Raw genomic sequence first — 72,089 nt, 5'->3', positions numbered from 1 at the left:
TCATCACTAGAGCTTTCTTTACTAGCGTTAAGGGCTATTGATTTCTTGTTTTTATTATTATTCTTTGAATTTCCTTCATTTATAGCCATTTCATATGTAAGTAAAGATCCTATTAATTCATCTAGGGAGGTGTTTTTCAAGTTTCTTCCTTTCGTAATGGCAGTGGTCTTAGGTTCCCAAATTGGTGGCAATCCTCTAAGGATTTTTCGAATCATTTCATAAATTGAGTAATTTTTCTCTAAGGCATTGAGGGAGTTTATTATGTGAGTGAACCTAGTGTACATATTAGTGATGGTTTCATCCGAGTTTATCTTAAAAGCCACATACTCGCTTGTGAGCATGTCAATTCTACTATCTCTAACATCTATAGTTCCTTCATAGGTTACTTCTAAATTGTTATAAATTTCTTTGGCTGACTTACATGCCATGACCCTATTAAACTCATTAACATCTAAAGCACAATATAGTGTTGTAATGACCCGAAGAATAGTGGTATTTAAATAATAAAGAGGGAGGGAAATGAAAACAGAAACAGAAGGAGGCAACAGACTTCATCGATAAATGCTTCATGTTCGTCGACGACGTTGCACTTTGGATGTAATAACCCGGAAGATTAACACAGGGAGTTCGTCGACAAGCTCATAAGGAGGCCTCATCAACGAAGCCACGCCTTATCGATGAGAAGATACTGAGAGGGGTTTTTAGGCAGTCTGAAATTCGTCAACGAGGAAGGAGGGTTCATCAATGAAATTCCTTAAGGACTCGTCGACGAGATGACGTGTCTCGTCGATGAATCCAGCTCTATAAATTGCTAAAACTCAAAATTTTCACAAAATTTTAGTGCAAGCCACCTCTTGCTCTCTCTCTAAAACGCACCCCTCTCCTTCTCTCTTCGATCCTGGCTTTGTCTCTTGTTGGATCGATGATCTAAAGCCATCACGACGCTCCTAGTGAAGTTCTCTACAAGTCTGACGGAGCAGATCATCGGTGAAAGTGGTTTGAAATTCATCCCAAATTCAGGGTAAGGTGTTTTATTTAGAATCTTCTTTCCCTACAGTTATAGGAAATGTAGTATGTAAGAAAATACTGATGTTTTGTTATGGGGGATGTCGCTTTCAAGGTGTTGAGTGGAGAACCTTGCGGGTGTAGGGTCAGAGTTCAGTGAGGGCTTTTCAGAAACTAGGCAAGGGAAATATGCTATGCTAGGAGATTTTACCTATATTATTAAAGATTTTATATGCATGTATACCAGTTATTATGCAGTTTTATAGAATAAGAGTATTAAAGAATGCGTGGCCTGAGTAGATATTATCGAATATAGAATCTTATGCAGTTTGTCTCAGAATATCATGTTATATAGTATATACGAGCATATGTGCATCTACAGTTTTATTCATATCAGTATAAATTCAAATATTTACACATACAGATACATATATATATATATATATATATATATACACACACATGTACACAGATGTTTACTCAGATCAGTATATACAGTATTTACAGAATGTCATGTTTTCCTAGTGTCATAACACTCAGTTTATACAGATAGTTTATATAGACAGAATATATAGTTATAGTATCAAGATGTTACAGACATGTTGTTCAGATATTACAGGATTTACAGTACAGAATTATAATGTTATGGTTATTTTGGAAACATGATAAAAATAGCAAAGATAATTATAGTATATATATTTATATAGTATATGATCCCTGATGAGATATTACAAACAGATACAGTCTACAGAGCACCGTACCAATGCTATATACAGAATAGAGTGCAATCACATATCTCATATAGTGTGTGGGTACCGTCAAACCATGCTCAGAGAGGATGGCGCTCCCCAGTTGGATTGAGGGGGCTGGTTTGATGAGGTAGCAGTTCCAGTTCCGTGCTTAGGAGTGGATGTAGTTTGGCCGAACTGAGGTAGTGTAGAGTATAGTGACTTACCTAGAGGGCTAACCAGCGTTAAGTCCCGCCTACGGGCCGCACAACCCTGTCATAAGGGATCAAATCATGACATACAAATTTCCAAGGAAAAGCATAGATATATATATATATATATATATATATATATATGTGTGTGTGTGTGTTTGTGTGTGTGTGTGTGTGTGTGTGTGTGTACAGTTTTACAGCATTTAATGTATATAGTATGATATTAGCAGTACGAAAGATAGAAAGTTCAGATGATACAGTTATATTTTAAGCTACGATTAACGTAAAATTTATTTATACTGATTTTCCAGCTTTACAGTTTCAAATGTTATTATTATTGATATGCAACTTGGTCGTCACACACTAGTAATAACATATTTCCACTTACTAAGCGTCGACTCATCCCATCATTTTAACATTTTTCAGGTGAGCCAGCTAGGCGAGCTTATCAGGCTCGTGGTTAGAGAGACCTTTGGTTGCTCTGTACTTAAGGTAAGTTGGTACAATGAGGTTTGAGTTTTGGGGAAATGATACTAGTATATGTAAATATAATATGAAAAATTACAGAATTCTGGTATTGTATGTATATTTGTGGTTATTTGATTTATGTTTTTCCGCTGCATAAGCGTGCCCATTATCTACAGAAATACTTCAGCGCCTATTTGAGGTCTGAGAGTCTATAGCAGGGACATTTAAGTAATATATATATTGATAAAAAATGATATAATTTTGAGGTCATTACAAGTGCATTCATGGCACTAGAGTTTACTTGCATCATTTTATAATCATTGTCGGTCAAGTCCCTTTCTTCTTTAGGAACTTCTTCGTCATCTACTAGTTTAGTAGGAATGTAGTCACCATGTGTGACAACCTTCCATGCTTTCCAATCCAAGGTTTGAATATATATCCTCATTCTTTGTTTTCAAAATGTATAATTTAAACCACAAAAGAGAGGTGGTCTAGTAGATGATTGGCCTTTAGCAAAAGGGGAAACACCTAGGTGTGCCATTTAGACCTTTATAAAACTTCTAATTAGGATTTGCTATAACTAGGCTCTGATTCCAATTGAAAGTTAAGGGGTTATTCCAAGAGGGGGGGTGAATTGGGTTTTAAAAATTCTTTTAAGTGTTATTACAAATTTTCAGCATTTTGTATATTTAAGCAAACACACAAGAATGACTTAAATTTAAATCAACCATAATCCAAACATAAACCAAATATCAATCACAAACACAAATAATAACCAATCAATTAACCATAATACTTAACCAAGATTTTAGAAAGCTTGCTACACTTTCTTTATCTTCAGCATTTGCCAATTTTCAGCTTGTAGTCCTGTATGTATGATTTTTATGCGCTCCTTTAAAACAAGATGTCCACAAGCGGTTAATCAATGTGCTCCCTTAAAGGTTTCCACAAAATATTAACCAACATTTCTTAGATTTGAAAGGTCTTCTTCAATCTTAGTTTCAGCAACCCTGCACTTCGAAACACAATTTATATGTATGCTGAAATTTAAATAGAAAAGGGTAAAGAGAGTGAGACCGAGATTTTTTACAAGGTTCGGCTTATCCCCAGCCTACGTCCTCGCCTTAGGCAAGACCACCTAAGGATTCCACTAACTCGTTCCTTTTAGGGCGGAACAAACCGATTACAGACCTCCTTTAGGGTAGAGCCCCCCCTTCAAGCGATACCCCACGCTTGATTACAACGATCCAAATACGTGAATCGTCAAAGAAATAAGAACAAGAAAACAAATTCTTTTGTACAAAGAATGCTCTCAGATAGAGCTGGTTAGTACAATTGAAATCTATACACTTCAATAACAAATACCGAATGAAATAGAGTTGAAGCTTAAGAACAATATCACCTGAATACTTCTCTAGATGGAAATCAATATTTTAGATTGTATAGCTCATAAAAGAGTGATCAGTGCTTCAGAAATCTTAGCAATTCAGAATGATTAATTAAGCAAGAGAGAGCTTTGAGAGAGTAAGTGAGCTTTCAGCTTAAGAGCGGATTTTTCAATTGTTTGGTATATGTTTAATTAATGAAAACATGTATTTATAGCCTTATAAAGCTTAATTTGTGTTGCCCAAGTTTACTTGGAGTATTTTCCAAGTTTTTACAAAATTTGGGCCACAAGAAACTTAATTTTGAATTTTAAAACTTTTAAAAAATATAGCTGTTAATAGTGTTTAATCGCCTGAGGAGTCGAGGTCAGACGTCTGAGATTCATTAAAACTGAAATTTTTGAATTGAAAACAGGGTTAGGCGCCTGAGGTGACAAGGGCCAGTTGTCTGAGGGTACACTGCCTCTTTAGGAATTCATCAAGAAATTCTTCAGGTTCCTGAACTTATTCTTCAGTCACATAAGGAAATTCTTTAAGTGCTTGAGCTTTGACTTCAGTCGTCTGAACAGACAACTTTCCTATTTTTCTATTCAGTTTTCAAAAATACTTAGATCTCTTGCTTTGTTACTTCACAAAATCATTTTTCAGGGTTTTAAAAACAAGGTCTCTAAGTCGAAGATAAACCCTAATGAGCTTCAAACCATTTCACATGATATTTGAATATGAAGTACTTACATTGATTCATCCTAAAACCTTAAGTGCTCTAAACTTGAAGTCTTTATAGGTGTATTTGCTTTGAGTCCTCTTGACTTGAAGCTTGAGTCAACTTTAGGTTTCCAAATGCTTTGAATCTTTTTAGCCCACTTGAGCTTCCTTTGGATCACTTTGAGAATGAGTATGACTTTGTCGTCCTTGGTGATCTTTGAACTTGCATTTCCTTTGATATTTTGAATTTTGTCATTTAAGCATTCTTGAAACATCATCACTTGTAAGGCCAACAATCTCCCTATTTTTTATGATGAAAAATAAGAAGCAAAAATGAGTAAGCCTTAAAAAAGGCTCCCCCTTAGAATAAGCATCAACTTAATAATATTTGCAATATCAAGATCAATCTCAATAAGCATATCAGAATTCATGATCAATTTCAATATCATTCTTATATATCAAGATTAGCTTAATATCACATCATGTCATAATTCAAGATCAATTATCATGCTCATATATATCATTTCATAGCTGAGCCAATATACGTGCTTAGGTATGTCATGCTAGTGTCATGCTTAATTTTTGCCCAAAAATTGTCCCCCTTTTGACATCAATCAAAAAGAGTAAGATATCAAGAAAAATATATAAATGCTAAGGTAAAAAGCAACCATAAGAAAAAATTTACATCCATCATGCATAAAAAGATAGACAATAAGTCCCCAAAATAACATGATAAAATTCAAAAGATTTTATATCAGATTTTTTTAGTAATTTCCATAAGTCATGATATCATTATATAACAAATCTAACTACCCCTGAATAAAATGTATTTTATATTCAATAAATTTATAATTTCATTCGTGAAGTATAAGCTATGAATTCATGAAGGTGTCAAGATTATCAATCATGCTTTTGAATTTATCATGTCATGCTCATGCTCAGTTTGCTTACATTCAGTTTTGCTAAATTTTCTCCCCCTTTTTTATATTAACAAAAAAAAAAAATAAGCCAAAAGAAATATTATGCAAAAGTACTTAGGACCAAAAAAAATATTCCACATTTAGATCACAATAACAAGGTCCATAAGTCAGCATATATTTCAATCAAAATATGATCATCCATTATTCATCATGCCATAAAATATATAACATAATCCAACCTCAGCATGTGAACTAAGATGGTCAAGATAAAAACAAATAAAAGAACTAGGCACAACAAAATAATATTTCAACCCAGCTTAGTATTTGGTTTCACAAAATATATGTGCATCTTGCATTACCATTAGATTTGTATGCTCATGCTCATGCTTTCTTCAAACACTTATCCTTATTCCTTATTTGAAATTCTTATGTAATAAACTCAATTTGCGTCAAATTTTCTTTCTTTTTATTTCAGATAATTCTTTTGCATATGAATACCAAAATTTATATGGTTTTTCAAATCTCAATACTTTTTAAGTTAAGCCTTGTACAAACCAAGCTTTCTTAATTTGTGGCCAACAATGCCATTCTTGTATTCATTTGTTTCAATGTTATAGCCGTCAATAAGCTCATAAACTCTTCTTTAAGATTTTCCATTTCAACTAGTTCAATATCCTTGTATTAAATTGGATTAAGTAGCTTTCTACAAGGAGAAATTTTCTTCTTATATTTGAATTGGCTATCTTGAATCTTGAAGGTTATGGAGGCATCCCCTTTCATTTTAGTATAGATTTAGCTTTCTTAATTTCTAAAAAGGGAATTACTAATCCTAATGTCTTTAAAGTTCATAGTTTGTGAACTAGGTTTTTTATCTAGGTACACATACTTTCTTGGGTCCAAATGGTTTACCAAGAGTTGATTCTTTTATTTTCAAAACTTGTATGATTTTTGCACCTTTCTTTTTAATGGACATTCAAACTTAATATGTCCTTTCTCCTTACATAGAAAATATGTGGTATGTGTGTAGGCATTTGAGGAGGGTGCTAGCATAATCTTTGGAGGCTTTTGTAAAGTACCCCATGTAGAGGTTCTTTTTTCTTGTATTCTCAACTCCATTGAATTCTATACCTTTTTTATTCAAGCACATTCTTTGTGCGCCAATCATTTTATCAAGATTTTCTTTTTCTCTAGTGAAGTTGTAAGTTATTTTATTTTGATCCTCAATTTTCTTTTCATGGCAAAGTATTTTTGAATTTTTAATTCCTTTGCAGTTAGCTTGCAGCCTTACAAGTTCTTTAGTCATCTGATCTATTTTTCTTTCAACTTCATCAATGACTAGGTCTTTTTCTTTTTCAATCGAAGCTTGAGATCTTAAATCTTCTACTTCTTTCATCATATTTTCATTATTGCTTTCTAATCTCTTTATTTTTAGATCCTTTTCTTTTTCAGTAAGATTTTTAGATTCTAATTCTTTTATTACAACTTCATTCTTATTTTTCAATGAAGTATATCGTTTAGTTACTTTAACTAAAATCTTATGAGCTTTGAATAATTATCTTTGTAATTCTTCATAAGATGACATACTCTCATCATTGGATTCATCAGTTGAATCATTACAAGAATTATTAAATGATTTGGATGAGAAGTCTTCTTTATTATCGTCCCATGTCATAAAGCAAGCAACCTCTTGGTTACTTGATTCACCATATGAACTACTTGCACTTATATTATCCCATGTAGTGGCCTTCATTGCCTTTTTCTTTTTCTTCTTGGAATTTTTTTAAGTTGTGGACAATCCAATTTTATGTGTCCAACTTTTTTACAATTATAACATATTGGAAGTTCAGCCTTTGTTTTCTTCTTACTAATTTCCTTTTCTTCATCTTCACCTGATCTTGAGTTTCAGACTTTTCTTGTAAATTTATTCTTTCTAAGAATTTTTGCAAGTTTCTTGGTTATGAAGGTTATTTCATTTACATCCATCTCTTCTTCATCTTCATCACTAGAGCTTTCTTAATAGCCTTAAGGGCTATTGATTTCTTGTTTTTATTATTATTCTCTGAATTTCTTTCATTCATAGTCATTTCATATGTAAGTAGAGATCTTATTAATTCATCAAGGGAGGTGTTTTTCAAGTTTCTTCCTTCCGTAATGGCAGCGACCTTAGGTTCCCAAATTGGTGGCAATCCTCTAAAGATTTTTCGAATCATTTCATAAGTTGAGTAATTTTTCTCTAAGGCATTGAGGGAGTTTATTATATGAGTGAACCTAGTGTACATACTAGTGATGGTTTCATTCGGGTTTATCTTAAAAGCCTCATACTTGCTTGTGAGCATGTCAATTCTACTATCTCTAGCATCTATAGTTCCTTCATAGGTTACTTCTAATTTGTCCTAAATTTCTTTGGTTGACTTACATGTCATGACCCTATTAAACTCATTAACATCTAAAGCACAATATAGTGCATTCATGGCACTAGAGTTTACTTGCATCATTTTATAATCATTGTCGGTCAAGTCTCTTTCTTCTTAGGAACTTCTTTGTCATCTACTGGTTTAGTAGGAATGTAGTCACCATGTGTGACAACCTTCCATGCTTTCCAATCCATGGTTTGAATATATATCCTCATTCTTTGTTTCCAAAATGTATAATTTAAACCACAAAAGAGAGGTGGTCTAGTAGATGATTGGCCTTTAGCAAAAGGGGAAACCCCTAGGTGTGTCATTTAGACCTTTATATAACATCTAATTAGGATTTGCTATAATTAGGCTCTGCTACCAATTGAAAGTTAAGGTGTTATCCCAAGAGGGGAGGTGAATTGGGTTTTAAAAATTTTTAAGTGTTATTACAAATTTTCAACTTTTTGTATATTTAAGAAAACACACAAGAATGACTTAATTTTAAATCAACCATAATCCAAACAAAAACCAAATATCAATCAAAAACACAAATAGTAACCAATCAATTAACCATAATACTTAACCAAGGTTTAAGAAAGCTTGCTGCACTTTCTTTATTTTCAACGTTTGCCAATTTTGAACTTATAGTCCTATATGTATGATTTTTATGCACTCCTTTCAAACAAGATTTTCGCAAGATGTTAATCAATGTACTTCCTTAAAGGTTTCCACAAAATATTAACCAACGTTTCTTAGATTTGAAAGGTCTTCTTCAATCTTAGTTTTAGCAACCCTGCACTTTGAAACACAATTTATATGTATGCTAAAATTTAAATAGAAAAGGGTAGAGAGCATGAGACCAAGATTTTTTACGAGGTTTAGCTTATCTGTAGCCTACGTCCTTGCCTTAGGCAAGACCACCTAAGGATTCCACTAACTCATTCCTTTCCAAGGGGAAAAAACTGATTACAATCCTCCATTAGGGTAGAGCCCCCTCTCCAAGCAATACCCCACGCTTGGTTACAACGATCCAAATACCTGAATCGTCAAAGAAACAAGAACAAGAAAACAAATTCTTTTGTACAGAGAATGCTCTCAGATAGAGCTGGTTAGTACAATTGAAATCTATATACTTCAATAACAAATACTGAATGAAATAGAGTTGAAGCTTAAGAACAATATCATCGGAATACTTCTCTAGATGGAAATCAGTATTTTAGATTGTATAGCTCAAAAAAGAGTGATTGGTGCTTTATAAAATCTCAACAATTCAGAATGATTGATTAAGCAAGAGAGAGCTTTGAGAGAGTAAGTGAGCTTTCAGCTTAAAAGCAGCTTTTTCAATTGCTTAGTATATGTTTAATTCATAAAAACATGTATTTATAGGCTCATAAAGCCTAATTCTTGTTTCCCAAGTTTACTTGGAGTACTTCCCAAGTTTTTATAAAATTTGGGGCACAAGAAACTTAATTTTGAATTTTAAAACTTTTAAAAATAAAGCCATTAATAGTGTTTAGTCGCTTGAGGAGTTGAGGTCAGTCGCCCGTGGTTCATTAAAATTGAAATTTTTGAACTGAAAACAGAGTCAAGCGCCTGAGGTGACAAAGGTCAGTCGTCTGAGGGTACACTGCCTCTTTAGGATATCATCAAGAAATTCTTCAGGTGCTTGAACTTATTCTGCAGTCGCCTGAGGAAATTCATCAAGCACCTAAGCTTTGACTTCAGTCGTCTGAACAGACAAATTTCCTGTTTTTCTGTTCAGTTTTCAAAAATACTTAGCTCTCTTGCTTTGTTACTTTACAAAATCATTTTCCAGGGTTTGAAAAATAAGGTCTCTAAGTCTAAGATTAGCCCTAATGAGCTTCAAACCATTTCACATGATATTTGAATATAAATTACTTACATTGATCCATCCTAAAACCTTAAGTACTCTAAACTTGAAGTCTTTGTAGTTGTCTTTACTTTGAGTCCTCTTGACTTGAAGCTTGAGTCAACTTTAGGCTTCCAAATGCTTTGAATCTTTTTAGTCCACTTGAGCTTCCTTTGGATCACTTTGAGAATGAGTATGACTTCGTGGTCCTTGGTGATCTTTGAACTTGCATTTCCTTTGATATTTTGAACTTTGTCATTTAAGCATTTCTGAAACATCATCACTTAACAACACATGTTAAATCATCCTTCATTTATTATCATCAAAACGAGATTCGAAAGCCTTGTAAGGCCAACAATAATAAAGTTTAAAATGAGGTTCTAGAACTTCCTAGAGACTTGAAATTTATCAGGAACCATCCCTTAGAGCAAATCATGGGTGAAGCCTCTCGTGGTGTTGCCACATGGTCTTCCTTAAGAAACTTAGTTAGTTATTTTTCATTCTTATCTCAGGAAGAGCCCAAAAATATTAAGGAAGCCATAAAGGATGAATCATGGGTAATGTCTATGTAGGAAGAGCTATATCAATTTGAAAGAAGTAAAGTTTGGACCCTAGTTCCTAGGCCCGATGATCACACTATTATTGAAACCAAACGAGTTTATAAAAACAAAAAGGATGAAAATGGTGTAGTGACTAGAAAAAAAGGCTAGGCTAGTAGTCAGGGGGTATAATCAAGAGGAAGGAATAGACTTTGAGGAAACCTATGCTCCCGTGGCTAGGATGGAAGTCATTCGCAGGCTACTTACATATACTCCTTTTAAGAACTTTAAACTATATCAAATGGATGTCAAAAGTACCTTTTTGAATGGTTATATAAATGAAGAAGCCTATGTAGAACAACCACCAGGTTTTAAAAACCATAAATATCCTAATCATGTATATCGGTTGTCTAAAGCCTTGTAAAAATGATCATATGCTCCTTGTACAAATATATGTTGATAATATTATCTTTAGAGCTACAAATGATGAATTGTGTAATGAGTTTGCCAAACGCATGCAAAATGAATTTGAAATGAGCATGATGGGTGAACTAAGTTTCTTCCTAGGACTTCAGATTAAACAAGCCAAACATGATACTTTTATATGCCAATCAAAATATGTTAGGGACTAGCTCAAGAAATTTAATATGGAAGACGGTAAAATTCTAAGAACTCCCATGAGCTCTTCCGCTAAACTTGACAAATATAAGCAAGGCATCCCTGTTGATGTCAAACTTTATCGTGGCATGATTGGTAGTCTCTTGTATCTTACTGCTAGCAAACCTAACATTATGTTTAGCGTTTGTATGTGTGCTAGATTTCAGGCTGCACCTAAGGAGTCTCACTTGTTAGTAGTTAAGAGGATACTTAGGTACCTTGTTGGAACTATTAAGATAGGTTTGTGGTACCCTAAGCACACCTCATTTGAGATTGTTAGTTACACGGATGCTGACTTTACCGGTAGTACAGTAGATCGTAAGAGTACTAGCAACACTTTTCATTACTTGGGACAACCTATGGTTTCTTGGTTCTCCAAGAACAGAACTCTGTTACCTTATCCACAACTGAAGTTGAATATATTGCGGCTGGAAGTTGTTGTGCTCAAACACTTTCTATGAAGCAATGACTTGTGGACTTTGCGTTGCACTATGCCATAATTCCAATCAAATGTGATAATACTAGTGCAATCAATATTTCAAAGAATTCCATCTCACATTCACAAACCAAACACATTGAAATTAGACATCATTTTATTCGTGATCATGTGTAAAAGGGGGATGTGGCACTTAAGTTCGTGTGCACTAATGAATAGTGGGCTGACATACTCACAAAACCTCTTCAAGAGGATAGATTTATATAGATTAGATATGATTTAGGTCTAATGCATAATAGAGACGCCACCTAAGAGTATGATAGAGTGCACAAACTGAGGGGGAGCTATTTAACTTAGAAAACTACGACTCTAAAAACTTAAGTCTATCCTTGTTATACTTTATACTTTTTGAGATTATTTGTGTCATTCATTTTGCACTACGTGATTACTCTATCTTCTGGATGTTGACAGTTATACTTATATTTATTGTGTTGATTCATACTAGACTGTTTGAGTTGATTGTTGTAGATTATTGTAAACTTAAAATCAATTTGGTCCTTGATATATAGATTTTTTTTTTTTTTTGAGAAATGCTCCACTTTCAAACGGCATGTTGCCGAAATTTCTAAAAATTCTTTTTCCCAAAACAATGTCTTGTATTTTAATGACTATTATCCTTTGTTTGCCTATAAACTTTTATCTTTTCTACCTTAGCCCTTTTGTTGATGCCAATAGGAGGAAAAGTAGGAAAAACTGGCATGTCTTCCTTTCCTTATATGCTTGAGCTTTAAAATTCCATTATGCATATCCTTAGGGGGAGCCTTTCATGGCTATACCCACTTTTGCATGAAGTATTTGTCATCATCAAAAAGGGGGTGTCATAACCCATTTTGATAATGACAAATATTTGTGTATCTTATCTTTTCCTTGAGTTTGTGTGCAGGATCTCTCTATGAATGAAATGGAAAATGATCATATCACTTGGTGGTGTATGGAGAGGCTCAAGGAAAAATGAAGACAAATTGTTTACATTTGTAGTCTATGTTTAAATTAATTCGGGGTTGTAATAATCAAAGGGCTGTAATTATTAATGCACTGCATGCATGGTAGGACTATAAGCTCAATGATCTTAGATCAACCCTAGGTCCCTACACATCACTTGCACAAATCCCCTCTATCTTACAAATCATAATTATGAAAATAAAGGTAAACTACACTCAAAATCAAGACCTAAATAAATAATTGAAAGTCACTCGGTCAACCGAACATGGCTAGTTATATTCAGATCAGTCGACCGAACCACTCAGGGATCAACAATTTGACTAGGGTTCAACCAACCGAAAGTTTTGAACGTATCTTCCATAGTCGACCGAACTGGCTCGTGTCTGACACCAAACTGTTCAGCCGACCGAACCTCTAGTTCATTTATGATTGAGTCGACCAAACCATATGAATAGTAGACCGAACTTAAAATATAGTCGACCAAACCTTGAACGCTTTCAAAATTGCCTTAATTCAGTCCACTATATCTGTAGTTCAAAAGTACCTCGGTCAACTGAACTTGGCAATTGGGTCGACTGAACTTAAAATATAGTCTACCAAAACTCTCGAGTTGCCATAATTTTTAACCGCAGTAACTTATGTTAATTAAGGGTAAATTGGATTAAAAGCTTATTTAACAAATTTAATAGTTCCCTCTATGTCCCAACAGTCATTTTTTTGATAGAGTCTATATATATACCCTCATTTGCAAAGATTAAGGATTGATTAGCACCTTGATTAAGAAACTTTTTCTCTGAATTTCTTTGAGTTACACATTCCTATACAAGCCTATATTCCTCACCTTTTACTCATCCATTGCAAAATCTTATTGAGTGAGAGTACCTTGAGATTACCTACATTTCTATTGCAAGCTTATACTCTCTTGTTTATGATTGTTTGTTGATTTTTAAAGAGAGTTAAACCCAAAAGTTTTTTCCTATTGATTTAATCCATAAATTAATTTTGTGGGGAAACTTTTATTAGCTTGTGAGTCTTTGCATTTTTATTGCAAGACTCTTGAGCTTGTCTTGTGTTTTCTTTAAAGAAAATATTTTTTTTGACAAGCTTGTGTTCTAAATATCTCTCGTGCTTAATTTTCTGGAAATCTTTTTGAGATATTTTATTATACCTTTGAAATCTTTGAAACCCTTTTTGTGGTTGATATATGAATATATATATTGTTTCAAAGATATTATCATAGCACTCTCTCACACTTTGATTGTCATACTGACATTATCTTGAGAGTTGTAATATTGTCTTCACTGAGCTTATTGATCTTATCATTGTGAAGTACATTGGTTATACTGGTACAAATCTGCTTATTGGAGAAGCACGTATTTTTGTACACAAAAGTTGTATTGATTATTTGCTGTATTCCAGGCGTGGCCTAAATGGGTGATTATCTAACTTGGAAGGATTGTATGTAAAGGTTGAGGTCAGCCCTAGTAATTTGACCTGGTTGTAACAGGTACCGCTCCACCCATTAAGTGAGTCGTAGTGGAATCCTCGGGCTTCCGAGTCGAAGTGGGGACGTAGGCACATTTGTCGAACCTCGATAACGTATCTAGTGTTCTCTACTTTACTTGCTTTACTATATTATGCATGCTTGGTTGATTTTCTTGTGGAAATTTAATTCAATCATATTTATTAGTTTATTTTATATATGCTCTAGATTGACCCTAAGTTTGTGAAATACTGTTGCTAACTATATGACCTATGAGAGAAAAACTTTAAAAATCCAATTCACCCCCCCTCTTGGGATTACTGTAAAGTCAACATTTTTTATTGCAAGACTCTTGAGCTTGTCTTGTGTTTATGAAGCAAATAATTTTTGACAAACTTGTGTTCTAAAAATCTCTTGTGCTTGATTTTCGAAAATCAATTTTTGAGATATTTGGCTATACTCTTAAATTCTTTGAAATATTATTTGTGTTTGATATATTGTTTCAAAGAAAGTCTGCTAACACACTCTCACACCTTGATTACCTATTGACATTATCTTGAGAGTTGTAGATTTATATGTCTTCACTGAGCTTATAGATCTTATCATTTTGAAGTGCATTGGTTATATTGGTACAAATCTGCTTATTGGAGAAGCACGTATTTTTGTACATGAAATTTATATTGATTATTTGTTGTATTCTAGGCGTGGCCTGAAGGGGTGATAATCTAGTCTGGAAGGATTGTATGTAAAGGTTGAGGTCAACACTGATAATTTGACCTGGTTGTAACCAGTGCACATTTGCTGAACCTCAATAATATATCTGGTGTTATCTTTTCTTTACTTGCTTTTCTATACTGTGCATGCTTGGTTGATTTACTTGTGCAAATTTAATTCAATTGTATTTATTAGTTTATTTTGTATATGCTCTAGATTGACCCTGAGTTTGTGAGACACAGATACTGCTGCTAGCTATCTAACCTAGGTGAGAAAAACTTTGAAAATCCAATTCACCCTCTCCCCCTCTTCGGATTACAATATAGTCTAAAGTAAGTCCTAACTACTTTCTCTTTTTAATTCAAACTTTACTTTTTTGTCATTTTTTTACTGCATCAAGTGATCTAGGTCAGTCTAAAATGGTAAGATGGGAATGATTTTGACCTCAAGTATACAAATCGAGGAAATACTATCGTTTCAAGCTTTTTTACTCTCTTTTTTCCAACTCTAACTAGACCGGGTTATTCTATACAATCCAAAATGGGAATGAGTAGTTCGAAAGTGATTTTAACCTTGATCATAAAAATTGAGGCAAAATCCTATCAATATGGCCTTTTCAACTCTCTTTTTGTCAATTATGACTGCACTGGATGATTTAGAGTAATCTAAAATGGTAAAAAGAGGTATGATAGTGATACCTTAGGCACAAAAATTAAGGCAAAATCCTATCGTTTCGAGCTTTTCTATTGTCTTTTCTACCAATTCTATCTGCATAGGATGATCTATGGCAATCTAAAATGGTAAAAAAGAAATCTGAAAATAATTTTGACTATGGGCATAAAAATTGAGGCAAAACCATGTCATTTCGAGTTTTTCTATTGCCTTTTTACCAGTTCTGACTACATCAAGCTGTCTAAGATAGTCTAAAATGATAAGAAAAGATTTGATGATTGTAACGACCTCAAAATTTACATCATTATATTTATATTTATATATATATATGTATATATATTAACTGTTCTGATACCCCCTACTATGAAACTCGAGCCTCGGAAGGCGTCGGGGTAAATCTGAATATAAAATCATACCTATACAATGGAAACGTAATCCATACATCCATACATATCATACAATATCAGGAATCTGTATTTCTAAACCATAACTATATAATACATCTTTCTCCAAAAATATCTGTCCCAAAATACAAAACCCTGCACAAACTTACCCTTTAAACCAGGGTAATCAATAAACTCTCTATCCGCGAGCTTGATCTGCTCGCCCAGTTGGCTCACCTAAAAAATGTTAAAGTCATGGGGTGAGTCGACGCTCAGTAAGTGGAAATATGCTATTACTAGTGTGTGGCGACTAAGTTGCATACTGTTAAAATAACAATTGAACTGTAATAAAATATAATTGTATCATCCGTATATTCTACTTTTCATACTGCTAATATCATACTATACTCATCAAATACTGTGAAACTGTATACATATACATAACTATGCTTTTATCCCTGAAACTCTATATGTCATGATTTGACCCCTCATGACAGGGTTGTGCAGCCCATAGGTGGGACTTAATCTAGTTGGCCCTCCAGATAAGTCAATATACTCTACACTACCTCAACCCGGCCAAACTGCATACTTTCCTAGGCGTGGGACTGGCTGCTACCTCATCAAATTGGTCCACTCAACCCAGCAAACTGGGGAGCTGCATCCTCTCCGAGCACAGTTTAACAATACCAACACACTATCTAAGATATGTGATTGCACTCTATCTGTATATAGCAACGGTACCGTACTCTATATTCTTTATCTGTATCTATCTGTAATCATTTATCAGGGATCTGATACTATATATATATATACATATATACTCTTTTACTATTTTCATCATGTTCCAAAATTACCATAATGCTATCTTTTGTATTGTAAATACTGTAATCTTTGTATGTTGTATCTGTAACCTCTTGATGCTATCTCTGTATATCTGTCTGTATACTCTGTCTATATACTCTGTCTGTATACTCTGTATGTTATGGTAATAGGAAACATGGCATGCCATAAACACTGTATATACTGTTTTGAATAAAGTTGTATTATACTGGTCTAAGTAAAACTGTAATATACTATTCTAGATAAATTTATGTGATATACTAATCTATATAAAACTGTAACATACTGATCTGAGTAAAATTGTAATATACTATTTTGAATAAATATCTGTGATATATTGATCTATATAAAACTATAACATACTGATCTGAGTAAACATATGTATAAATATATATGTATATATATCTGTTTTATGAAACTATTTGAATAAAAGTTGTATATGTATGTATATCTTTCTGTATAATCTCTATGGATATATGGCTATATCTATATGTTCTGTATAACTTTATATACTGGAAAAACTGTATAAAGTTCTACATCAAATATTATCTACTCAGGCCACACATACTTTAAGAACACATATTCTGAAAATTACATAATAACTAGTATACATACATGTTGGTAAAATTTCTATTAATATATTCAAATTTCCTAGCATAGCATATTTCCCTTACCTTATCCCTGAAGAGTCCTTACTGTGCTCTAGCCCTATACCTGCAAGGTTCTCCACTCAACACCCTGAAAATCACATCCCCCAAAACAAAACATTAATATTTTTTCGTGTATTGTATTTCTTATAATTGAGGGAAAGACAAATACCGAATAAAATGTCTTACCCTGAGATTGGGACTAAATTCAAACCAACTCCACCGACGATCAGCTCCAACAAACTTGCAAAGAACTTCGCCAAGAGCATCGTGGTGGCTTCAGATCGTCGATCCGGTGTAAAATGGACCCGGAATCAAAGAGAGAAGGAGGGAGATGCATTTTAGAGAGAGAAAAAAGGGTGTTGCGCTGAAAATTCATCTAAAAATCCGGGTTCTCACTATTTATAGAGCTGGATTCGTCAATGAGACACGTCACCTCGTCGACGAGTCCTTTAATAATTTCGTCAATGAACTTCCTCCTTCGTCAATGAATTTCAGATTATCCCAAAAACCATTCTCAATATCTTCTCGTCGACGAGGCGTGGCTCCGTCGATGAGGTCCCTTTATGCACTCGTCGACGAACTCCTTGTGTTCGTCAACGAGGCCCTGTGTGTTACTTCTGGGTTATTCCATCCAAAGTGCAATATCATCAACGAACACCTACTACCTCCTTCTGTTTCTGTTTTCATTCCCCCCCCCCCTCTTCATTATTTAAAAACCATTATTTTTGGAGTCGTTATAATGATAATTTAGACTTCATGTATAAAAATCAAGATAGAACTCCTATCATTTTTAACTTTTTGGCTCTCTTAATTTTGTCAATTCTAACTACACCAGGTGATTTGGGATAATCCAAAATCATATGAACAAATCAGATAGTGATTTTAGCCTCTTATGAAAAAATTAAGGTAAAGTCCTTCTTGTTTGCAATTTTCTAGCCTTTTTGGATACCTCTAAAATTTTTGGGGGACTCCACATGTCATTTCCTTTATTTTAATAAATTAAAAAATTTTCAAAAAAGTAATATAATATTAAGTATTAAATAAATAAAATATCAAAATATTTGAAAGTTAAAAAATCAAAAATAAAAAAAAATTTAAGGCTAGCATGTGCCTGCATGCACCAGTGTCTAGGAAACCACACGCGCGTGGCATCCAAAATGGAATCATTTTGGTTTTCAAATGAAAAATAAATTTAAAAAGGTTGGCATGTGGGTGCAAGCGCGCATGCATAGGGACCATGCATAGACACATGTCTAGTTTAAGTGGAATGACACCATTTTGGGTTGTTTTAAAATTTTATGTATATATATATATATAAGGGGGGGCAAAATGACATCGTTTCGGCCCCCTTTTCCTAGTTATCTTCCCTGTGACTTTTTACACTTCTCCAATGTCGAAATCACCATTTTCTCTACCAAATCTTTGTTTTTTTTCCATTCATTTCATGCCAAAATCCTCTCTTGTCACCATACCCTCTTCCTTCCTTCACCTTCTCCCCATGCTTTTTGAGCCCCTTAACTCGAAGAAAAAGTCATCTACCCTTGCCACACCTATTACAGCTCCAGTTGTTGCCTCCCTCTGCCCTCCATTTTTTTATTTTTTTTTCTCTTTCTTCCCTTAGTCTCTCTTTGCTCTCCCTTTCTTTCTTCTATTTTTCTTTATGCATTATAGTGTGTGGTGTGTGTGGATATCCATGTGTGCATGTATGCATGGCGAGTGTGGGTGTGTGTGTATGAATGCATACGCATGTGTGATAAGAATATGCATGAATTTGTGAATATGTGTGTGTGTAAAGATGTGTGAATGCATGGTGTGTGTGTGTGTGTGAGTGAAAATGCATGCATGCATGTTCTTATGATGAATGAATGCATGTGTGAATATGCATAAATGGATGCATGCATGTTTTGTGTGTGTATGTTGATGCATGTAAAGGAATGCAGGCATGAATGTTGCATAGATGCATGACTACACGAATGCATGCATAGATGAATATATGGATGAATATGAATGTAAGTATGAATATGCATAGATGTGTGATGCATGTATTGATGCATGGATAGGATATATGAATGAGTATTTATGCATATGCATAGATGCATGAATGGATGATGTGTGTATGCATATATGAATATGCATGGATGAATGAAGGCATGGATTATGTATGCATGTCCGCATGCATGGATGGATATGTATGTATATGCATAGATGCAATAATGCATGGATACATTGCATGATGGATATGTATGAATATGCATGCATAGATGCAAATGTAGATGTAGGCATACGTAGATGAATATGAATGAATATGCATGGATATGTGTGTGAGTGTATGTGTATAAATGAGAGTACATATATGTTTATGCATGCATGTTTATGTGTGTGCATTATGTGTGTGTGTGTGTGTGAGTGTATGAATATATTAATATGCATATGAAAAAATTATGTGTGTGCATGTATTTACATAAGTGTTTATATGTGTATGTATGTATGCATTAACATATGGTATGTATGTATGCATTAATATATGGTATGTATGTATTCATAAATAGGTATTTATGCATTTTTGTGTGTTTATTATGTGTGTGTTTGTGTGTGTTCAATATGTGTATTATTTATAGGCATCTTCATTTATTTGTGGGTTGTTAAATATTAGAATATGCTTTATTGTGTGCAGTAGTGTGAGTATTATTGTTAATTGACTTTGTCATTATTAAAAATTCTACGAATTTTTAAAAATGTGAAAAAAAATCTCAAATTTTTGAATTTTATCTCTTGGTTCTCAAAATCTAATTTGATCTTATGATAAGGTAAAGGGAAGACTTTATTGTAGGCATAACAAGGATTTTTAATCTTTGAAAATCTATGATTTGAGAAGGATTATATTTTCGACCAATAGGATTATTTCAAATGAATTAGAATTGTTTGTTTGTCTCAAAAATAGTCTTTGCCCAAAAAATGTTTCTAAAAAGCATAAAAATATGTATTTTACAATTATTTTTTTGATTTTAAGTGGTCAATGATGAAGCTCTTACTTTTTAAAACTCGTGCATTTTATCAAATCATGCTTTTAACCCATCCTTTTTTTTTTTAGAACCCTCAGTTTTCACTCATTTTCTTTAAAAACTGGTAATACAAACTTGATCCCCCCCTTCTTATAAGACATTGGGTTATAAGTCAATCAAACCAACTATTTTCTATCATCCATCATCATTATGTTTTTTTCAAAATTAGGATTTTGAGGCTAACCCCTTTTAGAGCAGTACTCTGATCTTCTTGAAGCCATGTTGGAGTGCTCTTAGAGAGTGATACCAACACTATAGGGTTAAAAACAATATTTTCCCTTTTATTTTCTACTTCATTTCTTTTGAAAATCACACATACGTAATCGCAGTAAGTGTTATGTGTCAATAAGGGTGCTGATTGGCTAACTATCACTGAGATTGTTAATCAATCACCTTTCCTATGCACAAATGCACTCCCGAATTCAAATATATGTCTTTTTGCAGACTTTTCAAGGTTTTTTTTTATTTTACTTGTCTTTCAAAAAATAAGGTGGCAACTCCATCTTTTGCATGTTTTTATCTATTTTTCTCTCGTTTCTTTAATCTCTTCTCGAATGGGGATTGTCATTCCCTCATTGGCACCTCGAACAAAATCTAGCGTCGACAATCCTTAAGAATCATTTTAATTAAATTAAATGTTTTTTTGCTAGTCACTATCATTTAATATTTTATTAATTTCCAATAAAACTATAAAACTATGACAATAATACCTCTCAAAAATATTTTTAAAATACAAAGACAAGTATGTAGTACAAAAAATATATGGAATTAATTTATTTCAATTAGCTAGTTCACACACACACAGATACATACATGTATATATATATATTCAAACCCAACACTCCTCTAATTGATCTTATCAATTGAACCGACCATTCGGCTTCATTGAATTAATAATCACCGGATGAAATCCCAAAATCATGTTATCAGACTTACCCACAATTTGACTCCCCTTTCTTATAAAATAAAAGTATTTTTTTCTTATAATTTCAATTCTTTATTTAAATTTTTGTGAAAACTTTTGATGCAATATATACTTAGTTCTAACAAGGCATAATCACGCATCCACCATTGCGACTAACACCATTTTTACGTATAATTAGACTCTTAAGTCAATTATCGTGTCTCGAAAACTTTTTAAAATTTGAAAAAAAAAATTTCTGGGCTTTCTCAAATAAAATAAAATAATGACTACATTTAGTTTTAACATTTTTAACTTTAGATGTTAGGGTTTTAATTAAATAAAGGGAAAGTAGGGAAAATGTGTGGTAGGAAACTGAAAGTGAAAAAGAAACACTAAGCATATTTAATTGTTAATGATAAGCTTTGGTAAAAGCGGGAACAAAAATAAAGGCTCGCTTATCTTGTCGCCAAAGAGATACAGGCAGAACATATTATATGCATAAATTCAAATCTAGGTTGCATTTTGTTTTGGTTTCAAAGCATAAAATACCATATAGCATTCATCGCACTTGCTCACTACCCAAAATAGCTTTGATTTACTTTTTGTAATAATATTAATAATGCATATGCAATAAGTCATTTAATTTTAAGCTCAAATTGTTTCAGAATTATTTTACAAAGTAATCTGATTTTCTCGTTAAAGAAAGAGAATTAGGAAATAGTGTCATTTACGAATAATAATATCTTTTACCACGTTCTTTGAAGGGTATCTTTCGGATAGGTATGTTGGGTCTAATTTCCTTTCGTCATTAGTTCAACTTTTCGTTTTTTTGTTTTGTAGGTTTATGTTTGTTTTAAGATTTTGATTTTTTTTCTAGGTCTGTTTAGAGTTGTTTAGTGGTTATCCATTTGTAACTTATTTTGCTGGAACCACAATTTTCCTCCGCCATAAATGTTGGGTTTTCTAATAAATAAAGGATGTACTGTCCTCTTTTACCAAAAAACAAAAAAAAAAAACCTAGTAGATGAGTTATATAAAATGGAATACTTTTTTTTTCTTTTGAGTTTTTAGATTTAAATTTGAAAGGAACCGAAAAAAATAACTCTTAGGAGATGGTTACTTTTTAATACGTAATCTATCTAAATTCATCAGATACTTTTAATCAATTATTAAAATTAGTTAGGTTAAGATCCATTAACATAATGTGAAACTCAAATTATTAAGACCGATGTAAAATATATATATATATATATATATATATATATATATATATATAGTCAAGTATTAACTTAACATTTTATGATCGCAGGATATATTTCAAATTTTACGTGAAAAAATGATTTTTTAATAAATCTTTTTATACAATTAATATAACCATTTTATGATACAAAGTATGCACTTATTTTGAGTATAAATTAGAAAAGAAAGAGGCCATAGCAATTTTTCAATGATTGTAAAGTCAATATTAAAATAATCAATCATATTTATGTGCCATTAATTTTTTATTGGTATTTTATGCTATTGGTTTTGCTTTGTTGTTATCTCTTATTTTCTCTTCATGGGCTATAATATCTTTCCGTGAAAAAATATATACTATTATAATCATAATGCTTACAGAGTCTCTTTCATGTCTGCCTACTCCACAAGAAAAAGCCTATTATGATCACCACACTTTAATTGTCACAATATGATTTTTCTATAGGACACGTGAAAAATATTATTTACAAAACATACAAGAAATTTTTATTGAAAACGTTAGACACGATAAAAGTAAAAATTACGATTTTTTTTTTTTTTTTAAGAATAGCACTTTTAGGACAACTTTTGGAACTCGATGACTAAGTGAACCGTCAAAAACTTTAAATATTTCAAGCGAGTCAATCAAGTAAGCTTGTAAAATTGGTAATCATGCATAGACAAGTCAAAAATTTTCACTTAATTAATGACGTGTCACATGACTATTCGGCATTAACGCTTATCTCATTTGTTCTCTAAGACTTATGATAATGAGGTCAATGCCGAGACTTTGAGTAGGGGACCTCTCTAACTTGTTGAATAAACGATAAAAAAGTCTTTTTGGGCACTTTCTCTTTTATCTTGAAATTAAACTAGTAGTAGGTAGACAATTGAGTAAAAGTATTAGTTCTTATAGTAAATTTCTTGTCAATGTTCACATTGATATTCATATATAAAATTATAATTTTAAGGTAAAGTCCGTGAGGAAAAATGCTTTGAACTCTTCTTTGATTGTTTTCCAATTAATTCAAAACTTTATTTTATTGAACTTCTAAATTAACTTAAAAATATTTTAATCTAGTAATAATTAATTGTGGAAGTTTTCTTTGAAGAAGTCAAAATTAGGATGTAGGTGGAGTAAAGCTCCCAACTTCCTACTTAATTTACTTTTTGTAAGACTTACTTTGAGTCAAACCTACTATTGTATTCAATATTCTCTGCTATGGGTAATAATGATAACCAATAAGACCTACCTAGCATTCTACATATACATACTATTTATATTTTTCATTATGAAAAATATTGAATATATGGTTTAAAATGTTCCTAGTTTCTAATTAATATAATTATTAATATTTAAATCATAATATATATATATATTATAAAATATATTTTCACTTGTATGTTTGTAAGAGCTATCATAATTAGCTTTAAGTTGTCAATTGTTAGATAACTCATCCTCAAAATCTAGGTGTTAAGGAGAGAGAGCTAAGAGAATTTTATATTAGCCTTGAAACTGCTTACAGAGACGATGTGGGATTAGATGGACATTAATACTCCCCCTCGAGCCCATGGGAGAAATGAGGGGACGAGAGCCCATGGAGGGAAATGAGGCGAGGAGGTCCAACCTACAGAGGAGCTAAGCAACGAGGAGAAGTCCAACCGACGGAGGAGTCCAATAGCCCAAAGCCCAACTTTGATACCATGTTAGAGAACTCATCCTCAAAACCTAAGTGTTAAGGAGAGAAAGTTAAGAAGATCTTATACTGGCCTTAGAACTGCTTACAGAGACGATGTGGGACTAGACAGATATTAATACTCCCCCTCGAGCCCATGGGGAAAATAAGACGACGAGAGCCCATGGGGGGAAATGAGGTGAGGAGAAGTCCAGCCCACGGAGGAACTAAGCAACGAGGAGAAGTCTAACCCACGGAGGAGTCAAACAGCCCAAGGCCTAGCTCTGATGCCATGTTAGAAAATCCATCCTCAAAACCTAGGTGTTAAGGAGAGAGAGCTAAGAGAATCTTATACTGGCCTTGGAACTGCTTACAGAAACGATGTGAGACTAGACGGACATTAATATCAATAGTTAATATTGATTTTCATTTTTTAGCAATGAAAATATTCTTTTACTTTTAATGCACAATTACATAATAATACTTATAAAAACACAAAATAAAGCATCTTATTTTCCTATAACAAAATTTTAATTATCTTATCACAATAGAAAGTGACAAAATAAGTCAATGTTCAAAGGTATCACGTACTCCACTCATTTAAATTGAATTCAAGTTTAGGGTATAATGAGTTTTTATAATTAGGTAAGCTTGAACCCAAATTATTTTTTAATGGATTGAGCGATTTAGGTCCATAACCAACAAATTATCATAGGTATTATTTTTTAATTTTGAACTAATATTTGTTGAAAAAATAAAAGATAAAAAAGAATATGTTGACCTTTTGAGTTTGATCCCTACTTTGATGCTGATAAAGTATCTGTATCTTATGTGTATATTTAGTTTGTGAACATGTTTATATTTTAGCACACACATAAGGATTAAGAGAAATGGAAGCCAAGATGGATCTTAATGTACATACACCCGACGAACTCCATGAAGTGAAAAGCAAAAGATCAAGAAAAAGACATTTAATTTTATTGTATTGCATTTAGTTTATATTTTTTGTATGTAATAATTAATACACGACATGCATGATATGAATGAGCTCAAAGGCTACAGTCGAACCATAGGGAATCAAATGACCATAGCGACTTAGACTTCGATCGACCTTTAGTCGACCGATGTTAGATTTTTTGGGCTTAATTAAAAGACCTATGTCATAGATTGACCTTAGGATACAAAATTTTTCATGGAAAAATCTCTCACTTAAAAACCATAGTTATACATTTAAGGGGAAATTTTGTTAAGGTCAAAATCAAGGGCAAAATAGGAATTTCACTTGTCTTGGTTTACCTAACTAAGAAGTTGACTAAAGTCAAATCTTTAGTCGAGCGAACCTGTGGCATTATAATTGCCACAGTCGACCGAACCAGTCAGAAGTCAACATATTGACTTCGCTCGGTCGACCGTCCCAAAATAAACGTGACCCTTACGGTTGACTAAACTGACACATGCTTGACGCCCAACTATTTGATCGACTGAACCATTAGTTCAAAACTACCTTGGTTGACCAAACGTCAGAAAATGGTCAATCGAACTTGTTTTGGTCAACCAAACCTACGAAGGGTTCGAAAATCGCTTTGAGACGGTCGACCATATCTTTAGTTTAAAATTATCACGGTCGACCGAACACAGTAATATGGTCGACCGAACCTATAATACGGTCGACTGAATCTCTTAGGTTTGTCAGATTTTTACCATGATTAAACATGACTAAATATTTTTTAAAATACATAGCGTGTCCCAAACAGTTATATTTTCACCCAACTCTATATATACCCATTTATAAGTTATAATTAGTAAGATGATTAGTTAGACAACTCTCTCAAATTGTTATATCTTACTTTCATCTTCCCAAGCCTATTTTTTCATCATCTCTTATTATTACTTTGAAAAATCAATTTCCAAAGAGAGTGCTTTACATATATTAGACATTTTTTTTTCAAATCAAAATTGTTTTTATTCTCATAGTTTATTCACGTTTCATATCTTAGTCTTGAGAGTAAATCAAAGTTTTCTCCATATATATATTCATTGATATATATCCTTGGAGAAAATCTACTTCTTTGCTTGTGAATTTTGCACACTCATTACAAGATTCAAAAGCTCATTTCTTGTATTTGTGAAAATATTTTTGAGCCATAAACCCTAGGTTCTCTAACACTTTATTTAGAGAAATATTTTTTGGAGAAATTTCTTATTTGGACATAAAATCTTTGAGCATTCATCATACACATATTTATTCAAATATTACTTTTGTGAAAATCACATTCTCACATTGAGCTTATTTGCATATTATACGTGAGTGTATTTGCGCTTAATGTTATACACATCTGCTTGTATTAGAAGCATATTTTGTTGTACAAAAAATATTCATTTGTTGTATTCTCGACCGATTGTGGGAAGAGGGAGACTAGCCCTGTGAATAGTCTCGAATTTGCTCAGACCCGATTAGGAGAGCACCGTATCAGTTCAAACCTAGTTAGGAGAATTAGGTGCACCATCCTAGTAAAGTATTTTATTAGGTGCCAATCCGCTCGTTAAGCGAGCCATAGTGGAATTCTCTTATTTGTGAGTTTGAAGCGGGGACGTAGGTCGTATTGGCCGAACCTTGATAATATATCGTGTGTCTATTTCATTTCTGCACTTTCAATTTCAGCACATGTATGCTTTATATTTGATTTATTTACATACAGTACATGTATTTAATTGTTTGAATATTTGATTGATTTTATGATTATCTAAAAAGACCTTAGGTTTGTGAAATACTGCTGATATCTGGTTTAACTTAGGTAGAAATTTTTAAATATCAAATTCACCCCCTCTTGGAAATACACAAATTCTAACATAATAAATAACCAAAATATGTGGCTTTTAAAAACATTTTAACTTACATTTATTTAATATATGAAAGAGAAAAATAATAACTAAGCCCTTATTTTAGAATTTTAACTCATATTTTTTAAAAATATTAAAGCAATTTTTTATATTGCATATTTATTAGTTGAAATATATTCTGTTAATTATTTAGATTATCTTATAAAAAATTTTATTAGAGATAATGTTATTGCAATTCATGCATTTTATTTTATTTTAAAATTGTATAAGACTTTTTTTTTTAGAAAAGTCTCTTCTTTTGTTTCGAGTTATTCACTATTCACTTATCTGAAACTTAACATTTGTTTGTTTTCTTATTGATTCCAGGGGCGGTGGCGTTCTTGAATTTAGTCTATCCGAATCGACTTCTCAGATTAGGATAGGCCTCTCCAGCTGAGCACGCGCTAGCGATCGACACATAGGGGAGTGATTGTCGGAGTTTTTTGGCCCGGTATTTCATGATATCAACATTCAACAACTGTGCTCCGAAGACACGATCGAAGCATGCCCGTCCAGTGTGCTTCTTTCACGACATGCTCTAGCATATCTGTTATAGCGATTTAAATGAAGAATAAAACGTATCAATAAAAAATTTTAAGATTTATATTTTACAAATTAAATAAGCGATATAGTAGAAAGTAGGAACAAGGCTGCTGCATGTTCCCCACGTGTGGAGAAAGTCAAAAATTTCCTAAAACGGGAACTTCCTTTCTCGCAGGCTGTTGTGGGTGTGCCGTGCCAGCACACCCCATCCCCCAATCACATTACACCCTTCACCCATTCCCATCACCAGCATGTAAGCCAATCAACTCCACTCGAATTTAGGTATGTGATTGTCCAGATAAGAAACCGTACTTCCAGTGTCACGCCTAGTAATTACTCCAACTTACAAGGGTATAATTTCTTCCTCGTCACGCTGCACTTGCCATAAAAGACAAAAACCCATTTCCACTTTTCCTCATTGCGGGCACCTTTTTTTTTTCCTCAAGTAAACCCAAAAAATTGTAAAAGAATGCATTTACTCTTCTACCTGTTATTGCTCTCTTATCCACGGGTCAATTTACCAGTTTACCCTTCATTTAAATCATTTTTCTTTTCGCGGACGTGAAGATTTCAATTAGCCAAATTGTAATTTTGGGGCTCCAGACTTAATTAATTTCAATAACTTAAATATAATTTTTTTCTTTGGGCGCAGATCTAAAAATAAACAAATAATATATGATTTATTATTATTATTTTATTTTCACGCTCTTTGGGTATTTTACTTGTATTGTTCAACTGGTCTGTGTGAAGACCTCTACCGAAAAACCGGGCAACCCGAAAACTGGTTTTGTTTTATTTTGCCTGAAAATTAAAACGCCTTTTGTTTTTACTTACTCTCTCTCTCTCTCTCTTTTTTTTTTTGCTGCTTTTGTTTTCGGGCGAGTGATTGTGGGGTTGGTGGTTTTTATTTTTTTAAATATATTTTTATATTTTGATTTGGTGTTTTGTAAATCTGTGGTAAGTCTTGACGCTGAAGAATCTCAGTTGGAGTTGAGTTCACGAAGAGCCCATTTCTCCGTTGCAGGTCATGATTTTTGGAGATGAGGAAGATTTAGAGTTTGAAGTTGGGTTTTTCGCCTCTGATTTTATTTTTGATATTTTTCTCTGTTTGATTTTGAAGCTTCTTCTTCTTTTTTTATTGTGGGTTTTATGGGGGTAAGACGTGATCTTTAGAAGTTTTTTTTTTTGAAAAAAAAAAATGTTGATGAGCTTGATATAGATTCACACTGTGTTTTTGATCTTTTTTGTTTAATGGATTTTTGTTGGGTGTGTGCTTTGAGTTGCATGCTTTGATATATGTTTGAAGATTGAAGAAACTGTTTATATTGAAGCAGGTCTATTTTTTTTGGTGATTTTAGCTTTAATATATATATATATATATATATATATATATATATAAAATTATATTTTCTGGAGAGAAAAGAAGTTTAGAGTTTCTTCTTCTTGACGTGTTTTTACTTGCAGGAGTCTAATCTAACCCTTTAGTGAATATCTCTCGTTTATTTTTTTTTTCTTTACTGTATCTGAAGTAAATGCCACATTTTTTTTTTTTTTTTTTAAATGTAGGGGGAGGGGGAAGGGGGTTGATGTTCAGATTTTGTGTTTGGGTTTTTTCTTTTTTCCTGAATTTTCATGGATTTCTGTGTTGTACTTGTAGGTGGTTGTTCTGCCAAAACTGGACCATTTAGCTCAGTAATCCTCTTCAGTTCAGAGAAGGGAAGCATCCTGCAGATTAAGCATGGAAGCAAGGGAAGGGATGAGTGCTGGAGTGACGGTGATAGGAGCAGAAGCTCCGTCCAACTATCATGTGGCGGCCAGGAGCGAAAACCCTAGCCAGGTAGCTGGAGCTCCAGCTCCAGTTCCCGCCCCACAACCCAGTCCGGGAGTAGGATCAGCAGCTACTCTAGGGAAGAAGAAGAGAGGTAGACCCAGGAAGTACGGTCCAGATGGAACTGTCAACATGGCATTGTCCCCACTGCCCCTCTCCTCCTCCGCCCCACCTGGCCTCAATTTTCCGATGCCTGGAAAACGGGGCAAAGCCCGGGCTCTCGGGTTTGAGAGCAAGCAGCATAAGGCAATGCAATCAGAGAGTTTAGGTAACGGGATGCTAATTCCACTGCCATTTTATATGATGTCAGATATCAGTCTGTTTGTTCTTTTATAGTATGATGATTTGTTACTATTATAAGATGGGTATGGCTATGATGATGACTCTGTTTGAATTTACTATTGTCCCTACATTTGCTATAAATTTTGAGATCTTGCAGCGTGCATGGTCATTTTCTGTTTGTTCATGTTGGAATTAGTCCTTATATTTCAAATTTGAGCTCTGCATTTGGGATGTTTATGATGCTAGCTGGATTTTGAGTGGGGCCTTCTTATCAGATGCTCTTGCTGAATGTACAAGTATTGGTTCTGTTTAAAGGGAGAAAAAGAAAAAAAAAAAAAAAAAAAAGTGGGTTTTTTGTGGGGTTAGCGTGAGACTGAGGTATATCCTCTTCTGGCCTAAATCTCTTCTTTGCTTTTTCCCCAAAGGGCAAGGATGAAATGCTCTGAGACAGCAGGAAAAAAAACAAAAAAAAAAACTGAATAGATCAAAGGTGCCAGATTTCCGGCAGACTAGTCTAAAGATGAAGAAATTCTGTGCCTTCTCAGGTGTTCAAACCTGATAAAGTTGGACAAACAGTTGGCTTCTTGGTGCTCAACCGAAGTGATAAAAGGTGATATGGCATGGCTTTATAGTTACTTCTAATGAAATTCTAAATTAGTGAAATGCCTTTCAGATGTTTGTTATTACTGATCCTCTGGACGTTCTAGGAAAATTAATACTTCTGAATTCTCAAGTGGAGCCTAAGCACACAAAGACCATTACTTGGATACTAACCAATCCTTTGGTCATGCAGAGGCGTATGGCTACATATCATGGGCTTGAGTTCTCATCTACGCCGTAGTGTCCTCTGTGCAGCGTCTTAAGATTTGCAGTAGCTTATTGAGCTATGACTTGTGAATCTTTCTTCTTTATGTTTTTGTTTGTGCATTCCTGTAGGAATATGCTCTGGTTCCATGCAGATAATTATTTTGCTTTATTATTTAATTCACACAAATCTTTGGAAGTTACTTCCATGGGTTGGCTCCTGATGCTCATTTGTGCGGCTTCCATATCAATCCAAATCCAACTAAGTTTGAAAGTTAAATGTTGAGTCATAAATTAAATGCAAAATTAATTTATATAGGAATGCAAGAATTAAATCCAAGTGATTAATTCAACTCAACTTTTACTAGGCCTCAAACTTAAAACTCACAGTAACCTTTGTTACTTTGACAGTGAATTTGACTTGTCTGAGTCTACGAAAGTTCATGTAAGTCTAATGCCGCGGCTCCAAATTAATTGTGTGCACAGTAGCAGGTTTCTCAAAAAGGAGTAAAGTTCTTGGATGCATTCAGTGATGTTGTATGTGAACGTTGTCATCACCAGTGCTATGGTTGTGTGCATAGATTTTTGGATCATTTGTTGTTTTTCTTAGAGTCATCATGTTAATTTAAGTGATTAGTTTTTTCAATGCCTGCATTTATTGGAGTCATTATCTCAAGTAAAATAGAGTAGGTAGTAGATTTACTACTATACTAGATATGCAAACTTATAAGAGTTAATGACTTAATGATGAGGAGTATATGGGAAAAATCAAGTGATTCAGCCATTATTGTAACGTTCTTGGCCCAATTCTAGTGAGATATTATCCATTTTGGAACATTGAGCATCATAGTTTTGTCCTATAAAAATGCACGTCACATAGTTAAATCCTAAACCATCTTTATATGCCCAAGATCTCTCCAATATACATTCAATGTGGGTCATGATAGGCTCTCTTTTTTGATCTCGTCAGAGTTGCCTATACCTCTATGTAGGATCTCCCATGGTGGCTCTAATACCAAATGTAACAGTCTTGGTCCAATGTTAGTGAGGTATTTTTCGTTTTGGCCCACTGACCATCATGGTTTTTTCCCATAAAAGGTGTCTCACATTGTGATAGCCTAAACCATCCTTGTATGACCAAGATCTCTTTAGTACACATCCAATATGGGATTGTGACATCATGCTTTGTCCACGAAACATTTAAATTGATTTTTTATCCTTATGTGGATAAAACATAAACAATTTTAGGAAAGAGAAATTGAAAATTACAAAGAAAAGTATTTGAAATCAAAGATATCTGATTTTTGAGATGGATGAAAATCATAGAATTATCTTGCAAATAAGATACTAGAGTTCTATAATGGAAAAGTTTAGCTATCTTTTTTCCAATCTGAATGATTGCCTCAAGTTGGTATTTGAAAGAATAAATAAAATGCCAAAGTTACCAAAATTGAAAATTCGGGGATTAATTGAGACTGAAATTGCCAAATTCTCACTATTCTCTTTGATGTTCAAAAACTCGATGTGGAATAAATGATAAAATATATATATATATATATATATATATGTGTGTGTGTGTGTGTGATCAAAACTTCTAAATTATGATTTCTTTGAAAAAATTTTGCCCATGGTGATTTGATTGCAATGGTCGCAGTATTGAATCCTCCACTGCAATGATTCTAGAGTGCACTTCCCCCCCCCCCCCCCCCCCCCCCCCCCCCCGCGGCCGCCCCCGCCCCCGCCCCCGGCCCTAAAAATATATGAACATGTAAAATACGACAAAAGGGATTAAAAGCAGATGAATAAAGTCAGATGTGGATATCACCAGCGGTAGCCGTTATGTGATAGCCTTTTCATGGTTGGGAAGGTGATGCAGGACTGATTGACCAGAAAGAAAACAGAGGAAGATAAAACGAAAATAAAAAATTAAAAGAGAAAAGAAGATAAATTGAATGAAGGGGAAAAAAAAACCAATTATTGTTCTTAATTCCCAAATTTTCTTCTCAAAATTCAAAGTAAACAAATAAGCCTTTGTATAGGCTTCATTTCACTGAGTCTAAATGATGAAACATGTAAAGAGGAAAAAATAACATTAAATCTTTAAATAAATAATAAAAATCTCAAAAATAACATATGGTTGGACTATTTCTAAGGGAAAAAATAAAAGAAATTATTTAGGATGTTGAGCTTTCTAATGCAAAATTGAAGGGTCCTTTTGTTAGAAGACTTGTTATTTATATCTGTTTGGCCCTTTTGATTTTATATTCTACAAAACAAATTAATATGAATTTTAAAATTTAAAAAGAAAATTATAGGCAGAAAAGATGTCAAAGTCACAAATAAAAAAGAAAAATATAGTTGAGAAGGAAAGACAAAAGATAACATTGTTTAGGCATTGACCTACATCCATAGCATACAAAGTCCCAAAGGGTTTTTTAATGAATTGAATTGAACTTCTTTGTACATCAATAGGAAGCAAATCCATTGTGAAGGGAAAGAAATATTAGAAAAATATGAATGAAGATATGTGAAATTGTTAGATAATTCTTAAAAAATAAGTAATAAATGTGGGCAAGAAGACTAGAACCCAAGACCTCCTGCAAACTTGGCTTTGATATCATGTTAGACTACCACTTTAGCTAAAGGCTTAAGATGTTAGGGTGCGGGCCAACAATGAATATCAGGCCTTTACCCAAATCATAGCCTCCATACCAAGCAAATCGGCAATGGATCGTGCCTTACGAAGCAAAGGTTTGAAGTTCAGTCTCGTGAGATATTCTTATGTTTACTTGGTGTATGTGGGCATGTTTGTGTGCTTGACTTACACTAGTCCCACCCACGCGTGATAACACAAGCACATATGCATGGGCACACACACATGGTCGTATGCACAGGCACAAACAAATTATTGAGATCCGAAGTTCTCTTTTGTAGATAAAAATCTTAGAAATAGATTAAATGGGATGCCTTAGTTTTTTTCCATGGATGATCACGAGTTTAATAGAGAAGACTGATAATTTGTCCTAACCTTTAACAGAGCATTAGTGTGGTTTTCCAAGTCAATAACTATGTTTTTCCATGAGTTTTCTACTGGAAATGTAAAAACAAACTTGTCTTGCAATTATCACCTTTACTATAAAATTGATGACTTTGTATTTATGAAAGAGCATATCTAGGGATCCAGTATTTGATGACATGTTTTGGACTTTCTCTTTGAACTACATTTAGCATGTGTTATAAGAAAATGAGATTTGAAATTAACTTTGTTATAATTTAAGAAGGTGCCATTTCAGCTCTTTGTTATTTTAACATGTTCATGTAGATTTGATGTCATCATTTTTGGAATTTTATAAATTCTTTGCATTTTTGCTTTCTTCTTCTTGCTATATACCTTGAGCTGTATGTTAAGAGTGATGAAAAACCATTCCTAGACTTAATGGAGGTTTCTTTCTGACATTGTATCTTGTGATAATGTTTTATTTTTTATTTTGCTTTGGCCAGCAGGCCACTAGTAGAACCCCCCCCCCCCCCCCTGGGGCCACCCAAAAAAGAACAAATAAAAAGATAAATAAAAGTTCCTAGAGCCTCATTTAATAGTGCTTTTAGTTAGAATTTTTTTTTTGACATGGTATAGGAGCCTCTTTGACTAAAAGGTCTAGAATTCAATCCTTCCTCCCCCTTAGCGTCTAATTAAAATAAAATCTCAGCGCAAGATGTGAAGGGCTTCCGCATTAGAGGACATGTGTTGCCTCACCTAATAGCTTAAGCTTTTAGGTGACTCAGTTTTTTGTCATGGCATAAGAGCTTCTTTGACCAAAAGGTCTAGAGTCGGACTAAATATTTCAGTGCGAAGTATGTTGCACCTATGCTTTCCCCGCTCTTCAAACGCAATGGGTTTTCACAAGCCAGGTTAGAGCAATTAAAAAACCTAGGAAAACACTTAAAAGTATTAAGTGAATCCGATCTTTGAGACTGGAAAATTAGAATCTTCTGCCTGTTAAAATATCACCTTAGTTCACAACATGATAGTTTTTAGGTTTAATTTTACGTGTCTAGTCGTCTTTTTGTGACTTTGATTTGTAGTGAAAATATATGGATACAACTAGCATATATTTTTCTGTTCTCTAGGTACCTTCGTGTGCAGTGAATGTAGCGGTTTTAGAACCAAAACTAAAGGTCAGACTCAAGTCATGTAAATACTCTCTCCAAGCATGGAGGTAACTATGTGCAGCTTGCATCCCCACACCCCCAATGGCACAGGCACTTTATAAACTGGACAATAGTTTGAAGCAAGTTGTTTTCATCAACCCCTACAAAGTAGTTGGAGTCTAATGTCAAAATGAGTAATTGTTTTTCTAATAATAGTTATTTAATTGTCTTACCCTAACCATGTATTGTTATAGTTTCCATTTTGTATTTTGAATAAGATGGTGAAATGAATTCTAGATGGCAGGAAATGTATGCAAAAGCGTGTCTGAAACTAGGATATGGGAAGTGCAACAGATTGATGTTCATGCTGTGTCCGAGTATCAAATTTCATTTATTCAAATTTGGCATCAGAAAACGCTTTCAATATATATATGCTCAAAGCATGAATTTCGTCAGATTGGTCGCTAAAGAGTAGACAAAACAAAAACCGAGAAAAAACTTGCATAAGTTGGGGAACGCATAGGATTAATAATGCACCAATCCCATTGTACTTGCAAGCATTTTTCATACTAGTGGGACCTGCTTGCAGGAAAATGCAGGTCCTACTTACAAAAAACATGGAGAAATTATTAGGTTAGACATTCTAACCTTGTCACATTTCAAACAACCAATCATATCCTTGGATTTTGAATGATTTTGAGTGATTAATAGGTCCTAGTTACGTGATAAATACAGATACGGTGACAGGAATGGTGTGTTTTTAATTGTACATGGCGCCATCTGTCCATGTAAGGTTTTTTTTTTCCCAGTTAGAATTTCAAAATGCTTGTCATATTTTAAATTTAAATTTGTACAAATTCAGTTGATTATTTGTACTCTAGTACTAAGTACTAACTATAGTCAGCTATACAAGTTTTTAGTTCTCTTCTATGAAAAATAAAATCATAAAATGATTGATAACACCCATTTTAGGGAATCAGATAATTTTGACTTACTACACAATAAACGCCACACAATAAACGCTGGTAACAAGACTAAAGCCCTGGACCTCTTGGCAACCACAGCTCTTATAATGTGTTTGGCTACCACTTTATCTAAAAGCTTAACCTGTTAGGTTGTGTATCGACAATGAATATCAAGCCTCAACAATAAATAGTCCCACACCGTTGTACTGATTGTGTTGACACTATAAGCCAACCTTTGACACTCTAAATGTGTTTTGAGATCCCAAGTTTCAAAATGAAATTTTATATTGCACAGCACATGCCACCAAACCAATGAATCAGTGCTTTTAAATTATTTTTTCTTAAAAAGTAAAGTATTAAAGGTTAAAACTACAAATTTTGCATGTATCTTGTGGCATGTTTATTGTTCTATATTCCATAGAATATCATTATGGAAAATTGGCAATGCATTTGATTTCTGTATCATTTCCCATTTGAAATTTGACATGCTATATATATATTTTGTTGCTTGCATTAAGAAATGGATTGTATCCCAAAAATTTAATGCTCATAGTTTCAAATTTATATTAATGTTCTTTAGCTTGTGGCATTGTAGGTGATTGGGTTGCATGTCCAGCTGGCACAAATTTCACACCCCATATTGTCACTGTTAATGCTGATGAGGTATGTTTCATTCTCATCCGCTCACGCGTGTGCATGCACATGCAGGCGCGTATAGACGCAGGAGTGCAGAGAGAGAGAGAGAGTATTTCTTTCTCATGACTATCAAAGCATTGTGCAAAACTACATATTACTTTGTAATTCTTTCAAACATGTGGCAATTTTTCCTTTTCGATTTTCATTTCTATTTTTGTTGTGTTCTTCTCATGCGCCACTTTTTTTTTAAGAAGGGCGGCACCTCCATTTATTTATTGATAAATCCTCACTTTTGGCGGAAGAATACCGTGGTTACAAGATAATCAAAGGGAGAAACAAAAGACAAAACTTTAAAGGCCTCCCAAATAACAACACAAAATTAGCCAAAATAGGATTACTAGTCCAATCAAATCAAAACAAAACAAGAACCTATAAAACAAATATCACACAACAAAACAAACAAAAGATAAACAACATAAAGTATAGACCAAAACCAACAGAAAATCAGCTAAACATACCTCATATAAGCCGTACCCATCTTCTCCAATTTATATAACCCATTGATAACTCTAGGGAGTTGACTACTATTTGTAAACAACCTATTCCTCCCCCTAGCACCTTGACGAGTCAAGACATATGCCACTTTATTTCCTTCTCTATACCAATGCTTTATTGAAAAGTCTACTCCCTCCAATAAATCAATCAGCTGCTCCCAAAAATCCTGTAAATACCATAAGGAGCACCTACTTGATCTTATCCAATTTACAACAATCTTCGAGTCACATTCAATATTAATACTAGTATGACCCAAATGTTTGCAAATCTTTATTCCCTCCAACACAGCTCTCAATTCAGCTTCATTATTTGAACAAGAATCAAAATATTTTGAAAAACCAAACACAAAAGAACTTGTATGGTCTCTAAGGATGCCACCTCTCATGCGCCACTTGAAAATGTAATTTAATCTTATGTAGCTTAGGCAACAACTGTGTTTTTAGGTAAAATGTAGTATTTATATTTGCTTTAAGGAGAAAGATGGAGGGAAACAAAGAAACAGTTGGTGGAAACTGAATTATGCAAGTCACTTTTGTCTTCCATTGCTTTTGCTATCACATGCTATTAAGATTTTGGTCCATCAGAATTAAAGCAAAAATTATTTAAGGTTTCAGTTTGATCCATGCGAAGTATTGGGTTCAATATTAATGTTTTGTGACAAAATTGGAACCACGTAGACTGGAATGAGTCTAAATCTTTCCCCCTAGGTAAGTTTTTTACTCGACAACTTTCATTCGCATGCCCAGTATTATTCCCAAAGTTTACCAAACTTTCAGGAAGTCAAACATATTTTCAGTGTTCAGGGTTCGAATTCACAGATCATATCTAACTTGGAATCATGGATGATAAAAACAAAGAGCACGATAACTTTGTGTGATTTTGGAGTTTTCTCGATTACTATTGGAATTGATTTTTGATTTATGAACTTATTTATTAAGAATTATTATGCAGGACTTTTTTACATTTTCAATTACTTCTGAGCTTCTCAGAAAGTTATACAAAACTTGATCAAGGAAGATAAACTTTCATGATATGTCATGATCATTTTGTTGGAAGGTGGACTAATTTGGTTTTGTTGGCATGTCGTGGGGGAGATTGGTTTTCTTTAATTTCAGTGGGTTTGCTTGAGTGCTATTGAAGAGGCGACTATCTTAGCCAAAAGCGGAGTTTCCACTGACGAGTCTTGTACTAGGAATACTCTGTTACATTTATTTTCATTCTTATCAATGTTGTCCATGACTCTCTTGGTTTCTTTGGCCCTGTTCTTTTCCATGCAGTCTTTGCTTTATTTGTTTTATTTACTAAGGTTGTTTCTTATCTGGGAAAAAAACTAATGAACATCTAATTACTCTGCATTTTTTTTCCATTCATCATTAGTACTAGTGTCGCTGTCCCTTGGTGTTTCAGCGAATCTCCACAGAGGATTAAGGGTTAAAAAGATTAGAATTTTATAAATGCTAATTCCACAGTTGTGTAAAGAGGAGAATACTGGGCTTATTAGCCCACATATTTTCAAGTTCTTGCAGGGAATGATATAGAAGGGCGTCCCCAGGCCATAAAGCTCCCCGCTTTGCAAGGGTAAGGGGAGGGTCGTCACAGTGTACGCAGTCTTACCCCTACTTTTATGCAGAAAGACTGTTTCCTTGGACTCGAATCCATGACCAACCGCTCACAAAGGAGCAACCTTACCATTGATCCAAGGCCCATCCTCAAGGAATGATATGTATGACAATCAATGTGTAGAGCATGCCCTGCCTGGGGAAAAGGAAAGAAAGGGTGCAGAGAGGGGTTAGAGAAGAGAAGGAATAGCTGACCTCTCTTAAAACCCTTGGAATGCCGTTTTTTCATAGTAATGAAATTTAAGATGCAGATGTTGCATTGAAAACAAAGTAGAAGATATAACCTATTAATTGTCGAATAAAGTTAAAAATTTCTATTTCAATTTTTAAAATAGGAAAACTGCTAAGTTCCTTAACATTAAGCAGATCATCAATTTAATAATTTTTAGGTGGAGAACAATTGCATGTTCTTGTATATATGCTTGTGTTATGAGTTACTCATGTCTGCTATTTGTTCACTATGGTTTGTGGTCTGACTAGTTACAATCCAATTTGAGACAAATAATGGATTTTCTTTGTCTGTTGTACTGTTATATGACTGAAGATTGAACAGCATGTAATAATGGAATGGTAAAATTCAAGAATAAACATTTAAAATATGAAGTGTTGGTCCCCGAGGTGATGGATGGGCCTACACAGCTTCATTCTTGCTGAACTTCATAATTGAATATGAAATGATTTTCCATGATTGAGCTGGGCGCAAGGTAATCCATGTTTTGTCTGAAGATTGAACAGCATGTGATAATGGAATGGTAAAATTCAAGAATTAACATTTAAAATATGAAGAAGTGTTGGTCCCCAAGGTGATGGATGGGCCCACACAGCTTCATTCTTGCTGAGTAGTGTTTCTTCTTATGCACAAACACAAAACATGCATTACCTTGTGCACAGCTTGATCATGGGAAATCATTTCATATTCAATTATGAAGTGCTTTCTTAACAATATTGATTGTTTGACAATGAGTTTTTAAGTCACTCATGTTTGCTTTGGCTGTTTAAGGATGTCACGATGAAGATTATTTCATTTGCTCAACAAGGGCCACGGGCTACTTGCATCCTTTCTGCTAATGGAGTAGTTAAAAATGTAACACTGCGTCAACCTGACTCTTCTGGGGGTACTTTGACATACGAGGTGTGGCATTTGATATTCTTTCCCAAAAATGCTTTTTTCCTGCTTTCTTCTTTTTGTTTGATCACATTGAATAAAATTCTTTAAGGATGATTGAATCAAATTCTTGAACTGACCTAGCATAAACAGAGACAACTAAATATTCCCGCATGTAATGGCATGTACATTGTAATGTATAATGTAGCATATGCCTTTCCCAGACACTACTATGAGCAAGGGCCTTGTAGATACCTTTTTTATGTACAATGTAGCATGCATACTAGCATCTCTGTTCATCTCCTGTCTTCTCCTTGTCAGCTGCTCTTCCACGTCTAACTAAAACCCTTAGGGGTCGTTTGGTATCATTGTCAAGAATTAGAGAAACAAAAACCAAAAACTAGAAATAGAAACTAAAAACTAGAAACCAATAACCTGTTTGATTAATATTTATAAAACTAGTACAAATTAAAAACTTAATTATAAAGTGCTCATTTTCATCTTTAAATCAAATATATAATAAAAAATATGATTAAAATAATAAAATTACACATAAAATACATTAAAAATTACTATAATAAAAATAGAATTTATTATAATTATCTTACTTAATTGTTCTATTTTCAAAATTTGCTTTGCAATAAAAATTTAATTGGAAATGACAATTGAAAAATAGTAAAAGTATTTTGTAATTGGCTTTATTGTTATTATTTAAAATTTATTTATATTTTTATTGTAATTATATTGAAATTCGTACGATCATTTAGTTTTGATTTTAATTTAAAAGTGTATAAAATGAATAATTTGATCCAAAAAAAATAATTCTGAATATTAAAATTTCTAGCAACAGGTTGTCAAAACAAGTGAAAACCATAAAATCTTGTTTTAGGTTTTTTGACAAATAGCTGAAAACCGGCAACAGAAACAGAAAACTGACAATATAAACAAACACGTCTTATAATATGTTACTTCATTGTGGAGAAATAGAAACAGAAAATAAAAAATAGCAACAATACCTAATAGACCCTTATTTTGTGTGTTGTCTTCTTTGGAAAGTGCTACTTCTGTAATTGCATAACACCAACTCTTCTATCATGTAATTTTTCTTGGCAGCGAGTAAGATAATAGTAATTTCCTTTATTATTATGCTTGTTTGCTTTTTTTTTTGTGATGGACATGTAATCTGATGCCCCAGGACATGTCCAGTGGAAGGCAATGCAAACTAGCTATGTTTCAGTTAGGTTTTAAAAATTTAAAACCTTTTTTTCTGAATTTAGGATGCACAAAGGTGGAAGTGCATTCTACATGCATGCAACATAAACACTCTCAGTTTTATTTTTTTTTTCAATTAGGTTCCTCTAAGTAATGATGTTAGTCTTTCTTTTTCTTCCTTTTGGGTAGCAAATGATAGAATCAAAGAGGAGCAAAAGATTGGGAAAAGAAAAAGCCTTCATTGAATCATTAGGGTTCTACAAAAGATGAAGATGACTTATATAGCCTACAAGTAATAAAAGAGAAAAAGACTATTTTACCCTGATATAATGCAAATAATTATTATCACTAACATCCCCCCTCAAACTCACGATGTAGCAGCAAGAAGCCTCGAGAGTTTGTCAACCAAAAAACTAATGCGCTGGATGGTGTGGGACTTCGTAAAGAAGTTAGCAACTTGCATGGAGAAGGGAATAAAGGGCAAAGTAATAGTCCCTTGTTGAAGGTGGTGTCTGGTGACATGACAATCAATTTCAATGTGTTTGGTCAGTTCATCAAACACTGAATTCCTTGCAATCTGGATAGCACTCCTATTGTCACAACATATAGGAGTGGGAGCTGAAAATGTAACATCCATATTAGCCAACAACCAACGTAACCACACAATCTTAGTCGTGGTAGATGCCATCACACGATATTCAGCCTCGGTGGAAGAACGCAAAACAATTGCTTGCTTCTTGCTTTTCCAAGAAATAAGGCAGTCACCTAAAAAAATGCTAAAGCCAGTAGTGGATTTTCGTTTAGTAGGATCAATTTCCCAATCCGCATAAGAGTAGGCACAAAGCTTGAACGACGAGGTCGAAGAGATTTATAGACTTTGATAGAGAGTCCCTTGAAGATATCGCAAGATGCGCAAAATAGTTGACCAATGCACAGATGTAGGTGAAGCAACAAATTGACTCACGATGTGGACAACATAAACGATATTTGGGCAAGTAATAGTCAGATAGACCAAACTACTAACAATAGTACGATACAAGGTGGGATCAGGTAGGGGAATACCATCAGTGGGAGTGTAGCGGGCATTAACCTCAAGAGGAGTATCAACAGTCCAACTATCAATGAGACGAGCGCGGTCTAGAATATCTGCAACATACTTCAATTGGGAGACCAAGTAACCTTTGGGGGAGTAGGCTACTTCAATTCCCAAGAAGTAGCGGAGTGGCCCCAAATCCTTCATGTCAAACTCCTGAGCCAACATCTTTTTCAAGTTCACAATACCATCAACATCATCACCCATAATAATCATATCATCAACATACAAAGAAAGAATAATATGGCCAACTGAAGTACACTTAACAAATAAAGCTGAATCATGAGCATTGGAAGAGAAGCCAAAAGAAGTGACAACCATCGAAAACTTCTCAAACTAAGCTCAAGGGGCTTGTTTGAGACCATATAAAGCCTTCTTGAGTTTGCAAACCTCACCTAGGTTATGAGAGACACCAGGTGGAGGTACCATGTAAACTTCCTCCTTCAGATCCCCATTCAAGAAGGCATTTTTAATATCCAACTAAGAAATAGCCCACTGACGAACAGAATCTACAGCAATAAGAGCACAAACAGTTGTCATCTTGGCAACTGGGGCAAAAGTCTCCTTATAATCCATACCATACTCTTGGCTAAAACCCTTAGCAAGCAAACGAGCTTTGTATCGCTCATTGGAACCATCTGAATTCATTTTGATTTTGTAAACCCAACGAGAATCAATTGATTTCTTACCAAGAGGGAGTGACACCAAGTCCCAAGTATGAGTTTTATGCAACACAGAAATTTCCTTAGTCATAGCTTGTTGGCAAAGAGGATCACAAGCAGCCTTCTTATATGAGGTAGGCTCACAAAGTGGGTGAATAGCTGCTAAAAAGGAAGTGAAAGAACTAGAATAACAAGAATAAGCAAAATCTAGTAACTGAGTGGACTTCCGAGCACGCTTGGGATAGCGAGATTGATGAGAATCCACAACCACAAGAGATTCTTGGGGGATTGCAAGAGGGGCATCATTCTCACCACCACCATCGCCACCATTTTCATTATCAGAGAAATGGTCAATACGAATAAGGTCTGGTTGCGTCATATGAGGAGAGCTAGTAGGAACGGTAAAGAAAGGAATGTGTTCAAGGAAGACAACATAACAAGAGACATAGTTTCTGAGCAACAGGATCAAAACACCTATAACCCTTATGCCCCTCTCTATAACCAAGGAAGACACACATGGCAGAACGTGGCGATAATTTAGTACGCTCAATGGTAGGACGAAGGACAAAACATAGGCAACCAAAGAATTTTAGAGAGGAGTAATCGAGGGGGGGCCTATATAATTTTTCCCAAGGGGAGAGACTAGAATTGTGGGATGTGGGGATTCTATTAATCAAGTGTACCACTGTAAGAACTGCTTCCCCCCAGAATTCACTAGGAACCTTAGGAGATAAGAGAACAGAGCGAGCTGTTTCAATAATATGACGATGTTTTCTTTTGGCAACACCATTTTGTTGAGGAGTATCACTACAAGAAGATTTATGAACAGTACCATCAAAGATGAGCAACTCAGAAAGGGCCTTAGAAGTATACTCCCCACCCAAATCGAAATAAAAACACTTTACTACAGTAGAGTTTTGAGTATGAACAAATGATAGGAAGACAGTATAGATATGGATGAAATCAGATCGACGCTTCATTAAATAGACCCAACAATACCGAGTATAATCATCAATAAAAGAAACATAATATCTAGACCCCCCTTTTGTACAGGGGCAGGACCCCACACATCAGAGTGAATTAATTCAAAAGGTTCAACGGACTTAGACATGATGTGATTAAAAGGTAATGTAGAAAACTTTGCCAATTTGTAACCACTACAATTAGAAATATCATGTATCTGTAAGTCACCCAAAACACCACTAGATACCAAAAATTTTAAACGAGAGGCCGACACATGACCAAGTCTAGAATGTCACAAATAAAAAACAGAAGATGAGGAGTCCAATCGGAATTAGGGGAGGTCTACTCCCGATGCTGCCACATGATCAGGAACGTGTAGCTCATCCAAAACATACATGCCGCCCTCTCTACGGCCTATCCCAATCAGCTTCCTAGATTGAGGATCCTGCACATGACAAGAAGTAGAGGAAATATGAATAGAATAACATGGATCACACAATTGACCAATAGAGACAAGACTCATGGTTAGTTTAGGAATGTAATAAACATCTGAAAATGAGAAATTATGAGTACAAATAGAACCAACACCCTTTAAAGCCATAGGAGTGCCATTAGCAGTTAGCATAGAATTTGAAGAAAATGATGGATTTATAGACGCAAATGAAGAGAATCTAGGGGACATATGATGAGATGCACTAGAATCTAAAACCCACAAAGAAGAGGATATACCTGGGGGAGTAGACGATGACAAACTTATTGCAGATGGAGTGGACATGGCATATGGTTGTGAAGTAAGAAACTGCTAAAACTATTCTGCAAGGGCGCTTATGTGAGGATCAAATGAGGAATCATTTCTTGAGTTCTCTGATGAAGGGAAGGGGCAACAATTGCTGTATTAGACTGGTGCCCTCCTGGTCGCCACTGTTGGGGCATTGGACCCCCTGAACGCTGAGATGACTTTTCTCCATTTCGCCACGGCTGTAAAGTTTGAGTCTTATTCAACAATTTTGGACACTGAGCCTTCCAATGCCCCTTCTCCTTGCAGAAGTTGCCCTCATTGTTGGGGTGAGGTGAAGATCAATTCTGACCGAAGGAAGGTGGTTTACGAGGAACAACCAAAACGGATGCAGATAGGGGACATGTTCCCTTTTCAGTATGAGATTTGAGATGAATCTCCTTGGCCAACAACTCATTGACCACTTAATCAACTGAAAGTAGTGGAACGCGATGTAAAATCGATCCACGAATGTCCTCAAAATCATCATAGAGAGCAATCAGAAATTGGACCAATCGCCGCTCTTTCCTATGAGCAAATATATGGAGCAAACTTTTGTAATTCCACAGATTCTGTGAGATCCAATTGATCCCAAATATCAGTCATGGCCGAATAAAAATCTTGAACACTCCTATCTTTTGTTCAAGTGCTCAAATATCCATCTCCAATTGATACTGAACAGTAAAGTTAGACCGAATATACAATCTTGCCAAATGGTCCCAAACCTCCTTAGCAGTTTCATATTTCGCCAATTGAATCCCAATGTGACTATCAACAGAATTGTTGATCCAAGAAATAACTTTAGAGTTATGAGTATTCCACGCATCCAATAAGTCCTCATATTTATTAACACCCTCCACAGGTTTACGAGCTAGACCCGAGACATAACTCCACATTTTCTTGCTCTTAAAAAAATTTCTCATCACATAACTCCAATAAGAATAATTTTTACCATCCAACTGCACACTAATATATTGTAGAGAATCATTCCGTTCACTAGCCATGACGAACAACTATAAATATACCCAAAATATAAGAAACAAATTAATCTGAGAATGGCAAAAGTGAAATCAAACCTACCAATATCGAGCCAAGCAAGAATCCAACAAATCACGAGTCAAACTCGAACCAAAAGCAAACCATGTCCATATTCGCCAATAGCCTGAAATCGCGAGAAAACCAAAATCGAACCATACGGACACCCGAAAATTTATTTTTTTTGGGGCTTCACCTTGAATCCCAAGCAAGGGCGCGCTGCCCCCTGCAACCCCCAACCAACTCATCCCATAGTTGGATCCGCGAACTCAATGGGCAAGATGTGAAATTCCATAAAGCAAAGCTCTAATACCATGATAGAATCAAAGAGGAGCAAAAGATTAGGAAAAGAAAAAGCTTTCATTGAATTATTAGGGTTCTACAAGAGATAAAGATGACTTGTATAGTTTACAAGAATAAAAGAGAAAAGACTATTCTACTCTGCTATAATGCAAATTATTATTATCACTAACAGTAAATAGTTTTATAGAAACTTTGGATGTGTTGGTGCTACCAGCTCTTGACATTTGCAGTCAAAAATTTTTGACATTCAATTTTAGACTTTGGATTTTAGTTTTTGGCTAGGAGTATTTTGATTATATTGTAGTTTTGGTAAATTTTTTTGGGCTTTGGAGTATTGTTCTTTTTTTCTCCATGTTTTTTGCTGTTTAATTCATTTATATTCAAAATACAAGGGAGGGAGGAGGTGGGGTTTGAACCTTTTTACACAAGCTGCAAAAAAATGGAAATCCATGGATAGAGTCCAACAATTTCATCGGTATCTAATATCCAAGAAAAGAAACAAGAAAAAATATAAAAAAAAAATTGCAAATGAAAGTCTTTGTTAGCATTGGAGGAGCCAATGAGGGGGCTTGATACACATAGGTGAACACCAACTTGACCCAAAAGTTTAGGCTTATTGGGTCTTGGGCTCAACCATGTACATAAGCACCCATCATCCACTTGAACAACCATGTACATAAGCACCCATCATCCACTTGAATTTTTCAATATGAGACAAATTCACAAGTGGAATTCTCAACAATCTTGCTCTCACTGAGTTCCAACTGCTCCCCCTTGAATGGAAACCATCTCCCTTATGGGAGTAAGCCCAATTCCCCAACAGTTGCTTAAGTGGGCCTACCTTTGCCATCTTACGTGCGTCGGATTGCATTTCACATGCTTTCGAACCAATCCTACCTCTTACGTCTTGATCCTATTCGGATCCATTCCCAGCCTAGATGATCCTTATTGGCCTCGGCCACACACTTGGTCTTCCAACTGTTATCACGTCAGGAGAATTAGCTTCACGTCTCAGCTTTTTACGATGTCGCTCACCCAGAGTTACGAACTATTAAGCCTATTGGGTCAAGTTGATGTTCACCCATTTGAATCAAGCTCACCCATGGGCTCCTCTGGTGCTAGCAAGTGGTATCAGAGCTGACGGTAACTCTGAGTGAGCGACATCGTAATAAGTTGAGACGTAAAGCTAATTCTCCTGACGTGCTAACAGTTGGAGGACCAAGTGTGTGATCAAGGCCAATAAGGATCATCTAGGCCTGGGATGGATCTGAATAGGGTCAAGACGTGGAAGGTAAGATTTGTTCGGAGGCACGTGGAATGCAATCTGAGGCACTTAAGGCCCACTTGAGCAACTGTTGGGGAATTGAGGTTACTCTAACAAGGGAGATGGTTTCCGTTCAAGGGGGAACAGTTGGAACTCACAAGTGAGGGGGAGATTGTTGAGGATTCCACTTGGGAGTTTGTTCCACATTGGAAAAATTGAGTGGATGATGGGTGCTTATATACATGGTTGGGCCCAAGACCCAATAGGCTTAAACTTTTGGGTCAAGTTGGTGTTCACCCATGTGTATCAAGCCCACTCATGGGCTGCTCTGGTGCTAATAATGTGAAACTATTCTCCTAATGTGGTAATAGTTGGAGGACCAAGTGTGTAGCTGAGGCCAATAAGGATCATCTAGGCTAGTGATAAATCCGAATAGGGTTAAGACGTAAGAGGTAGAATTGGTTCGGAGGCACGTGGAATACAATTTGACACGTAAGACGCTAGTGGGCCTTAGTTACGAACTGTCGGCTTTGATACCACTTATTAACATCGGAAGAGCCCATGTGTGGGCTTGATACACATTGGTGAACACCAACTTGACGGGTCTTGGGCTCAACCATGTATATAAGCACCCATCATCTACTCAAATTTTTCAATGTGGGACAAACTCACAAGTGGAATTCTCAATAGTTTGAACTTTTTAAAACCCTCTTATTTCTTCTCTTCCAAATGCACCAGATGAAGCACTATGGGGCCACAACTTGAGCTATTTTGTTTCCTCTCCTCATCTACCTCTCCTACTTGGATAAAGAAGCAAACCCTAATCAAGTGGGGGCATCATCCATGCTATGTGAAATAGGCGCATACTGAAAGCCACAACTTCCTCACTACTCTTCACTGCAGGAAAATATGATTTCTGCTCTCACGATCCCCTTCGCATTACATATACCGGTTTCTTTCTCTTTTTGTGGCCACCCAGGCCACATGTTACATGAAGGAGACTGCTTGCCTTGGGGCTTTGGAGTGCTAAATTGCCTTTTGGGGAAACCACCTCCTAGGCAGTCATCAGAGAAGAATGTGGTTTCTCAAGAGGACTTGGGCAAACACTATAATTGCATTGGTCTGTTGGATTATATATACTTTTTGTAATAATTGTTCTTGAATGTTTTTAAAATGAGTGCTTTGTACACCCCAAACTTTTGTAGTTTTCTGAAAGCTAGAGAGATCATTGCTGTATTTATTTGCTTGTGTTCTTTTGCATGAGCTTCAACATATCACAGCAGATGAGGAAAGTAATTGTTTAGTTCTCAATGGATTCTCCTGAATATTGGCGGTTGGTTCTGTTGGAAAAATAAATCTACATTGGGTTTGATCGTCTTCCACGAACCTAAGTCTTCATATTTTTCTTCTAGGGTCGCTTTGAAATTCTTTCTTTGACCGGGTCATTCACTCCTACCGAGAGTGGAGGAACAAGAGGGAGAGCAGGTGGGCTGAGTGTCTCTTTGGCAAGTCCAGATGGCCGTGTTGTTGGGGGAGGAGTTGCTGGACTTTTGGTGGCTGCTAGCCCTGTACAGGTAAGCTCTTTTCCCTTTTCATCTGTAGGAATTAGACAACAACACTCCTTAATTTGTGGGATTTTGCCCAAGCAATTTAATTTTTGGATATGCGAGTGAATGCCCTGAAAGAACCTTGCAGAATGCGGCCAGGGTGAAATCTTGTGCTAGCTTTATTTTCTTCCCTTTTTCTACCTCCTGGCTGTGTCAAATAGATTTTTCAGAGCAATACTTTTTTCCCTTTGCTTTCTATGGTTGGTTTTCTTCCTCCCCAGCTAGCCCCTGGCCCCTTTTTTATGGTTTCTTATTTTGAGGACTGCTGCCACTGGAAATGCTGCCCTCAGCTTACAGCCTCACTCTTGCTTATATTATAAATCAGGTTGTAGTTGGGAGTTTTCTCCCGAGCAACCAGCATGAGCAGAAAATAAAGAAGGTGAGAAATGAGTCTGTGCCAGCCAGTGCCATTCCTGCTGCTGCTACCATGGGCACTGCTGCCACCGCCGCCGCCGCACCTACGTCCAGTGCAGAGGGAGAGGATGGTATTGCTGGATCAGGCAGAAACAACTTCAACACTCCAAAGCCAAACTTTGCTTCTTCCTCATCTTTCCGGAGAGAGAACTGGGCCCCAATGCACTCTGTGCAGGACTCGAGGAAGTCCACAACGGATATCAACATCTCTCTGCCTGTAGGTTAAATAGGGATTGACATTTGTGTGTGCAGGCCGTCTCTTGCTGGTTAGATTGAACCCAGATGCTGGTTTTTGACTGGGTACCGAGGCTTGCTGTTCTCATTTGAATTCTGTAATCTTATGAACTACAGGTTTCATCAAGGAAGTAGCTTTCAAATTGCAACAATGTTTTTAACTATTTCAAGTTATCAGGCTGGGCATCCCTTTTGTAGGCTAATTTTACATAGGTTTTGGCAGCCGTTTACCCATAGGCTATGGGATGCTATTTTGCCTGGTTTGCCTTTTATGTTGTAGGATTTAACTATTTTGACAATTTTCTCTATATTTGAAAGGCCCCTGTTATATCAACTTCTCTCATCACTCTCCATCTTACTTTTTGTATATAATTTGAGATTTCTAAATTTTGCATCTCTTGGAGCTTCTAGTTCAAACCTTAAATAGAGATGTATGAATTTGAACGATAAATAATATGATGTTGTATTAAATTTTCTTCAAATCGACATTTAAATTTGAAGTATGAAATAAACATGGTGAAAAAAATTGAATTTTAGATACAAAATATACTATAAGATTTGATTAGATTTTATTTATATGCAAGTACAAATTCTGCTAAACTCTATGCATAAGAAGCAGTAGATACTGTATTCGCGAGATTCTTGAACTCTTTTTCATACCATTCACTTCGATGGTCGGCAGTGGACATGTTTGAAGAGGATGTTTTCTACCATATTTTTATTGCCTGTTCATGCGCGCATGTAGAAAAAGTGCGAGGGGGAAGTTCCTTATTTTCGACTCCTAGGATATGAATGTCCAGACCCATATGAGTGGGCTCACATTATTCTATCATTTGTGCTTTATGCTTTTGGTTTTGCTTCTGATTATGTCATCTTTATATACCCTTAAGATACAATAACAATTGCATAGCTGTGATGTTTGCCTGAACATGTGACAAGTAAGACGAGTTAACATCTCCTTAAGAATTACAATGAGTGCACCTAGTCACACGGCGAGGTGATTGAACTATTGTCAAGTTGCCTTGAGGATGAAAAAGGGGATTTGCTCAGGTGAAGCGAGTCACTTATCGCTCAACCATCTAAGGAAACCAAGCGACAAAAATCGTTACCTAGTTATCAGGCAACAAGACAGATAAGCATTGGGTTAGTATCAACTATAATAAATTGAATCTTTAATGTTATGAAAGGGTCTCAATTTATGATTAAATTTTAAATTTTAGAAACGTCCTCTATTATTTTGATTTGATCTAAGAAGGGAAATATATGCAATGGTTATTGTAAGGAAACTCTAACTCAATTTATCAAAAATAATACAATAGCCTAGCATTAAACATACCCTAGTATCTTTTATCCCTTTTATCTTTTTCTTTCTCACTTTCTTCTCCCCTTAATCTCTTTCCTCTCTCTTGTTACATTTTCTAATTTATGTCTTTTCACTTCCCTTTTTCTCCATCCCATAATTTTTATGATTCTTACTATCCCTATCCTTACACTTTTGATGAGAGTTGAGATAACAAGTTCATTCACAAACAATCCACCACCTACCCATCTAAATCCACATCATCACTTGACTTTTTGTTAGCTTTGGTGTATTCCCAAGAAGGGGTCTGAATTGGGTATTTAAAAATTATTGCCTAGGTCAATCGGTTTAACAATAGTATTACTCAACTCAGGGTCTGTTTATGCAATTATAAACTCAATCATTCACAATAGTAAAATATAAAAATTCATGTGCTGGAATTTAAAATGCGGAAATTAAAAGCACGCACAAGAAATGTTATCGGGGTTCGGCCAACTATGTCTACGTCCCCGTCTTGGCTACACCAGCACGAGGATTCCACTACAGCTCACTTAATGGGTGGAGCGGCACCGATTACAACCAGGTCAGTTAACGGGGCTGACCTCAACCAACACGCTTTATCAGGATAGCGCACCTAACTTTCCTAACCAGGTCTAAGCCAGTTCGAAACTATTCAACAGGGTTAGTCTCCCTCTTTAGACCCACACCTAGAATACAACAAATGATATAAAATTTGTACACGAAAATACGCTTCTTACACAAGCAGGTATGTGCACCAATTCAACACAATATAATCAATGCACCTCAATGATGTAAGAACTATAAGCTCGATGCTCTATGTGTGTAATCAACGCTCAAGGTTATGTCTATAAACAATCAAGCACAAGAGTGTATCAAACAAGTTATTCTTTGAAAACTAGATAAATTAAATCTCAATGTCAGATTAGGGTTTTAAAGATGTTCGCAATAATATTCAAACAAACTCAAAAATATTTTCTTCAATGTAGCAAGCACAAGACTTGTTTGAAAACAAGTTTTTGAAAATAATTTTTGCACACAAAAATATAGGCTTAGGTAAACTTGCAATGACAATGCAAGAAGCACAACCTTCCAAGTCTTCCCACACAAGATTTATCAAGTTAAATCAGTGAAAGAATTTGATGCTTCTACTCTCAATAAAAATCAAACAATCAATATAATCTAATGAGAGTATTAACAAGTATGAATGAAGCATAAACACACAAAATATACTCACAACACTTGCAAGATCAAGAAGGATGATGTGTATAAGTATTTTGGAGTATTATAGGCTAAAGAAGGATTTTTTAAATTTGAGAGAGTTTGACCCTAATCAATTTTGCTAATCCTTGCTAATTTAAGAAAATGAACATGTATATATACGTAAGGGGAATTTTTTGACCGTTCGGGACTAAATGGTAATAATTAAAAAAGTTTAAAACAGGTTTAGAAAAATTAACCCCATTTACCCCATTTAATTTTCAGTAAAACTTAATTTTACCAGAGAGATTCAGGTGGCTGAATCGAGGTTCGGTCGCCCGAATAAACTGAGCTTTGAAAAGCAATTTAAATGGTTCGATCATCTGAGTCTAGGTTTGGTAGCCCGAACAAAAGTCAGAAATATTTGTTCGGAATTTTGGGTGCCCGGTATTGGGTTCGGTAGCCTGAGGCCTATTTTGAACTGAACTACTCGGCAGCCCGAGTTGGCGAAAAGGTCACATCTAGGGGTTTGGTCGCCCGAGGGTGATAGGGTCTTTCATGGTTCGGCAGCTCGAACCCAAGTTAAATGAATTGGGCACCCGAGATGATTTGTTCACTTGGGGTTCGATTTTTGCAATTTAGCCCAAATTTCTCTTCAATTAATTTCCTAGATAATATATATGATTATGGGGACAATTTCAAGTGTTGTGTAAGGACCTAAGGTCTTTTCTAAGGTCATTTTTCTTGGTGAAAAACTCCGGCGTCGGTCGATCGAAGGGTGATCCCTAAGGTCTTGAGTTTTATAGTTCCTACATGCATGATATGTATTTTATTACAAACTTTTTTCCTATTTATTATTACAGACTCGAATTGAATGATAATATAAATTATAACATCAACTATCTTCAGGGTCTTCAGACTTTAAGTTTTCACGTGCCATCAAATATGAACTTGCCAATAAGAACCTGCACACAAACTTGAAAGCCATCAAATATAAAGAGTATTTGTCATTATCAAAATTGAGAATGACCCATAGGATCAACAATCTTCCCCTTTTTTATGATGACAAATACTTGCCTACTTCTCTCCCTTTTGGCAGCAGAAAAAAGGACTTAAATAAACATTTACGTAAATAGGCAAATAATTATCTGAATACAAGATATGTTTGGGAAAAGGTTTTTAGAAAATTCGACAACATGCCGTTTGAAAACAGAATATTTTTCCCAAAAATACCTATATACAAATGACCCGATTGAGTAATATATTGACAATATATCCACAACTACTTTACTCAAACATTCCAGTATTCTCAACACATAAAATAGAGGTATAACTTTTAGTCAGAAATATAATAGTCGTACAATGCAAAAAAAATGACAAAGATAATCTCAGCAATTCAGCACACAAATAATATAACTGGTCATTTAAATGATTTAAATGACATGAAAACAAGGTTAGACCATAAACATATACAAACCATTACCATTGAAACATATTATAAGACCCGTGAAAAATTTGAGTTAAAAGCACACAACATATGATACAAAAAGAAGGTTTGACCATAAACATAATTTAACTAGTTCGCATGCATAATAATGATAAGGCAAGAAAAGATATATATATTTATTTACATATACTTTTTGACAAGATCAACTTTCAAAACTATATATATAGTTTAACTAGTTTGCATGCATTTTTATGTGAAGTTATAGAACCAGTTATGCAATTAAGAAATATATATATATATATTTATTTATTTATATATATTTATTTACATATACTTTTTGGCAAGATCAACTTTCAAAACTAAACTCTTTTCTTGCCTTATCATCATTATGCATATATATAAGTATATATCCCCCTTGATATTTGCAAAAAGTGTTGGGGGGTGCTTGCTGAAAAAGAAATTTTAATTTTAAAACAAGCAAGCAACATTTTCTGGCTTGTCAATTAAGCACATACAAGAATATAACCAAAAAAATCAACCATAAAGATCCTAAAGATATCAGGCAATTCAAAACAAGGATCATATGACCACACAACTGACTGTGGCAAAACAACATATTTCAATTTAAAAATTTTTAATATGATCATTTTATTCAAACATATGCCACATTTGATTCAACAACATATCTAAGCTAAAAAGTTTGTGAGCATAATATGAAAGACATTTTAATTTTAGATGCTCCCCCTATCAATTTGCGTACGTGCTTAGATTCTTTAACTACTTATACTAACCAAGGATTAATTTGATTTTGCTCAGTAGTATAAGCCATCAATCCAAATCTTTAAAATCAACTATGCTGAGTATTTGTCAATTACATATTATCACTTAATTAGTATAGTTGTCCTTATAGACCATGGATGCATTAGAAGATATATATTAAGACATGCAATAATTTTTATGACTCAAGAACATTCCATATCAAACCATAAAACTTCAAGTGCAGGATATAATGTTCAGGGATTTCATAAGAACCTCAATAATTTAGTAGACGAAAGTGATGCATATGGATCATTTATGCACTTCCTATAGGGATGGATCGGAGCCTTTATAAATCTTTGATGATTATGCTATGATGAAGTTTAATTATTCAATTCATTTTCACTCATCCTTTTAAAAGGATTGTAACGTTAATTTTTTCATAATCATCCATGTACAAAGTTTTACTTTGGAAAATTCCTATAAAAATTTTGACAGTAAGCCGTCTGTAAATTGGACATTTTCCTATAAAACCTGTACCTGATAGGTTCAATTAAGCAATTTATAATTAAGTTCAAGGCACACGAGAGCCTATATCCACTACTAGCATGCAATTACACATCAACTGCATCCATCATGCGGGAGACTTTCAATAACAAGCATGCAATCAGGTAGTATAAGCAACTCAAGATATTCAATATAGCTCAATAGAAGTTTGTGTTAGAAAAAATACATAAACTATCCATCAAAGAAATTTTAACAATTTATTAAATCAGGGATAGTGCTACAATACCATACACATATATAAGCATAAAGCATAACGATATAAAGATATGAGAGCATTTTAATTTACATATATGAAGAATAAAAGCTCCCCCTGAGTTATGCACTCAACTCATTTAGTGTCTTTTTCTTATTTTTCAAGTTCTTTAGCCAAGAGTTCTAGATTTTTAATGATATATGCTTGGCTTTGGATGAATAGGCTTTAACAAACCAAAAAGTCATAATGAATATTCGTTAAAGTAATAAGCCTATGTCTGCCTCTTTTCTTATGATTTCAATACGTATGAGAGACATGAGTTAGAATGACTTTCGACTTAAAATTGCACATGCATAGGTCTACTTGAATTTCATACATTCATCTAGATTGAGACCTAGGCGATATATTCTCCATTCAACTCATCTCTAAGTACATAAAGTTCTAAAGGATATGACTTAATGATTTAAGAGCTGGTGAAGATCATTTGAATACTCTTACCAATAAAATTATTATTGAGTTCAGAAGAGTATTTATTATGAGTGGACATTATTCAAAATATTTTCATGGAAATGGATATGTCTAAACTGAATAGTCAAAGAGCACTCAATATATATTAGTTATTTATGATCAACAGTGCTATAAGCCTAGAATGATGACTTGATTTTGATTTAGACTTTTAAGACAAACAAGTGAGTTTATGATTAAATGATATATATGTATTAGGTTCAAATTGGATATATTACATGTATTTCCACATTGGCATGATTCTCTAATGATTCTTTGTAAAGCAGTATTATATAATGAATGTATGTACCAAGATTTGATATTTTAAGCATAGATGACTTCCTAAACCTATAGTCATCACAACCCCTAAACCTAGAAACTAAAGAAAAATTAACTAGAAGATAATTTCACTTTGAATCCATTTTTTCATAAGTCCTACGGGGTTTGCTTTATTGATTATCCATTTCATTTCATTTTCTAATCCTCTGGCACTTCTAAGTAAGCAATTAAACCATACGTGCCACATAGTTTTGCAAAATAAGCAGGTATTGACTATACATAAAAGATTGTGCTTATTTATTCCATTTTTCCTTAGTGAGGTTAGACTATTGGTTTTATGCAAACAACTTGAATCCTTTTTGAAAAGAATTTTATTTTTAAGTCCGAAGGGGTTGTTTAGGTTATCTTTCTCACTTGAGGATTTGAAAAACATTTTAGAATAATTTTTAATTTTTCTTTCTAAGCAAATGATTTTCAAAACCTTCTCAATTTTTCTCCTTTCTAGAGTGACTTGATATTCTTTCAAATCATTTTAGTGCTTTGCCACCTTTTCACTTTCATTTTTCAAAAATGTTTTCTTCTTTGATATTTCAACTAGAATTCTATGCATTTTAAATGAAGTCTTTTCTAGTTTTTCACATGAAGGCTTGCTAGAATTGGTGTATTCCCAAAAGGGGGGGGGGGGTGAATTGGAATTTTTGAAACTTATTCCTAGGTTAAACAAGATGTTAGCAGAATATCACAACCTAGGGTCTTTCTATGCAATCCTAAATATGCCGATAAATATAATATGCAGAAATTTTAATCATACGCATCATTCACACCATAACATACACGTGCGGTAAATATAAAGTGCGAAAATATAAACAGACACATGATATGTTATCGAGGTTTAGCCAACTATGCTTACATCCCCGCCTCTAGCTCGCAAGCCCGAGGATTTCACTAAAGGCTAGCTTAACGGGTGGAGCGGCACTGATTACAATCAGGACAATTCAAGGGGTTGACCTCAACTAACATTCCTTAACAGGATGGCGCACCTAGCTTTCCTAACTAGGTCTAAGCCAATCCGGAACTATTCAATAGGGTTAGTCTTCTTCTTCAGGCCCGTGCTTGGAATACAACAGATTTGTATAAAATTTGTACACGGAAATACGCTTCTTACACAAGCAGGTACGTGTACCAGTACAACTCAATATAATCAATGCACCTCAATGATGTAAGAGCTGTAAGCTCGGTGCTCTACGTGTGCAATCAACACTTAAGGTTATGTCTATAAACAATCAAGCACAAGAGTGTATCAATAAGCTAATATTTGAAATTTTGTATAAAAAATATTTTTCAATGACAATCTAGGGTTTCAAAGATTTTTAGCAAGTATAATCAAACAATCTCAACCAATATTTTCTCAAGATGCTAGTACAAAAGGTGTTTGAAAATATACTCATGAAAATACTTTTATACACAAAAAATAAAGCTATAGGAATCTTGCAATGACAAAGCAAAGATCCTTAAGCTTATGAGTTTATCCTAACACAAGATTTTATCAATAAAAATCTGTAGGATAAACTATGTTAAACTCTCCCAAAACAATATCAAAACATTCAAGCAAGACAATGGGAGTATTAGCAATTACCTAATAAGCACTAGCACACATAATATACTCACAATGCGAAGGTGTATGAAGGGAATGAATGTATGAGAGTATTTGGAGTGAAATAGGCAAAAAATAGGTTTTTGAGATTGAGAGGATTGTTTTCACTAATCGTATTGCTAATGTCTGCTAATCTTTGCAAATGATGGACTATTTATAGAAGTTGGAAAAATTATAGTCATTAGGACATGTAGAGTATTATTATATTTATTTAAAACATTTTAACCCCATTAACCCCTTTTAAAAATATTAACTGTGGTAAAAAATATGGGGCAACCCGAGAGCACTGGTTGACTGAGATGAGTTTGGTTGACCGAAGTGCTTTGAGTTTGGTTGACCAAGCATTAAATGAACTATGAGTTCGGTCGACCAGACTCGTAAGTCCAAGGGCGATTTTTTCTTTTTGTGAGGTTCGGTTGACTGGGGACATTTTGAACTACCTTGGTTGGTCGACCAGGGCATTGATATACAATTTATACTCGATTGACCAAAAGGTCAATTAAGTTGACTCCTAGGGGGTTCGATCGACCGAGTTCAAATGAACTAAGTGGGTTCGATAGACCGGGCTATGGTCAATCTGTTGACCCAGCATCGGTTCGATTGACCGAGAGCTTTTTGTACATGGGAGTTCGTTTGACTGAACATGCAACTTAAGTGCATTTTGGTTCTTTTCACTTATGTAATCACTCATTCCATTTAGCCATATATATATATATACGTGCGTGTATGAGTGTCATAGGGTCATTTTAGGCCTTTTTGAAGACACTGAAAAAATCTGGCGTCGGTCGACTGAAGGGTTATCCCTAAGGTCTTTTTAAGGTCATGATTTTGTGTAAGGACCTAGAATCGTTCTAAGGTCTTTAAGCTTGTAGTTCCTACATGCATGAAATGCAGATTATTATAGACCTTTTCTTAATTAAGATTACATACCTAAATAGAAGTTACAAAAAATAAATTACAACCAAGGTCTTCAGGGTCTTCATTTTCCTCCGGGTCTCCGAGTGCCATCATATGATACTGTCAAGATGAACCTGCACATCAACTTGGTAGATGTAATAACCCCAAAAAGGGATATAGAAGACTAGTGGAGTGATTCCTAAAATAATAATAATAATAATAATAATAATAATAATAATAAATAAATAAATAAATAAATTAATTAATTAATTAGATTTTAAAAAAATAAAAAAAAAATTAAAATTTATTTTTATTTTTATTAATAAAATATATTATTATTAATATTAATTAAATATATTATTATTATTATTATTATTATTATAACTCTCCTGAAGTTGGAAGCTTTAGGAGATTTGGTTTTTATTTTGTTTTTCTTTTCTTTCTTCTTCTTCTTCTTTTATTCTTTTGTCGCAAACACTCTCTCTCTCCTCTAATGTGAATTTTAGGATTTGAGTTAATTAATCTAGGAAAAATGTGAATTTTAGGATTTGAGTTTCGGGCGCCAAGGGCGTAGAATCTGGGTGTTAACGAGTCTGTCAGTAAGCCATGTAAGGGGAATAAATTATAGTAGCATTTTTTGAATTACTGTATATCATTCTCAAAATTCTTACCATTTTTTTATATGTATATCTACATCAATACTTAAACAGTAGAAACACAAATCATATAACCATTTATATATATATTGTATAATACTAGAATCCAGTATATACAAACTATAACCATACAAAATAAACCCCTCCAGCATCATCTACCTCAAAAATAAAAAACCCTGTCATAACTCACCCTACAACCGGGGTAATTAAGTAAACTTCCTATCCACGAGCCTAATCTGCTTGCCTAACTATCTCACCTGAAAAATGTTAAAGTAATGGGGTGAGTCAATGCTCAGTAAGTGGAAATATGCTATTACTAGTGTGTGGCGACTGAGTCATAAAATTATAGTAATAGTATTTAAAAACTGCATAATCTGGAAATTTTGTACAACACATGTATAATAACTTAAAACATTTGTATCATCTGAAATTTCTATCATTCATAGTGCTACATCATACTATATACAATAAAAGCTGTAAAACTGTATACATATACATAATTGTGTTCTTTCCCTAAGACTCTGTATGTCATGATTTGACCCCTCATGATAGGGTTGTGTGGCCCATAGGCGGGACTTAACCTGGTCGGCCCTCCAGGTAGGTCACTATACTCTACACTAGTCCAGCCCGGCTAAACTGCATACACTCCTAAGCTCAGGATTGGCTGCTACCTCGTCAAACCGGCCCCCCTAAACCCAGCGAACTGGGGAGCTGCATACTTTCCAAGAATGGTGGACGGTACCCACACACTATCTGATATATGTGATTACATTTTATCTGTATTAGCAACGGTACCGTGTTCTGTATTCTATATTTGTACTGTATTTATCTGTAATCTTTCCACATAGATCTGATACTATATATATACATACTATACTCTTTATACTGTTTTCATTATATTTCCAAAATAATCATAACACTATATTGCTGTACTGTAAATACTATAATATCTGTAGCACCTTGATGCTATAACTGTGTAATCTGTCTGTACTTTCTTTCTATATAATTTGTCTGTACTTCCTTTCTGTATAATCTAAGTGTTTTGGCATTTAGGAAAACATAACTTTCTATATACACTCTATATACTGTTTTGATTAAATATTTTTATACTGATATATATATATATGTATATATTGCAGATTTTATACAGACATAATTTGCATACATATACAGTTTATTTCAGATGATTATATATAATTGTCTATATAATCATCTGAAATAAACTGTATATGTATGCAAATTATGTCTGTATAAAATCTGCAATTATCTAACTATATCTGTATAACTTGAAATACTGAAAAATTACATAAAACTCCATATCAATATCATATACTTAGGCCACACATGCTTTAAAAATTCATATCCTGTATAATATCTGGTATATATGCATACATATATAAAATTTCTGATAACGTAAGTAAATCTCCTAGCATAGCATATTTCCCTTACCTTAACTCTGAAAAGCCCCTACTAAATTCTGGCCCTATACCCACAGAGTTCCTATCGTAACATCCTGAAAACAATATCCCCCACAAAAAAACATCAGTATTTTCTTACCTATAACATTTCTCATAACTACAAGAAAGACATAATCTAAATAAAATACCTTACCCTGGATTTGAGATGAATTTCAAATCAACTTTCCCCACGATTTGCTCCGGTAGACTTGTAAAGAACTTCGTCAAGAGCGTCGTGGTGGCCTCGGATCTTCAATTTGGCGAGAAATGGGGTCAGGATCGAAGAGAGAAGGGGAGGGGGTCGTAGGAGAGAGAGAGAGAGAGAGAGAGAGAGAAGGGTTTTGCGCTGAATTTTGGTTAAAAATCCGAGTTCCAGCTATTTATAGGACTAGATTCGTTGATGAGACACGTCATCTCATCGATGAGTCCTTCAATAATTTCGTCGACGAACTTCCTCCCTCGTTGACGAATTTCAGACTGTCCCAAAAACCCTTCTTGGTATCTTCTCGTCGATGAGACGTAGCTTCGTCGACGAGGTCCCCTTATGCGCTTGTCGACGAATCACCTGTGTTCGTTGATGAGGTCTTGTGTAAGAATCTCGAGTTGTTACATACTGTGTGAATTAATATGTGAAAATGAAGATATTGTATTTTGCCTGAAAATTATTATTATACAAATATCAGATAAATTGTGTGGCATTTGAGTAATATTAATTTGTGATGTTTTGGAGTCTGAAACTAATATATTATGAATATTAGATGAAAAGTGTGTAGTACATGACATGTGTTGAAAAATGTGAAATATAACGATGAGTATTTTCTGTGAAAATATTGAACTGAGAATGATTGATGTGATTAGTGAAAAATAATGAAATGTGGTATTTATATGTGAGTGGAAATTATTTGCATGAGAAATGAGTTTGTACAAATTACTAATATGAGTATATTGGGAAAATGTGAAATACGTGAAATATGATATATATTATCACGAGATGATGAAATGTACACAGAAAATGATGAGAATATTTATATTGAACTGAATTGTGATATACTAGAATATGATTGATGAAATGCCAAGACCGCATAATGATTGCGGGTATGTGGTAGTAAACCCTGATGGATGGTTATGATATTGAGCATGGTACCGTTGCTAGTGGTGTTAGTGCAACCACACGGACTCTTAGAACGTGTGGCGTGACAGTCGACTGTGCCATTTTGTAGGGTTGTGAGCCCCCTGAGTCTGAATTAGGGTTGTAGGCTGGCCATTCGTACTACATACACGATATGTGATATGATACTTTGATATAACCGGGTTGGCCAACCGTGGTTAGATCTAGCCTTCGTGTCGCACAACCTTGACCATGGGGGGAAGCATGGTGTGGATAGAAAGATCCTCAGGGTGACCATGAGTTACATACGCGATGTTGGTATTTGATACCAAGGATGCTCATGAGCTAGAAAGTAAAATTGAAAACGGAAAGTGAAAGAATGATAAAATTGGCTAAAATGAGAAATGAAAGAAGAATGGAAATTGAGAAATAAAGAATGATAAAATTGAGAAATGGAATCGTGTGAGTTAATAATATAAATATTTAAGGCGAAGTGAAACTCTCCGCCTGAGGGCTTACTAAGTAAGGTGAGTGCCCTGATAGGTATTAGATGTGATCATACGTGACTGCATAACGTGTTAAGGCAGAGGGAAGCTACCTGTATGTGCGAGTAATCTTTCATATTCTCAGGAACTTCGCCGATGATTATGTGTTGAAAATCATTGATTTTGAGAAATGATTTTAAAACTTATAAAAGCTTGTATTGTATATCTATATGATTATGAGAATGTGTATATCAGTGTATTTTCTCAGATGAAATGATGATTTGGAAATTAAAGTGTATTATAATTGAACTCATATGACCACACATTGTAAATAATTTATTCCTTCTTACTGAGATGTGTCTCACCCAAATTATCTAAATTTTTCAGGGAACAAGGATAGACCAGGTGATAAAGCTCCGTGAATATAGGGAGTTGGGACCCTGACACACAGGGTGAGTTTCTAGACTAAGGGAGGTGTAATTCCCCTAGAGTTGAGTTGTTTTTGAGTCTGTTATGGTGATATTTCTAGATGTATATTGATACTCTGGGTATTGTATTCTAACTAATATGTATATACTGTTTTTCGCTGTTAGGTTGTATAATGAAATAATTTCTAACTCAGTACCCAATGCGGATCGGGTCATATGAATGGTAATATGGTGGTTGATGTGGCCGATTTATGAATGTTATTGAGGACGAGTGAGTATTTATTTATTATTGTTGGAAAAAAATTTGTATAAAAATCGGGTCGTCATAGTAGACATTAAATACCTGAGTATTTGTCATAATCAAAACAAGGTATGACCCATAGGGTCAATAAGGCTTCTCATCAAATGATTCATCACAGGATTTATCATACTGAATAACACATGAATCATTGCATGCATTCATACTATCATCATCATAAGAAACATTTGAAGATTCATCAAAAAATATATTATAGGAATCAACAGATGAATCATCACATGCAATATTAACAGAATTATCACTATGCTCAATAGATGATTTAGTATGTGACACAACATAGCATTCAGCACAGGAATCATCAATTGATTTATCATTAGATTTAGTACATGTTATATAGGAGCATTCTCAATAGGGGTCATCAAAAGAGATAAAGTGAGAATCATATACCTCACTGATTGTAAATGCTACATGCTCATGATTTACCTTCTCCTGATAATTTGAACTTGGAGCTTCTGGAGGAGTGATCTCTTTCTCCTATGTCTCTCCATATTTTCTTTCAAGTTCATCCTAGATATCCTTTGCAGTTCGATATGCCACAAACTCAACAAAAATATCAGAATCTAATGCAAGATATAACATGTCCATGGCATATGAATTCGCATGCATTATCCTAATATTATATTCATCTAAGGGCATACGAATCCCATTAACAATCACCCACTAGGCTATCCAATTCATTGATTTTATAAATACGCTCATTCTAATTTTTCAGGTGGTGTAATCGACACCACAAAATACAGGAGGCCTAGAAGGTGACTGTCCCTCACCGAATAGGGATACACCAAATTGAGTCATTGCGATTTTTTGTAAAAACGTTTAAGTATAGTGCAACGAGGCTCTGATACCAATTGTTAGCTTTGGTGTATTCCCAAGAGGGGGGGCGAATTGGGTATTTAAAAATTATTGCCTAGGTCAATCGGTTTAACAGCAGTATTACTCAACCTAGGGTCTATCTATGCAATTATAAACCCAATAATTCACAAGAGTAAAATATAAACATTAATGTGCTGGAATTTAAAATGAGGAAATTAAAAGCACGCACAAGAAATGTTATCGGGGTTCGGCCAACTGTGCCTACATCCCCGCCTTAGTTACATCAGCACAAGGATTCCACTACGGCTCACTTAACGGGTGAAGCAACACTATACAACTAGGTCAATTAACGGGGTTGACCTCAACCAACACGCCTTACCAGGATGACACGCCTAGCTTTCCTAACCGGGTCTAAGCCAATCCGAGACTATTCAACAGGGCTAGTCTCCCTCTTCAGGCCCACACCTGGAATACAACAACTGATATAAAATTTGTATACAGAAATATGCTTCTTACACAAGCAGGTATGTGCACCAGTTCAACACAATATAATCAATGCACCTTAATGATGTAAGAACTATAAGCTCGGTGCTCCAGTTCTTCAATGTAGCAAGTTCAAGAGTTGTTTGAAAAAAAAAGCTTTGAAAATAATTTTTGCACACAAAAATATAGGCTTAGGTAAACTTGCAATGACAATGCAAGAATCACAACCTTTCAAGTCTTTCCACATAAGATTTATCAAGTTAAATCAGTGGAAGAACTTGATGCTTCGACTCTCAATAAAATCAAACAATCAATATAATCTAATGAGAGTATTAGCAAGTATGAATGAAGCATAAGTACACAAAATATACTCACAACACTTGCAAGTTCAAGAAGGATGATGTGTATAAGTGTTTTGAAGTATTATAGGCTAAAGAAGGATTTTTGAATTTGAGAGAGTTCGACCTTAATCAATTTTGCTAATCTTTGCTAATCTAAGCAAATGGACATATATATATATATAGGCAAGGGGAATTTTTTGACCTTTGGGGACTAAATGGTAATAATTAAAAAAATTTAAAACATGTTTAGAAAAATTAACCCCATTTAATTTTCAGTAAAACTTAATTTTACCCGAGAGATTCGGGTGGCTGAACCAAGGTTCGGTCGCCCGAATAAACTGAGCTTTGAAAAGCAATTTAAATGGTTCGGTCGCCCGAGTCTAGGTTTGGTAGCCCAAACAAAAGTCAGAAACATTTGTTCGAAATTTCGGGTGCCCAGTTCAAGGGTCGGTAGCTCGAACGCACGTGTTCGGTCGCCCGGGGCCTATTTTGAACTAAACTACTCGGTAGCCCGAGTTGGCGAAAAGGTCACATCTAGGGGTTCGGTCGCCCAAGGACGATAGGGTCTTTCTTAGTTCGGAAATCCAAACCCAAGTCAAACTGTTGACTTCCTAATAGTTCGGGCACCCGAGGTGATTTTTTCACCCGGGTTTCGGTTGCCCGACCTCTCTCAATTTTTGCAATTTAGCCCAAATTTCTCTTTAATTAATTCCCCAGATAATATATATGTGATAATGGGGACAATCTCAAGTGTTGTGTAAGGACCTAAGGTTATTTCTAGGGCCATTTTTCTTGTCGAAAAACTCCGGCGTCGGTCGCTCGAAGGGTGATCCCTAAGGTCTCTAAGGTCTTGAGCTTTATAGTTCCTACATGCATGATATGCATTAAATATTGTAGACCTTTTTCCTATTTACTATTACAAACCCGAATTGAATGATAATATAAATTACAACATCAACTAATCTTCAGGGTCTTCATGCTTCAAACTTTCACGTGCCATCAAATATGAACTTGCCAATAAGAACCTGCATACAAACTTGAAAGCCATCGAATACAAAGAGTATTTGTCATTATAAAAAGTGGGAATGACCCATAGGGTCAACACTTTTTATCAAACATCTTTTTGGCATTGCCTAGTGGGACCTTTTATGCCATAAGTTACCAAAGGTGCAATGCAAAACACGATGTTTCCAAGACCAACCAAACTCACCAATGTTGATTTGGCGACGATTTGATAACAGTTTTCCAAATAAAGTTTTCATGTTGTCATTCACACTTTTCATGAGGTAATAACTATGATCAAAACATTCATTTGAGATTTAAAGAGCGAGATGAGATCCTAGATGAAAAAATTGAAAAAGATGTGTTTAAAAATTCAGGATTCACCTTAGGAACACACATAAAAGCTTCTATAATAGCTTGCCCATAGTATTTTTATGGGCATGGCCAAACTATTGCCTATATAACTACAATGATAGATTTAGCTAACTTGCCATTTTGTAGGCAGACGTTGAGGGGCAGATGTGATACACTCTGCAATGTCCTCTCGGTCGAAGTATTGCTAATGATGATTTTGGTTAGACCCAGCAACATGAGAGGCAATGAGCTTTTGTTACAGAGAACATTGATTATGAAGATCATGAGAATGATATTGGGCTATTCTACAAAGGAAGAAGAAGTTGAGAATACCACTAATAGAAATTATGAAGATTTCTTAGTGGCTGAATATATTGAGAAGGAGAAGGATTTTGACTTGACCAAATATGAAAAAATACAAGAACTCCTCTTTGATCGAAGATTTAAAGCTTGTCGATGATGAAGACCGAAGCAATCTTGAGAATGAAAATAATCTCAAGCCTCTTCCAGGGGTACTTGATCAATTCATTTGCTAAGAGTTTAAGTTAGGTGAAGATTATCCCTTAACTAGGCCTAAATATGATATCAGGATTGTTTTATATCCTACATTCTTGATTGGTCAAAGCATGCTTTGAGTGTCACTTACAAAATAATTCGACCGATCAGGAAATTATTTTGCCTGGGAAGATAGAAATGATAACACATTCTTCATGGCCAAAAAATAAAATAAAAATTTTAAAATAGCATTATGATTGCTCATTTATAAGCATTAAGTACAACTAAATGAAGCAATCGTGGGGGCGGGGGGCACGGTTTGTGTCATCTTAGTACAACCTTGAGATATGATGTTCGCTTGGGCATGTGGCAAGTAAGATGAGTCACTTACCCAACAATGCCTTAAAAATTACAACGAGAGGTCACCTAGTCATCCAAGGTGACTAAATTATATCCAAGTTGCCTTAGGGACAAAAAGGGAGGGTCACCCAGGTGAGGTGAATCATTCATCACTCAACCATCTGACAAAATCACAAGTGGTCATCTAGGTGATAGAGATTGCCTAGTCATTAGGAGACTAGGCAGCTAAGCATTTGACAAGTATTTCAACTATAATAAATTTGACCTTTAATGTTATGAAATGGTCCTAATTTATGATTAGGTTTTAATGTTTAGAAATGTCCTTTATTATTATAATTTAATATTTATAATTTATGCTTGTAACCGTATAATTAATGTAAGTTTGAACTGAGAAGGGTATAAGTATGTTATGATTGTTGTAAGGGATCTCCAACTCAATTAAGGAAACATATTGTAATAACCTAGTGCTGAATAGACCCTAGCACCCTTTATCCCTCTTATCTCTTTATCTATTTAGCTTTCACTTTCTTCTCCCTTTAGTCTTTTCTCTTTCTATCTCTTGTTAACTCTTCTAATCTAAGTCTTGTTAGGACCGGAGAAGTCCATGAGTGGGCTTGATACACATGGGTGAACACCAACTTGACTTAAAATCTTAAGCCTATTGGGTTTTGGGTCCAACCATATATATAAGCACCCATCATCCACTTAAATTTTTCAATGTGGGACAAACTCAAAAGTGAAATTCTCAACAGTTTCCCCCTCACTTGTGAGTTCCAATTGCTCCCCCTTGAGCAGAAATCGTCTCCTTAATAGTTGCTCAAGTGGGCCTTACCACTGGCGCCTTATGTGCGTCGGATTGCATTCCACATGCGTTCGAACCAATCCTACCTCTCACGTCTTGACCCTATTCGGATCCATCCACTGCCTAGATGATCCTTATTGGCCTCGACCACACACTTGGTCCTCCAACTTTTAGTACGTCAAGAGAATTAGCTTCACGTCTCGACTTTTTATGATGTCGCTCACCCAGAGTTATGAACCGTCTTCTCTGATACCACTTATTAGAATCGGAGGAGTCCATGGGTGGGCTCTGATACCACTTGTTAGCAAAGAAGGAGCCCATGTGTAGGCTTGATACACATGGGTGAACACCAACTTGACCCAAAAGCTTAAGCCTATTGGGTCTTATTGGTGTTCACCCATGTGTATCAAGCCCACCCATGGGCTCCTCCGGTGCTAACAAGTCTTTTCACCTCCCTCATTTCTCCCTCCTTTTATGATTTGTATGATTTTTACTATCCCTCTTGATCATTGTACTTTTGATGGGAGTTAATACAACAAGTTCATTCTCAACCAATCCACCATCTACCCATCAAAATCCACACCATTAATTAAAAGTTACTTGATGTTTTATCAAACAACTTCAATATAATATAGTGAAAGTTATATAGCAACATATTTTTTTGCATTAATTTTTAGTTTCTATAGTTGATTTTTAGCTATCAATTGAATTTCAATTGTTGTAACTAATCTACCATCTACCTATTTATATCCATACCATCACTTAAAAGGTGTTTGATTTTTTATCATACAACTTCAATATAATATAAGGAAAATTATATAAATGTATTTTTTTTTTCTGCATTAACTTCTTAGTTTATATTATTGATTTTTAATTGTGAATTGAATTTTTGTTGTTGTAACTATTGATATATTATTGTTTCCGCTAAAATTTATTGACTTGATTCACAACCATAAGAGCTTTGAAGGAGTTAGGATGTACTTTAAGGGATCTTTTCAATGCTTAAGTCAAGACTAAAGAAGTATGGAGGAATAATAAACAATGTGAAAAATATGCTACGTTTCGGGTGTCCTACCTCCTCCATAGAATCCCATTTTATAGTAGCAGAAGCCGTTTTTGTATTCAATATCGAGAATCCTTAATGTAAAGGAAGTTACTATAGTTATACTCCTTTATTTTCCCCATCTACTCATAAGAGCACCTCATTGACCCTGTCTTTAATCACCTGAGTTACACCTAAAGGAACCTTTTGGTCTCCTCATTGTAAAAATTTTATACGCTGTTAGTTGCCCAAGTAATTGGTTTTGAAGTTATTTTTTAAGGCCAAGAGTACACAAGAAATAATATTTTAATGCTCTCTATAATCGAAAGAACAAGTCAAGCATATCTAAACTGAACCGACTAGAAAGGTATATCCAAAAAGCCAAACATGAATCACTAACTCTTGTCGAGCCACCTAAAGGCTTGCCAACTGTTGCTTCAAGTTACAGAGTTGATAAGATGGTGAGCCAAGCTGCTTCCCTTCCACAGAGCCATTAACAGAGCAGGACATTTTTTTTTTAAAATTTTAAAATACGTATGGTCGCGCCGATCAATGAAGTCCTTTTTTTTTTGACCTGAACAGGCTTCATTGATGAAAGATCACTTGTCTACCACTGCAAAACTGAATACATATTGATTAGCATTTATTATTTTTTTGTCCAAGCAGACCTCATTGCCTAAACAAGTATTTCTCTTTTTCCACCAAACCAAACAAAGACCCGATCAAGCATCCCTTTCCAACTGAGCCAACCACAATTTCTTATTTTCCCTTCTATTGCCATTTGTCAAGCAAAGTTGCTGAAGCACGCATTGATCATGTGATCTTAACTGCATGCATTTATTGTGTGCATTAGTTATATAGTTTATGTATGTAGACCAACGTCGAGTTGCTTGGCGAACCATGTCATTCGACCATGTCTTCTTACATGGTTATTTTAATTTTTTTTTTCCCTTTCTTTTGCACGATCAAGTTGAGTTTTTCACTCTCCTTCCTTTTTGCCCTTTTGTTTTCCTTCCATTTTTTTTTTCTATGAACTGAGTAGGTTATCTCCTGCTAGAGTTAACCTAGGTAGCTATAAGTTTTCTCTTTGCCTTTATATTTTTCTTTTTGCAAGTAAGATGCAATTGTATGTGTAAATACATCCATGTATACTAACCTTATATAAATTTACACAAATGATATATCAAGCATGCATGAAGACTCCTCCATCCTGACAAGTGGTATCATAATCAATAGTTGATAATTCTGGACAAGCAACATTGTAAAGTTAAGGTTTGAAGCTAATTATTCTAACATACTTGTTAAAAAATGTAATAATTCGGGGAAAAAAATTAATAAATTAAAATTATTAATCAATTAACTAGTTAAATATTATTAAATTAATGTATTAAAAAAACAAATAAAGGAAATAAAAAAAATTAAATTAAATTAAAATTATTTATTAGTAATTAATTAGTTAAACATTATTAATTTGAATTAATTAAGTAAAGTCAAATGGTGATTTTATATATATATATATATATATATATATATATATATATATAAGTTAATATAAGTAAGTAAAGAAAAAAAAAAGAAAAACATCTTCAGCAAGCTTTCAGCTTCCTGATACAACTGGCGCTTCTCTCCTTCTCTCTCTGTGCTCTGCGCTCTCTGTCACCTCTCCGTCTCCACCTCTCTCTCTTCCCTTATTTCTCGACGGATATTCAACCGATCGGGAAACTGAAGGTGCCGTTGGATTCCTAACTCCGCCACCGACATTTTTACTCAAGCGGATTTGTCGTGGGAGTAGCGTATGCACCATTCCTGAGGAAATATATATTTTTTCTAATTTCTCAATTTATTGTTAAATTTGTCGTTAAATCGACGATCAAGCACCACTATGGGGTCCTAGTCATGATCGTCGTCATTTTGACATAAGTAAAGTTCCAATTGAGGTTTTTTAGGTCCCACTCTAAAGCGAGAGTGAGATTTGAGAAATTTGGTAATTTGACTATATTTAAGGGTATAATTATTTATTTAGAATTTATGGCCCTAGGAAATATTAAAATAATATTTTATTTTTGATTAATTTAATGGAATTAAGATTTTTGATTCAAGGTCCGAGTGAGCGTCCCAGGTATTTTTCAGGATCCCTGTTGGCGTAACTCAAGAAACCAGGTAGGAGAAAAATATATATTAAATCAGAATTTTTATGAATTTAATGAAAAATAAATTATGCTATATGTACGTGTATATGTTTCGGTATGGGTTCAAAATGCCAACTGTTTAAATTATGTTTTTTTTCGAGTTTATGACTGTTTATTAGATACGTATATGCGAAAATGAATTGATGAAAGTGAAAAATATTTTCAAGATAATTATGTAACAAATAAAAGGTATTTTCGGTATATAAACGTTAAATGCTGGTTGACTTATTTTACAGGTAATGTATGAATTTTATTGCTAAACTATGTGACATGAGATTCTGTGCAAATATATGTTAAATATATGAAATGCAGGTTAAGTAAGTAATGCATTATGAATAAAATATGATATGAATTATGTTGCTTGTATGTGTTAATGCAACCATGTAAACAACTAAAAAATGTTGGGTAAACAGCTGAAAAATGTTGGGTAAAATAGTTGAAAAATGCTGGTTAAAACAGCTGAAAGATGTTGGGTAAAACAGTTGAAAGATGTTGGGTAAATGTGTAACAGCTGAAAAATGTTGGGTAAAACAGTTAAAAAATATTGGGTAAAATAGTTGAAAGATGTTAGGTAAATATATAACAGTTGAAAAATGCTGGGTAAAACAGTTGAAAGATGTTGGGTATGAAATGAAATAAAATGGAAATGGAAATGGAAATGAATGAAATGGAAATGAAATGTGAAACGTGAACAATGTAAATGGAAAAGAGTCACTTAAAGTGAAATGAAGTGAAATGTTAAAGTTATGAACATAAACATAGGTGAATGGTTGAACAATGACAAAAAGAATAATATATTATGGTATTAGCAGTATTTATGATAGTAGAACATGTTACGTTTGGGTGAGGCAAACTCTTCGCCCAAGGCTTGCTGAGAAAGGCAAGTGCCCTGGTTGTATCAGGTGTAGCAGTAGGCTGCATAACGTGTTAGAGTAGAGGGAAACTACTTGTATGAGCGGGTAGATTTCCCTATTCTTGGGAGCCTTCGCCGGTAAACTTTTGTATGAATTGTTTGAGTACGAGATCAATTTATCACTTGAGAGCTTACTGAGTAAAGTGAGTACCCTGGTATGCTTTAGCTATGACCTTTGGGTTGCCTAGGTATCAGAGTAGAGGGGTGCTACTTGTATGGGCGGGTAATCACCCCTATCCTTGGGTAATCTCGTGGGTTAAATTTTTTGCATGTGTTTGGTTAAGATCAGAGAATGATTTCAGAAATTATGTTAACGATTTTCAAATGTTAAATTTTATGTTGTTATATAAACTCATGCTAGCCACACACTATTTTAATATATTGTTTCTTTCCTTACTGAGATGTGTCTCACCCGAATATAAATGTAATTTTTTTTTCAGGACCTCCTTGAGATCGAGCTTAGAGAGCTTGAGGTTTTATAGTATTTTTGGGAGATATAAGAAAAAAAAAAAGGTATAAACATTTTAATGATGTTTTTGGGAATGTTAATATTTTATATTTTATGTCTTATGTTTTAAGGATGGTAAGAAAGGAATGATTGTGAATATTGGATGTTTTTGGGGATATGTATATATGTTGAATACAGGTGGAAGCATGGTTTATTACGGTATGTAGATAGATTTTAGAAAACTTTGGTATTATATTAGTGGAGATTATATTTATGTTTTCCGTTGCATATATGTTGATTATAGATTATCAGGGATTTTATCAGGTATAACGCGTAGGACCCGAGTTTAAGGGTTCGGGGCATTACAAAAAATATATTTATTTTTATTTATTTATTTTGACTTTTCTCACAGTCGTTGGATCGTCTCTAAATCCAATGGTTGTGTGGTGTCATATATATGTTTTGTAAGCCATGAGAAAATATAGGGATTCTTTGTCATTTTGTGCAAGGAGAGCTAAAGAGGGGTTCTCTTTAAGAGGAACTTTTCTTCAACGGGTTGAAGGTGAACGGGTGTACATGGGATCTGGGATCGGGGAGAAACTGATCAAATCTTATACTGCCATCGTTTCATAATGGATTTTTTCTCCGGGTGCACTCTCCATGGACACAGGCAACCTTGCCGAACCACGTAAAATCTCATCACCT

General features: G+C 34.6%; 1 protein-coding gene across 3 annotated transcripts; it reads left to right on the top strand.

Annotated features, from left to right (window-relative positions):
• Positions 1 to 28,031: 28,031 nt before the first annotated feature.
• On the top strand, positions 28,032 to 49,208 carry LOC131166950 (AT-hook motif nuclear-localized protein 1-like). 3 transcript variants are annotated; one of them, XM_058125612.1, is made up of 6 exons: positions 28,032 to 28,432; positions 29,027 to 29,465; positions 35,993 to 36,060; positions 39,208 to 39,339; positions 48,032 to 48,193; positions 48,552 to 49,208. In XM_058125612.1, exons 2-6 carry the CDS (start codon positions 29,108 to 29,110, stop codon positions 48,864 to 48,866), a joined length of 1,035 nt encoding a protein of 344 aa, XP_057981595.1. In that variant the 5' UTR covers positions 28,032 to 28,432; positions 29,027 to 29,107; the 3' UTR covers positions 48,867 to 49,208. The 3 variants fall into 3 exon arrangements, with proteins under 3 accessions (XP_057981595.1, XP_057981596.1, XP_057981594.1); XM_058125613.1 differs by having other exon boundaries at positions 28,114 to 28,524; XM_058125611.1 differs by having other exon boundaries at positions 28,192 to 28,393.
• Positions 49,209 to 72,089: the final 22,881 nt, after the last annotated feature.

This window comes from Malania oleifera, chromosome 10, assembly GCF_029873635.1.
Source record: "Malania oleifera isolate guangnan ecotype guangnan chromosome 10, ASM2987363v1, whole genome shotgun sequence".
Taxonomy (NCBI): Eukaryota; Viridiplantae; Streptophyta; class Magnoliopsida; order Santalales; family Ximeniaceae; genus Malania; species Malania oleifera.
The sequence above is the reverse complement of the archived record's forward strand: the minus strand, read 5'-3'. Positions and strand labels throughout refer to the sequence as shown.

Bases quoted from the DNA above. Each gene is read 5' to 3' on its own strand.
- LOC131166950 (XM_058125612.1), top strand. From the start codon at position 29,108: ATGGAAGCAAGGGAAGGGATGAGTGCTGGAGTGACGGTGATAGGAGCA. The intron at 29,466-35,992 runs GTAACGGGATGC...GTGGCATTGTAG, and splicing joins AATGCAATCAGAGAGTTTAG to GTGATTGGGTTGCATGTCCA. The intron at 36,061-39,207 runs GTATGTTTCATT...TGGCTGTTTAAG, and splicing joins TCACTGTTAATGCTGATGAG to GATGTCACGATGAAGATTAT.